This window comes from Microchirus variegatus (genome assembly GCF_963457635.1).
Source record: "Microchirus variegatus genome assembly, chromosome: 8".
Taxonomy (NCBI): Eukaryota; Metazoa; Chordata; class Actinopteri; order Pleuronectiformes; family Soleidae; genus Microchirus; species Microchirus variegatus.
Genome location: NC_139809.1, coordinates 6,946,252 through 7,017,385, shown reverse-complemented (window position 1 = coordinate 7,017,385; position 71,134 = coordinate 6,946,252). Strand labels below are relative to the sequence as shown.

Here is a 71,134-nt window from a genome sequence, read left to right as displayed (position 1 = left end):
TGCCTTTCAAACTGTGGATCAACCATACAGCAGTTGCATCATTTCAAAAAAAGAAACCCTTGCTTTCATCGGCATCAAGGCTTTGTGTAAAAAAAAAAGAAGAAGAAAAAAAGGCCCTGTTCAGACGTTGTTGTGAGACGTTTCCACTGCTGGATTTTCTTTAACAAAAAAACAAAAAAAAAAGCACCTTAGCGCTGACCTCATCTCTGAGACGACGTCGGGTATCTGAGCCGTACTCGACGCGTGTGGATGTTCAGGTTGTGCTTGGCTCTGAATGTGAGCGAGGACATTAAAGGGCTAGTTTCTCAAACTCTGTCTCTATGTTCGGACTGACGCGCTGGTTCAAGTGACTTTTCGCCCATTCTTAACTCAGTCTAGACTCTAGTGATAGCGTGGCGTGAGAAACATGCCTGTTCTGTCTAAACGGGGGCCTGTGCCGCACACCCTCGTCTGTACCACACTGGGTTTTGAAGGCATTCTTGTTTGCTGAAGGTGTTGATACTGGACTGCTTTCTGTCTGTAACTCACTTGCCAAAGGTGACTATCCATGAGAAGATCTGGTTTGTGTCGTTTTTCGATTTGTGATGGTTGAGTTTGACTTTTCTTTGGTCAGAAATGCACATTTGACTGCTAGCAGGGATGTTACGGAGAAAAACTGCAAAAGGACTGTTGACCTCTTCCGCTCCTCCTTTCATCCACAAGCAAACCAAACTCTGATTGTGTTTATTAATCCAGTCGTCATTGTCATGTTATGTTTACTGAGGATTATGCTACAAATGTGTTGATGATGACAAAAGGCATGGTCTGTGATCTATGCAAGGGTTATTTATGTTTTCTTTTCTTATATCACTTATGATTTCATCTTACATTAACTTCAATAAATTTTTAAGGATCTGCTGGTGTATGCTCATTTTGGCTTGGGACGGGGAATTAAAAAAAAAAAAAAAAAAAAAATCATCTTGTACACTAAGCTGTCAGGAGTGTTTCTGTGCCACCAGAACAGGAGAAATGTGCTGCTGTATGCAGTGTAACAGGACTGGATGTCTCAATCTGAATGTGTCTACCTCTGTACTACCCTCTCGCTTAAGCCATTAGCAGTGATTCATGGGGCTAAGGTAATGGTTCCACACTAATCCTCTATCCCAGGAGAGGCCCGCTTACCTCTGTCATTCCCTGTGAGTTGTTACGCACCTCAGAGGCCTGTGGAGCTCCCATCACTCTCTCTAACCCCACCTTCATTCACATGGACATGTGTGGAACCCTCAGAGTCACTCCAAGGTGGTGTTTGCACTCGCCGAGTCGCATATGGTCACGTTTCTCAAGCTGCAACTAACAATTCATTAAAATAGATTATGGTGCTGATTATTTCAGAGCTGTAAAAATGAACAAAGTTGAGAAAACAAAGTTTATTTGAGCCTAACTCAAGACAAACTTGAACGTTGTACTACCTAACCATTCTAGGTTTCGTTCTAATAATAATAATAATAATAATAACACAACCTCTGTCCATCTTCACGCAAGAACCAGACTACCAGCCACCAGATTCATTACTCATCAGATTTGACCGTCATTGTTTACATTCTTAAACACAAGGATCATACATCTGAATGCGAGAATCCGTCTCAAACAGCACAACAACAACAGAAAACGTCATATTTGTGAGACCACTAAGCATTGATATGGTAGATATTTCATATAAGATGCACCTATATTAGATTTTTTTCTGTCTGGAGCCTAAAAATATGTCCCCAAAATGAAAAGGTTCACAGTCTTAGCTCAGGTCTCCTTCAGTCACTGATGTTTGACCCATTCAGTCCAATACAGGAACAAAACACATGTAAAATACAGCTACAAGCTGTCCCACCATGGGGAAGATGTTTTTAAAGGATAGGTCAGTGTCATCCAATCATATATATATATATATATTAACCTGTCTTATAAAACCTCAGAAAGAAGAGTTGTTTTTATTCAAAATCATCCTGAACAAATAAATCCAATCATTGCTAAGAAAATCAGGCAAAGACACTGAAACAATTATGTTAGTTTTGGGGGAAAATTATGAAAATTTCACAGCAGAGGCACCAAGAAAAACTCTGTCCATCGCGGTCTCTGTCTGTGTGTCTGAAGCTCAGATGTGTGTTTGCCGTACGGTGACCTTAACAGAAGTGAGCGTCTCTTCCTCCCTGTCCTCTACACTGCCCTCAGGAAATGCAGCACTTCTCACTCTGCAGGCAGCAGCAGCAGCAAGGGTGGGGTGAGCTGGCGCCGGTCCCACTATTCTTCAACACATTCTCTCTCTCTCTCTCTGGTTGTCTTTGTCTTTCACTCTCTCCCTCTCCTGAGTGCTATAAAGCTCCACTGGACTGTAGCAGCACAGAGCATCACTGTACAGGAGAGGAGCTCAGTCATAGTAGAGGAGATCACACCTGCTTTTATTAGATTTCTCTGCCTGCAATTCACCCACACACACACACACACACACACACACACACACACACACACACACACACACACACACACACACACACACACACACACACACACACACACACACACACACACACACACACACACACACACACACACACACACACACACACACACACCTGACAAATAACAGTGGACGTGCTAATGAGGACTTTTTCTACCAATGGCCTTTTATCTGTATGTAATATGTACACATTGCATAAATCAATATTAAACAACACAGCGTAGCCTCAGCTAAACAAATCCCCCTCCAGATTAGATGGACCCTAAACATAAGAATATAACATAAGAAGCTCTGGACACACTGGATTCATCACAGTCAATGTTGCGGATATTTGTCCCAATCTCCCTCTCAATGGGTCTTTCACCTGTTTAAACAAAGGTTAAATAAATAAGTAAATAAGTAAATAAATAAATAGGAAAGCTTGAGATGTCTCCACTGAGTTTGATTAAACTACACTTTCCCTATTTGTGCTAATGAAGGAACCAGTCATCCAGTGTAATGATGAAGGAAAAATAAATGCATTATCAAACTCTCAATTACTCTCACGCTTATGGTTGGTAAATCTATTTATTTGCATTGTTTTAATTGACAATATATCATTAGTCAATTAATGATCGGTTTACAAAAAATTTATGGCAACCGCTCTGTTATTGTGGCTAATTTATAAGGTATAAAAGGAATTTTTTTAAACTCAAAAGTGCGGGAAAATACGTAAACATTTAATGGTGCTCCGTCATTTCACGTTTATCTTTCGTCTTTTGTTATTTATGGGACTGGTCAAGAACAGAATATCAGTGGATTTATCTTTAAACTGATTGACGTATAACCTGGCGTATAATCCACACTATTTGATATTTGACAGAAGTGTCAGGTTGTGAATCCGCCTCAACTTGCAAATGAGTAACATGTAACTAAATCTGTGGTTTTTAAGCCACTGTGCTGGTAATCCCTGATCAGCATGTTGAACTAATTGAGGCGCTGTCGGTCAGTGGTTCAGTAGGGCTTCAGTGGGCTTAAACCCCTCCTCTTCCTCATCTTACTCCTCCTCTACCCACATAAATACATGTCTCCATGTATGAAACACCAACCTACAACAAATATGCTTTTATCAAGGGAGGATGTAAATGTTCTGAATGTGAATGTGCTGTTTTCAGTCTCACTCAAACACACACACACACACACACACACACACACTGTATAGATATATATGCAGGAAAAGAACGGCTGATTTCCTGAGTCAGGTTCCTGGCTCACTTGATAGTCTCAGATCGATTGTTTTGGAGATACGTACACAGTCATCCCATATCCCGTGTACAAAAAAATGCTATACTTTCCTGTCGTCGTCATCCAAAAAAAGTTTTTCAAGGGCCTTTTCTTTCACTGTGGCCCCCGGTCGGACCGTGCATCCAAAGTATCGTATGATTATCCTATATCAAATCACAAGCGTCCTCTGCTTTAATCACCCATTGTGCACAGTGCACAACAGGAATCCAAGATTGCACGGACATTCTTGTGCACAGCGCGTCCAAACAGCCTCATATCATGTCAGTTCACATTAACAATGTGCAAAATAGCTTCCACAGCATTATTGGATCTACCATGCAAGAAGTAAAGCCCTTGGGCCTGACACCACCACCACCACACCCCACCCCCAGGTCCAAGCCCACCAGTTCATTTCTTATCCCCAATCCCGGAGGCCCTCACTTTCGCTCTGTCTCTCTCTCTCTCTGGCCCACTTCCTCTTTGCATTACCTCCATCAGGCCAAGCTGCTGACACACTTGTTTAATAATTAAGGACGCGTCCATAATTTCCTCGTCCTTGTGGAAGTCCACAAATGGTCTCTGTGAATCTCAGGCCGGTTAAATGTACCTCTTTACCTCAGGCCACTGACAGCGCTTACATCACTGCTGCGATACAGAAGAGACAACACAGTCCAGCGAAGGTGGCAGTGATCTGATCAGAAGGAACGAGTTCATCATGAATTAAACATTGATCTTTTATGCAGCAGTTTATTGAATTTCCACTGACGTAAAAAATACATTATTATCATCTCGCCATGTGGAGCCTATTGTCGCGTACAAGGAAGACGACTGACTGTCAACAAACATCTGTTAAATCCCACCATCAACTGATACAGATCTATAGAGTGGTCACTCCATCTATTCACCCACCAACTTTTAAAAAGCAGCTTTAATATTACCTTTATTTCCCCAAACATCTAAAGCTAAAATGGTCTATTCTGACGTATAAATAAAACAGAAAATACAGTAACCGTTCACTATGTTGTCTCATGCTCATGTGACACTTATAATTTGAGGATGTCAGCATAATAAACTTAGTTAATTACGCTCTTAGAAATAAGGGTTCCAAAAGGGCTACAAGGGCTGAGGTTCTACCCTGGAACCATTTGCTTCTTTCCCCAAAGAAAGGGTTTTTCAAGGGTTCTTGGTTCCAGTAAGAACCATTTTGATCCAGAGAGAGAACCCTTTAAACACCCTTTCCTGAATAAAGGGTTTAAAAGGGTTCCTGGTGGAACCCTGATAAAAAAGTTTCTACTTGGAGCCAAAAAGGGTTCTCCAATGAGGACAAGCCGAAGAACCTTATATGGTTCTACTTACCACTTCTAAGAGTTTCTAAGAGTGTAGTTCTTAGTCTTTAAGTGTTTAGTGAAAAATCCCACTGGGACAAAATGAACAAATGAAACTGCGATGATCCCCATAGTAACCCAAACCCTGTCTCCATAGAGCTAACCCTGCTCCTGTTATAGATCCTGAGCTAATGAAACACGACATACAGTAAAATCAGGTGAGTGTACACTAAAAAGAATACAGTTATTTTATCTTCGATTTCCTCCTCCAAAGGAAAAACATTTCTCACTTAAATTCTACACAATGGACAATTAAGGCTACAGTTACATTGTGAGCTCATTAACATGTAATCTAGTCTAAAATGTAATGTTAAAATAATAATGTGTTCTTACTTTAGTTGTATATGTATGTTAGCAAGCTAAATAAGTAACTTTAAACACAAAGTGTAGGGTAAAACTAGATGACTAACACTAAAAGATGAAATGTATGTAAAAGTTATTATAAATTGTCCTGTACCAATACAGCAATACATCAAATAGCTGTTGTGATATTTCAGTCTAGACCAAAGACGACGACCACGACCAAAAGAATCTCATCTTATCGTTTGATTCTGAGATTTAAACTGAAAAACTATAGCCTGTTATCACCGCTCTCAGTCTGTAGCTACACGTCCTTGCGGTATGAGCCAGTGTGGGTCTCAGCTTACATGCTCCTGCTGCTCAGTGTGCTTTGACCAAGGGAAAATAATGTGCAAAACTTAACATCGACGAAATCAGGTGCCGTGACCTTCCCGCCTCAGATTACATCAGCGCACCGTGCTGAAGAAGGCTGGAAAACACAAAACCACAGAAGGACATCACCACCGTCGAGTTTGAGGGACCAGCTGAGATGCACACAACCTGAGTGTGAACCATTAGCTCACTGTGATGCTGCAATCAGCTATTTAGTTGGAGACAAGCAGTTATCTTTTAAAGTTTGTTTTTTTGCTGTGCAACATCTGGGTACCTCATGATACATGGTCCACGATACGAATAATCGCGATATAGGGATTCTGTGATAATCAATACATTGCAAGATAATCATATAGCGATACATCGCAATATCGTATTAATGCAACTGGCCATAAAATCCTCCTAATATGTCACAGAGACTCAGGAATAATGTTCATATAACAAACTGAACTCACCAACAACAACAGTACAGCTAAAATATTTGCATTAAAAAAATATTTTGCAGACTACAAATCATGTTTATGTTTTGAAATCATGTTTTGGCATGTGGCGCCACCTACCGCCGTCTACCAATCATTGCAGTCAGTAGAGTCTCAGCTGCCGAGCAACCACGGGTTGCCAGTTACGTCGGAAAACGAAACCTAAAAGACCTCGGTATTTTGAATTTGAATGTAGTAACCGTTTTTGGCCACATTCTTACATATGGCACCTTTAAAAGTGCAGGTTTTCTAGATTTATTCACAACATGGAGAACAAAGTGCATAAAGTCTATGTATTGAACGTGGATGGAGCATCTCTTAACGTAGCTTTCTCCGCCATTGTCATTGAAGCTCTCGGTCTGCTTTAAAAGTCCAGTGTGGAACAACTAGTAACATCCTCTTCCCCATCTTCCTCCTCCTCTACCCACATAAATGTCTCCATGTATGAAACACCAACCTACAACAAATATGCTTTTATCAAGGGAGGATGTAAATGTTCTCAATGTGAATGTGCTGTTTTCAGTCTCACTCAAACACACACACACACTGTATAGATATATATGCAGGAAAAGAACGGCTGATTTCCTGAGTCAGGTTCAACACCAAGTGCTGAAGGAATCTACCGTGGCCTTCACATACCAGAATATGAACAGTCACAACTCGCTCCACTCCTCCACTCTCCACCCTGCGTCCTTCCTCTCTTTTGTCGGTTAATGTGTCAGGTTTATGTGGGCGTACGAAGTCGCTCTTCTTTGTTGAAGTAAAAAAAAAAAAAAAAATGCATCTCAGTTCAGGCTGCTGTGGAAACACAGGCGAGTGCAAGGTGGCAGCCTCTGTATTAAGATTTTTATTTTATTTTAAAGTAATTCTGGACTTTACACTCTAACTAATTACACAATGAAAAAACATAGCAGATTTAGAGTAGCAGGTGGGGAGGACAAAAGGGAAGACATCTCTCCCTCGAGGTCGTGGAAGAGGAAACAGAGACAGTGTTTACATAAACCACTGACCGTGTCCACATTGCACTACATACAGACCCCGACACAGCAGAGCCATTACAAACTGTATGATGATGAAGGAGCATGTCAGTTTTGTTGGTCAGGACACATTAACTGGAACGCTGCTGGAATTTACAGTAAAGGCTTGTGTGGGTCAGTAGAGTGCACACTGTAAAAAATGTCCACTTCATTCAGAACACTATTTTTCTTTTTTTAGAGTGCGCAAAGAGCATCAATAAGGTAAAATAATAACTATTATCTTTTGTGTATTTTTCTTTATTTGTTCTTGTTTCATAACTTAGCCACTTGCCTCAAGAAAATTAAAGTAAAACCCTGCAAAAATGTGACATTTTATCACCTCCATCTCCACCGTTTTCAATGTTCTAATCAGGATTACAACCAAAAATTATTGCCTTTTATTTCAGACATTCACTTTTTCAATACAAACTTTAGAAAATGAAAAAGATAATGTCTTTGTCTGCACAACAAATAATAAATATATAAACTGAAATACATAAAAAAATCTCTTATTGCAGTGGTCAGAAGCAGAGGACGGGAGTAATGGCTACAAAACATTACAGATTTGTTTTTATCCAACTAAATGATCTGTTATGCAACATTCTGCTAGCCTAGAAATCTAGACGCCCCTAGCGGCAGCACATGTTATTTGGCTGGTGGGGCATCTTGATGTGGGTCTGGCTCGTCAGGCTAACATTCTGCCTCAGAAGGAACAAAAATGAGTATATTTACAGGGCAGCAGAGTCAGATATGCTAGACCATATTTATTATAAATAGGCTACGCTCCAATTATGTTGTTTGCCATGTTCATGAGACAAGCACGTGTGACCTAGAGTAAGTAAGAAAGGACAGGATATTTTACTGTTATTATACAACCGAAAACTGCACAACGAAATAACCAGGTCAGTGTGACAATGGACCGACCTGACTGGATGTGTCCAACATTCACACGTGTTTTGATGGTGGGAGGAAATTGGGAGAGCCTGGAGGAAACCCACGCAGACACAGGGGGGGGAGAACACGCACAGAAAGGTAAGCAACATCAACATCTAACCACTAAAACCACTACGCAGGTCACCATGAAAGGTCAGGATGTTTACATCGTGATGATTACGAGTTCACAAGTTCCAGCGGCAGACGCGGCGAGTAACAAGCCGACTCCTGAGCCATAGTGGCAGAAAGTTATTCATAGCGTTCAGCTGTTTGTGCAGTTCTTCAGCTAAAACAGCTCCTCTCCATTGCTTTTGTTTTGGTGTGACATGACTGTGACAACTAGTGGCACATCAGCGCATTGACTGAGAAGTCAAATCGGCTGTAGTTTTAATAAACTTGTCAAAACTGTCATTTTTTGCAGTGCAGCAGAGAGAGAGAGCCTGTCAGGCACTGACAAATGGAGAGAGTGCTTTCTGCTGGGAGCATTCCCTGCAGGTTTCCCCTGCTGGCAGCCAGAGAGCCAGGGCCAGAAAACCAGAAGAACATACATGCATAATATCCTGCATACATCTACATTCAGTGCTTTCTCCTATCAAGCATCTATCAAACCTGTTCACAAGGCCGCAGGCGTCGCTGTCAGGAGCGACTTGAGTTTGGGATGTTTTTGTCTTGTTAAGTGTTTTTTGCCCAGAGACAAAGTGGCACGTAGACTCACAGAGCCAGGGTTCAAACATCCAACCGAAAGGTTTGGAACACGACCCACGCTACCACTCAACAGCCCCCTCTGTGCTTCACAGCTCTCCGTTAAAGGGATACTTCAGTTTGTTCGATGAGTGGTTGCATGAGGAAATGACACATTGGCACTATGTGCGTCGAGCATGGTTAGTGAGTTACAGTAAAATGGGGCTATTTTGTGATTTGGCTGCTTGAAAACCCTCTTTCTGATTTAACTAAGTGGTAAAACATGCAATTTTTCTCATTTTCTCACAGAACTTTGGTGCAGGACAGAGACATTGTTTAGGTTCCAGTTAAAATAGGCAGTGTGTCTTATGTGAGATAAAGCAACAACACATTCTTAAGAATATCGTAGACTAAAAGCAGACATATTTTATTAGATTAACCTTCAGTTAACTGGCTAAAATATGTTTCTATCTGTCCCTGCTGGTGTTATGTTTTCAGTAAGAGGCTGGTTCTCAGTAACAACAGAGCGTTTGGATAAGTCAGTGCTAGCAATGAGTCAATACCTCATACAAGCACACAGACAGCATGACACAATGAGAATAGGACATGACCATATAAGTCCAGAATATGGGATAGGAGGAATTTAGTCTCTGGAGGATGAATCCTAAGGTCACTGTGGGAGCAGTGTGGCTGATAATATTTGTGCACAACAACAAATAATAACCACCTTAAATTGTATGATACAGCCATCAACATTTAACCGATATAGGGTCATACACTTCCCTTTCGCTCGGACCCCCAAAAGTCTCTTAAAACGGCCCTGGTCTCTCAGGCGATCATTTGATATTTAATCTCCCACCATCAGCAGTTCCAAGTTTCCACATAACTGTCTGACTGAACTGTCTAGTTAGTGGAAGAAGACGACAGAACCAAGTACCAAGAAAAAAAGAGGATGATTTATTAAGTATTGGATGACTGGATCCAGAGGAAGGCAGTAATGCAGCATCGTGGATGCCAACTGCTATAAAACACCGCTGCAAACTATCTAACTAGATTTCTTAACAACAATCGATCATCAATTATCGATTGATTTGCCTTCCAATGTGACACACACACACACACACAGCCGAGCTCCCACAGTGTGCACAGTATATACAAAAATGTCCTCACTGCTGTATTGGAGTTTCTTCTAATGCTGCATGTGTACAGTCAGAAGTTTCAAGGTAGCTTCTATATAAAAAAGCACTAACATTTAAGTGTAGTTGCAGCACCTCAGAGTCCTGATTCAACTGCAAAACATCACTGAGAGGAACACAAAACAACTACACAGCTGCAGTTACGAGGGCAATATTGTATATTTGATCTATAATGCCTCATAATGCATCCGTTCCTTTAGGTAGAGCTTACTCTACTGCGGCTACTCTGCCCTCTGCACATGCCCTCTCACTGTAGCTGCAGTCCTCAAGGAAAGCAAGATTTCAGCAGTACAACAGACTGAATCCCTCTAGAGGACAGTTCAGTGGAAGAGTGAAAAATCAGGGCTTTTTTTCCTGCTTGTCCTGATATAACACCTGACTGCAGTTTGGAGACATTAATCTGCAAACACTCAGCGTCCTTCACTCAGACATTTTGAGATGTGTCATTATATTACCAATGCGGTAAACACCTTAAAATAACAATTCATGTGACTTATGGCCAAAGCGATGATTCCCGTCTACCCTCCTTTGTTCCATTATTCATCCTCCTCAGTCCTCTTCTGTGCCCTTTATGGTAACAAGCATAAATGATATTGTGTAGTTTCGGGCTAAGTAGGCAAATCAATGAACTAATCAGTGACAACGCTGCCTTTCACGACACACGCAGTGATTAAGTCCGGCATGCTTTTAGGGCAAATGAATGGGCGTTTCCCCTCTGTAAGAAGCCAAAACGCTGGTGTTTGTAGCTGTGGCAGATAAACAGATGCTATTCCTCAACGTGTCAGAGATGCATCATCACAAAAGATACCAACACTGTTTCAGTGCAGAGTCTGCATGAGTGTGTGTTGGTCCGGGAACACTCTCCCTCCCTCCCTCCCTCTTGCTCGGTGTGTTGCTGCTGACTCATTGTCACAGAGCTTGAATCTGCTGCCTGCCTGCATTATTCACACACTCACCTTCCACTTCTGGTGCCTCCTCAGCACCTGAAGGAGGGGAGAGGAGAGGAGAGGAGGGTGGGGGGGGCTTCAACTGCCCTGCAGGCTGAACAGAAGGGTGTCTGTTTCAACCACATGTCCAGTTCATCCAGGACCAGAGCTGCAACATACACAAAACCATGAGTTGACAGAGTGAAAATTATTAATCAGCTATTTTAATCACCAAATAATCAAATTGCTATTTACACACCCCCACACACACACACAATCCTTGAATGACTCTGTCTTGACGTCATTCTTTTCTACAGCCTTCTAAATCCTTGTCCTTGACCTTAAACGTTATCAGTTGATGCCTAAACTCAAACACAATTGACATATTTATCCTAACTTTAGTCAGAGCCTCAGAAATGAGGTTGTACTTCAGGACAGAAGAAGTCTGTGTTTATACCGGAAATGGCCCAAAGAGGGCAACAAAGCGCGCGCGCACACGATTCAAATATTTTTTTTAAATTAAGTACAATTCACACTTACCCAGGACGTAATGATGCACGAATCTCCCTCGGGAAAATAAACGGAAATCCGCTTTGGAATCTTAGAAAGAGAGAAAAAACGCTAGAGTCATTAGTGCCAAACTTAGTTGAGGGGAAATACGAATTATTTTTTCTGTTTCTTCAGCATCAGATTAATCATACGGGAGTTGTTGTCTTTAATTCCATGTGATTAATCCAAACATGAGTAGAAAGTAGCCAACTCGGCATATTTCTAAACATGCCAGATTGCTAAAAAAAAAAATAAACACACAATAGACACAAAAGACCAGCTGTGCTGAACCTGCAGTTCACAGCTGAGCTAACTGTGCCATTTAACTTCCTGTGTCCACGTAGTGAAGCTCCGACTCAATTTTAAAACACATATCTTTGTCCTGAATTTGTTCCCACTCCAAAATCCTCATCTCTGTTTGTATCACCATTCTATTTCGATCATTTAATCAATTTTGTGCATGTATTTATTAGTATACACGAAATAATGTGCTATTTGACTGATACACTATCAAATTCAACCTATCATTTTGTTTTTCTGAAGAAATCTCCACTTTTTCCAAAAATGTGATGCATCTACTTCATTCACTCATTAAATTTTAAATTGACTCAAAATAGAATAACAAATCCCACAGTGTGCACTGTAAATAGCACAGTTGAGATTTGTGCTCGTCCCTCTGTCTGTTGTGTTCCCACAGGAGGAAAACAGCCTCTGCTGCAGGAATCTACTGCAGCGTTGGCCTGTGAGTGCAGAGCTGTACACCTGCATGCAGAGTGTGCTGCTCTTGCAGTCAACCTTCTTCTGTTCCATCATTGAATTTAATACTATAAAGTCCATAATAAATAATTAGACACCAAGATATATTTAGCAATGACATGCTGCACTTGGAAGACAGTGTCACTCTGTGTATCCTTGTGTGTTCTGGCCAGTACTTTGACTGTAGAGCTAAATCACTAATAAGGTATTCTGCCCTCAAGTGGTGATACGTGGAATTACACTCGAGTGAGTTTTAGTACAAAACAAAAAATGATATCAGTGTGGTGGTGAGTACTTCAGAATTTAAATTCAGTGAAGTGCAGGACTGTAACACAACACAACAGCAGACAAACAACCAGCTCTGAGTTTTCAGTTTTATTTAAGGTTCATTTTTCCAGACCTGCAGAGGACAGTTGACTTCCTTTTAAGCGCCAGGATGTTTTATTTTATTTTTTTTTCAATATTACGTTAAAACCCATTTTATGACTGTGTTGGTTTCTCCTGTATCAGTTTGTTCATTTTGTGAATACTGTTAAATACAGGACAGCAGCATGGGGGGGGGGGGGGGGCAGGGGTGGGGGGGGTTGATGAGAGAGAAAGTGAGAGAGACAAGTGAACACAGATGAGAATTAAGACTTCAAAAAGAAAAACAGCGGTGGTCGGAGAGGCCGATCTCAAATCCTCAAGGCTGAGAGCTCCTTTATTCATAACTACAGTACTTAGTATTGTCTTGCAACTTATTTTTGTCACACTAACAGTTACTGAAGTCAAATACAATATTGCATATATTTTTTTTTAGCAATCATTGACACAAGACTCCCCTTCCAACCAACCACTCAAGCTCCTTCCTCTCATCTGTCCATTTTAAGGCCTCATTTAAGCCCTTGTGGGTTGAACATGCTCTCACCATCCTTGTGACTATTTTTTGAGTCATTCATTGCCCTGTCCTTTTTTTCGTGGCTGTCCATGTTAGGGCTAGCTACTGTAGGTACCACACGGTGGCACCATGAGTAAGAGTCTAACCCTAGTGCTCATGATGTGCCACGATCTCCCAAAGCCCTGGCTCCCCACGATTAGGCAGTGCTCTATCCTCTGATACAGAGGTTCAGCAAAAAAAAAAATTCCCTCAAGCAAGACAGGGCCAGTGAGAGCCCTCCACTAAAGGGAATGTGGGCCAAGTGGCCTCTCGAGCAGACCATTTGTGTCCCTACCTAACAGGGAGCCCATGCATAGCCTGTGCCCTCAAATCCCCCGTGTCATCTGCATTCACTCTCTGCTCATCAAAATCTCAGCTTTTTTTTTCCATTTAACATTTCTTTAAAATCACTCTCCAAAAAGCTAGTGCCAACCCCTTTTTTTCTCTCTCACCTCGTCTTATTCCTATTCAGCTGTAAGGGATAACCGTTTCACAGTCTCCTGTAAAAGTGGGGAGGATGAGGGTCTTTGGGGCAAAGCTTCAAAGAGCAGATTCACAGCTTGCTTCATTCCTCAAAAACTAATCGCGACTTCAACTTTCAAAAAACACAAATGTTGTTCATGCTTACTCATTAGTTACGTTTTTAAAATAAGACTCCACATCAGCTAGTTTGTTTCTTTGCCACGTCGGTGGAGTTTGTGAACTCTCATGTCGCCACCGGGCGCTCAATGCTGTACTGTTTCTTGTGCTCTCCGTAAAACAGCAAGCTACACAATGAATACCCATGTTATGCCAAGAACTAGGTCTAAGGAGTGGTGACGATAGCAGACAAAGGGTACTGATAATGTGTGTGCCACAAACAAAACCAAAACTAAATAGGCCTTCGGAGTAGACAAAAAGGAAGGAGGAGAAAAAGAAGAAAGCATGTTTGTTACTTTGTTAATCATTTCTCATACTCTGCAGATTGGTGTGTATTGCATTGGGGGAGGGAGGGAGCAGGGTACAGGATGAGTGGGTATAAAGTGGTAGTGAGGGAATGGATGGGTGTCTGCTGTAGTCTGTGTTCAGTGGCGGTCCACAGCAGCACTCTGTAGCAGCTCTGTGGAGGGCTGTCCTGGGGGTCTGAAGGCGGTCTGGAAGCCTGGAGGGGGGGAGTGGAACTGGCTGGCGGGGTTGGCTGTGGGAGGGGGGAGGTAAGGAGCCCAGCCACCCGCGGCTCTGTGATGGAGAGGGAGATGGGCGTCGAGGAGGCCACTGTGGAGGGGCTGGGGTGTGGGCACTGCTGAACTGGCTGGGCCGTCCATCTCTGTGAGGGCCTGCAGTGACTTAAGCCAGTGTGGTGGGTTGTCGTCTTGAAGACAGTCTAAACTGTTTCCTGCCGAGGCTGGGATGCCTGAGGGAGGAGAGGGAGGTCACAGGATAGATGAGTATTGACAAAAATACAAAGAGACTTGTCATCATATAAACCCTCTAAACACTGCAGTGAATAGAACGTTTAATACTTCAGCTACAGTTTAGATCAAATGATCTAATGAAGCACATGCAAACATGAAGTTAATGATAACTTGTCATCAGTTTTTTCACTAGTTTTTCAAATACAATCTGAAAAGCAAGTGGTTCAAAACATGTGATTTCCTACTCTTTAACATCTTATATCTTTTGTGATTTGAAATCGTCAAGCAATCGACATCAGTTGAGGAAGTAATTAGAGGATCACTTTTTAATTAAATTAATGATTACTTGCAGCCCCAGACGTCTTTGTAAATTGTGAATGACATCACAGGTGCAGTGCAGAAACCGTTATAGGTTATGCAAGTTTTGAATTTAAATCTAGAATTTTGTCAGAATCTCTTATCAGCTTCTAATTGACCTGGTATTCGTTTTTCACTGCTTCCATTATGGTACACCTACGACCACAAGATGGCGACAGCAGCCACAACAGACTGGCACTCTGTGTGTTTGTGGAAATTATTAGTGAGGCAGGTTCCTTGAATGGATCTTGTAGCTCTTCTCCTCCAACCTCCTTCCCATAAAGTTAACCATTTTTGTGCAACTGTGGTAAACAATAAGGCTGCATCCATTTTTGTTTAAACAAAAACATCTAACCAATCTTCCACAAATGGTATTTTGATTTACTCGCCTGGAAATATAATTAAAAGTGCCCTTAAAGGGGTTAGGAAAGTGCAAAAGGCATTTTTTTTTTGCATTTTCAAATAATGAATTGGGAATTCCAGAGGCAGAATAATAGTTGCAACTAAATTACAATTTATAGTGATTGAAGCAAGCACCAGAAAATGTTTGATATTTTTGGTTGATAAACAATCAGTTAAGGAGTGCCATCGATGAAATTAATTCAGTTGTTTCTCTATTAAAGTGAGTTAGAGTTTCAACCTGTGATGATAGCAGGGTCCATCCAACTTGCTGTGCCATCCCAGCTCAGACTGTGTGGGATTCCTGCAGGCCCTGTCGGCCCACCAATGTGGTTAACACTGTTGGAGGATGAGGAGGATGAAGAGGAAGAGGAGCTTGGGAGACCCCCAAAGTTAATATTGATGTTGGGTAGGAGAGCTCTCAGGCCATCCTGCCACTCTTTCACATTTAGGCCGTCTATAGAACCACTGTTTTCTGCATAAGAGGAAAACAATGTGTCAGTTCCTCAGGTGTTGTGATCACAGACTGTAAAACTTTATTTACTTGTGTTTTTTTAATTTCCTCTGTGAGGTCAACACAGGTTAATTAAGTATAACAATGCTGCACAGCAGCGGACAAGTAATTCTAAGCAATAACATCATTTGGCAACACATCTGACTTTTGTTTTTAACATGAACTGCTTTCATAGGCTGTGACCGAGGTGTCCTGTACCTGAAATGGGGATCCCTCCGAGCCCTGTGTTGTGCTGAGGGGGCAGATTCAGGTCCAGGAAATTACTGTGTGAGGCAGCACCGGCTGAGTGGTTCAAGTGTGTGAGGTTATTTCGTGTGGGGATGCCCATCCAGGGGTGTCTCACAGCTGGCTGCTGCTGACCGGCCTGGCTGTTCTGACTGCCGGGGAAACTGAAGGAGCTGTAGATGGGTCTGTGGTGGAGATGGGGGAGGCGTGGTAGGCCACTTGGGAAGTGGTGAGAGGTGGTGCTTGGGTTGGCGGGTGGCAGGCAGGGACCGTGGTTGTGCCCCATGGGCAAAAGCCCTGGGGATGTGGGACTCTGATCCTGCACGGACAGCTCCTTCTCGATCAGGTCAGCCAAAGCCTTTCGGGTGACGTCGAAAGGATCGAAGCCGAGGTCGTCGTCCTGCTGTTTGCTGGACGAGCCAAAGCCAAACGCAGCTTGCCAGTCTGTGGAAGATGACACTGGTATTGTGTCTGTGAGGAAAGAAGGGGAAAAAAAAGTTACAGGAGCCACCCATGATTTGAGAAATTCATTCTAAATTTAAGAATGACTGAGAGACTGAGAGACACAGTCCGCTATTGTAACTCCTTAAATGTTTGATGCCCATATATCACTGCAACTTAACACAGACTAAAACAATAGTGTTTACAACACACTTTACTACACTGTTTGTTCCCTTTGTGACTTTACTATCGTTTCTCTTCCACTTACTCCGACATGTAAAATTGAGAATTATCATTCTATGGAGACCCGGGTTTATTGCTGTTATGATTAGGTAAGCAATAGTAACCTTTGTATCATGAGTATATTGTTTTTTAGCCTAGTAAACTAAAATAGTGGATATGGTATGGGAAGTATAAATCTTTTAAACTGTCCCATCAATGTTGTTTTTCTAGTGAAGTTGAATTTCATGTCACATGGACCTTTAAAATCTGTAATAGACTAATACATTAATGAGAACTAAAGGGAAGCAAACAGTATATCAATAAGTAAGACCTAATGAACAACTCATTCCCTTAAAAAAGAAATAAGATGTATCACTAAATGCTGACTGGGTCCCTGATAAACAGGAGACACATCTCATTTGCTATAATTATATATTATTAAATAAAGCAGCTGCATGTAAAATTACGCTTTTCAAATGAGGACATAAAACCGTGTGGCTCAAGATAAGAAACAAAAACTAATCTCCATTGTACCTGATGTGAAGAGGCTCTGTGGTTCAGGGGTCATGGGCCAGTCAGAGCTGCCGCGGGGGGAGCTGGGGAAGGGTGGTAGGCCAGCAGGGAGAGGGTTAGGATGTCTGAAGTTACTGTTGTCTGAAAAGAGTGACTGGGACTCAGCTGCTGCACCCTCAAAGGGTGAACGTGCTGTGAGGTCTGACACACTGATGGGCACCACCAGGCTGGGTTTAGTTAAACCTGGAGGAGGGGAAGGGGAGTCACTGGTGGGCATCTAGAAAAGGAGACGAGAGAAAAAGTCATCAATCTCTGACCTGATTCACTGACACTTTGATGTATTGGAAGTAACAAGGTGATGTTTTACCTGTTGTAAAGTCTCTCCATTCACCAAACTGATGGACTCTGGAGGTTTGTCACTGGGACTGGAGACACAAAAGATACATGTTGATTGTTTATGGTATATCAATATATTTTTACAAAGGCTAACATTTTCCACCATTACATTTACAAGACAACAACAATGCAACCCTCCTAGCGTGCAAATCCCTGGTACAGAAATGAAACATCATCCAGTATAAGGCATGGAGTCTGCGTCTGTGTTCACAAGATGTTATCACATTAAGTTGTCAGGGGGAACACAATAACAGACGGATGAGGTCTCCTTTAAATATGACTCATTTGGAGGATGCAGTGATGGAAGTAAGGGAAGAGAGCTCATATTTTTTTAACACGTTCCTGTTTTTCTTCTTTTCAGGTGTGCAACAGAGCTGAACGCAACACTCTGGACTAAGCAGCATTTTGGCAAGAGACGGCACTGAGCTGTGGACAGCTGTTGAGTGACAGGATACCAAAACAGTCAGAGACGAGAGAGAGAGAGAGAGAGAGAGAGAGAGAGAGAGAGAGAGAGAGAGAGAGAGAGAGAGAGAGAGAGAGAGAGAGAGAGAGAGAGAGAGAGAGAGAGAGAGAGAGAGAGAGAGAGAGGATCCAGGGAGATGGCAGAGTTGGATCATGCTCAAAGCGAGCATAGAAGACGGATTGATGGGAACCTATATGCTTTTGTACTGTTCACTTCATATCAGGTACAGAATTGACGTAATAGTTAACGTAACTAGCTTGTATTGCAATTTCAGGAACAGCTTATCAGAAAGTTGAAGATAAACACAATGGAACTAAAAAGGGTAAGACATATTCAGTCCATCAAGTTCTGACATATATTGCTGAACATCTGTTGATTTAAAGTGTGCAGCGAAATATGACGGCTTGAAACTGGCACTGGCGCGTTAATATTTGAAGAAGCTTTTCCTGCCAGCGGGGGGAGTGCACACAGTGAGTCCCGTGATATCCGGAGCTCTATAGGATATTAATTCATTTAACCATTGCTTTTGTGAGCTCAGATTTCCAGTTTTGTAGAATACACTAGGGTCTAATGAGATTTTTTTTTTTTTTTTTTAAGTATGTTTTTCCAAAATTAGTTCAGATAAGAACAATGCCAATACACGTACAGTAACAAATCGTCAGTGGAAAGATCAACATTTTCCATCAATAGCTGAAAATTGGTGAAGGTGTCTGGAGTACACATTCCTTCAATGGTGTACTCCAGACTACTACTATTGATCGTTTCTTAAGGTTCCTATAACACAAACACAAAGGATGTTGAGGTTGTCTCATACGTTTCCCAGAATAATGTGATATTTAAATCCAATGGGAGTGCAGGCTTCATGCTATACACAAGAAGGAATTTAAACTTGCAGGATTGTTTGTAATGGTAAACAGTTATTTTCTTAAAAGCTACAAAAAGAATGAACTTCAAATTGAAATTGTTCAATGGGAAGCCGCAAGATCTTATTGTTCTCAGACTGTAATCAACACCATATTGAGCGAAACCGAGCTGCGAGATAGTAGCATCTAAAGTTGGAAAGGTTTAATCTGCCTTTAGAATAATATAAGACCTGGAGTGTTGAGATGTTGACACCAGGAGCCTTGCATTTCCCCAGAGAGCGGGATATCATTTTATTCAGTTAATGTAACGGAGCCTTTAGGAGTTTAACTGTAACACACCGAATGTTGAAGGGCATTATTTAAATTTTTGAGAGATTAATCTTACATCCACAAGCAGCACCACATTCCTGGAAACATTGAAGAAAATGGGGAAATTATTTTAATGGTTCAGACCAAAAAATAAGGCTCATCCAAGTGCAAACTGTGAGTCAATGCTAATGTTCGAGAAAATGGCAATGGCAAGCAGTTTTACAGCTATTAAGAAGAATAGGGGACATATTAGGCAACCTTGGCAAAAGGTAGGGATGATGTCATCCATTCCATTCTTAATGCAAGCAGTTTTGATAAAAAATTATAATCCAAATTTAAGAGACAGAGGGTGGGGGGTGATAGGATGCATGTTTTCTGCAATTCTTGGCAATGTTTGGCAGTAATGTTATTGTTGTCAATTCCGGAGACTTAAGCAAAGTTTTATTAGCCACAGTACAGCATGTTTGATAAGGAGCTTATTAGAGAAGGCTTTAAAGAATTCGAGTAGAAAGCCGTCGGACCTGGAGCTTTGTTCTTTAGGGACTCAGAACATGGATAGACATAGATAGATAGACAGACACGTCCTAAATTTCCAAGATGGTGACGGCATGAAAACCATAACCCTCTGAAGCCATCTTTAAAGTGGTATTTATGATCAGGGTAGGACTGCAATGATTCTTCAATTTCTCACATTTTACGAACCAAACAAATACTCGATTAATTGAGAAAATAATCTATCAATGGACTTGTGATTGTGTCCAAATATATGGACAAACATGGCCTATGTTGTAAACATTAGAATGTTGTAAACGGAGTTGAATCTCTCAGGTAGGGTAAATATGAAAACAATTAGGATAATCTGTATCCCAAAGTTGCAATGTATTAACTTTGCAAAGCCGTTCCATCACTGAGAACAAAATTTATATTAAAAATATAAAAAATGCTATTTGATGTTTTGTGCTCCATCCTTGAAGGTCACTGCATTTTCAGGAGTTAGTTGCAGGCAACTGCACTTTTGATTTGGTTAAGTTGAAGATGTTTCACGTCTCATTCAGGAGGATTTTTCAGTTCTGACTATCTAGTGGAAAAATCCAGGTATTTTGCCTCTGTGGGCTGGATGCTTGTCTTGAGAGCCATTGTGTTAAACAATGCAGATCGTCCCCTGACCCAGTTTCAGGTTGCGTTTCACTAGTAAAAAGGTGTGAATGAGGGTCATTAGGGTCAAATGAGAGACGCAGTCCGCTAATGTAACTCCTGTGTTGCAAAAGTTGCACGGCTCCTTTAAGAGTCATGTTTGTGGGCTTGTGTATGTGGGTGTGCATTGAGTGAGTGGTCAAGCGAGGGAGAGCAGGAGTGGTGCAGTTGCTTGTGCGTGGAGCATGAAAAATGAACCGTAGCAAGTTGGAGACAAAGTAAGGCACAAATGTGTGTGTTCTGTGCATGTGGGAAGAAATAAATGTACAGACTCCTTGTGTTCATCATATGTCAGCAAAGCGTAAGGATGTCCAAAGTACACTACGCATGTGCTTTCTAACCATGGTCAGGGAGCGAAAACACCTCTCAAAGTTGCCATCAACTCGTTTGAAGACACTGAAGAAGCACAGCAGCTTCTTCAAACCAATTCATAACACTGAAAGACAGGACATTAATTGGATCATAGCTCAGTTGTAAGAGTATAAATTAGGGGTGGGAATCGCAGAGTACTCGACGATACGTGGTCCACAATATCAATATCACGATACAGCAATTCTGTGATAATCAATATAGTGATACATTACACAATATCTGTCTAACTGAAGAAAACAAAACATCTGTGATAAGTTAAAAGTGCAGGATTTCTCTATTCACAACATAGAGAACAGTGCATAAAGGCTCTGTATTGAATGTGGATGAAGCATCTCTTAATGTAGCTTTATCATCCATTATTCCACAATAAACTCCAGGTAACTTCCACCCAAATTTCCATCACTCTTTTGAGCAGCACCACTGTAAAAAGACATGAATTAGTATCATCTAGCGTGTGAAACTGGCAGAGGTCGTTTACTTTAGAGAGCCTTAATTTGTTAATTAAAATATCAATATTTGCCCTGACTTACGGTTATCATATTGCATGAGGAAGGACGATGATATATCACCAAACCAAACTTATACTAACAGAAGCAACTTACAGTTGTTCTGGTCAAGCAACGTGACACAGAACTCGGGTCAAGTATGAACATCATTTCCGTGAGCGTCGATCTGTAATGCCAGCCACAAATCAAATATTTGATTGTTTCTGTCAGAGTCAAATGGTGACAGTCAAAGCAAATCATCCATCACATGGAACTGTTGAGTGTGGAGGTGCTCTGTCCGCAACAGAACCAGCAAAGGGAATTCAGCCTTCATTATCAACAGTAAAGAAATAAATAAAAAAGTGCCACAGCTGGTGGGGCTAGCCACTTGACGTTTCCCTTGCGGGTAATCCATAGTTTAGCTGGATGATGACGAAAACAGTCGATAGGCCTCGGCCAAAGGATCCTCTTGACTTGAAGGCGCCTTTCAGACACTGCAGGGCTGCAGATTCTTGTTGCTTTTGAAGCAAATTTCCTCTTGCCTCAAGATGTACATGGTCCTCTCCTCATCCTTACAGGCGAAACGTTTTGCAGGATTTGTGTTGATGGAAGAAGAGATTTCAGAGCGAGTAAAGCTAAAATTCAGTCCAAAACTCTAGCTCTAGGAGTCTGAGAATCTTAATATTGTTACACCTGCTCGTATCCTCCAAGTCACCCACTTAGTCCTTCAAAGACGCACCTCCTTTTCCAATTCTGTGATATGTACGTTAGCTTCTCTTATGTCGTCTTCATAAGCAGATATTCACTGCTCCATTTCCTCAACCTGGTCAGCAAGTGTTGTCAACAATGTTCAATAGTCAGCAAGGACTGGATGGTGACTGCTTTCACATCTATTTGTTTGGGTATTTCTTCCATGCTTTCCTGAATTGCTGCCGTGACTGCATCAAGGGAAAGGCAGCTTCTCCTGTACTGGCTGTCACCTTTGTGGGGTGTGCAGGTATTGCTCCTTGGGTTGCCAAAGACGAAGATTATTCTGTCATGCACCAATTTTAGATAAGGTTTACTTTAAAAATGTGAGGGATGTGGTTTGGATGATAAAATGGCAACTATTTTGGCAAACCCACGGAACTCAATGCTACATGTCCTTCCTCATCAGCTGCACCATGCACCAAGTATTTTTGACCCTTTGCTTTTTTTTTTTTAAATAACCAGCCCTGCTAATAAGTTAATGTGGAAATCTCATTGTCTATAATATGAAACTTTAAACAAGGAATGATGACGCAAAAGAAACACAATTTTTTGTAATGCACCACAATGTGATGTAGAAGAGTGGTGTGTGTTACCTGGTACTGTCACAGTTAGAGGAGAAGGGGGACAGGGAAGTAAGTTGACCAGGGCCCAGCTCTGCATCCAGCCCATCTGAAGCATTAACTTCTTGGTCTAGATAGTCGAGCAGCGGAGGGGACTTGCGGTCCTCTGAAAGCCCATTGGCCAGTTTGTTATGCCCCGACAGCGTTGGCCACCCATCTTTACCATTGCTATTGGATCTGATGGAAAGCATAAGAAAAATAAAACTTAGCACACTCATCCAAATCTACTATGGAAATATTAAGAGGAAGGAAACTGGAAAATAACCTTTGTGTGGAGTTGGATTTACTCTTTGACTTTTCTGTACCACATGCAGGAGGTTGTAGAAAGCTAGGGTTAATTTTATAGAGGTCTTGGAGGAGTTTCTGCTCATACTCTTGATGTTTTCCCGCCTAAAACGAATGACACAATATGAGACACCTGACCCATCCACCATTAACAATTCATACAGGCTCGAGCAAAGATTTATTCTCAGACATCACCTGCATCTCCTCTTTAGTAAAGCTAGCGGCTTCATCCCCCAGCTCGTGTAGATACATACAATCAGGTTTGGGACACTGCATACTTTTAAGAAAGTAACTGCAGTACTTTGTTGTGCCTAAAGAAGCCTGTGATAAAAAATATACACATAAATATACAATTAAATTTTTTTAACAACTTAACAGCCCACAAGAGGTTTATGTCGAACTAACAATTGCACAGAAAATCAACAGAAAAAGGTTGTTAAATTCTCACCTTGAGTGTTCTGCCATCAACAACCACATTGTTAACACACTGTATTGCTCTTAGAGCATCTTCAGAGCGGATGTAAGTGACATAAGCGCTAGCACTAGGCCCCTGGGAAAAAAGAAAAGAAAATGTAACTCAACTAAACATACCAATCAAACACATGCAATGTGTTAACCTGCTTCTCTCTCTCTTGGGTTCCAATAGGGTTTCCAATTAAACATAATTTAGTTATTCATTCTGTTCATGGTTATATATCTATTAACTGTGAGTACATGGAGTCAGTTTGTTCTCTCACCTGTGAACCTGCATAAGATGTGCTATTGTTAATGACCACTTTATGGATTTTCCCAAACCTCCCAAAATATTCTGGTCGTTTTAGGACCTGTGGGCAAAATGGAAAAGAAAAACAATAGTTACACAAGGTTTTAGTGCACCGTGTCCTCTTTCACGTATAATATACAATACAAGCTTCATGTCTGAGGACTGAGTAGAAGGGGCTGCACTAAAAGACCTTATGTTCTCATTAAAATCTTCTTTTAATCTTTTAGTTTTTACTCAGTCTTTGGGTTGCATACATGTTAAATGTAATAATGTTGGCCACCGTGCTGTACATATTACAGTAAACAACAGTCAAAGGTGGCATAAACCATCATCTTGGTTAGCAACCACTCTACACTCACCTCCGGGTCGGCGAGTCGCTGCGAAAGCCCCACCACAAACACCAGATTTCTCTGGACCACTCTGACACTGGCCAGATGTTTGCGGTTTTCTGTCACCTTCTGCTTCTTCTCATTCTGTTTTTGCTTCTTTTCATTTTTTATCCTTTGGATCTCCTCCTGTGACAGAGGCTTGTACACAGCCGGGTCCTCTGGGTACGGCTATACAGAGAAAAAAAAAACAAAGGAATGTTTGTCCATCATTTGAAAAAACAAAAAGACACTTTTCTAAATGATGTGGCTTTGCGAAGGACAGTGGGCAACTTAAGCTTTCAGTTCAGCAGACATTATAATCTAAACTGCCAAGTGTATACATTTTAATTGACAACAAGCAGATATTTAACCAGCGCAGCCACTTTGAAAACGGTATTGAATAGGTTTTTTTTGTTTTGTTTTTAATCATCATGTTTGTTTCCTAAACACATCCTCTCCACTATTATGACAGACAACTCAGGTTCCAGTTGTGATTAACTTCTGTACTATTATGTACATCCAATAGTTTCCTCACCTTTCTGCAGGCAGGGCACAGGCCATTCTCATCTGTGCGGATGCGATGCCAACAGAAGCGGCAGATCTGGTAGCCACAAGTGCAGGGGAAGAAGTTGACATCATCAATCTCCAGCGGCTCCATGCACAGAGGGCACTCCATGGGGTCGTCCTTCAATTCAGGGCTGTGGGACATCCTACGGCGTGGCAAGGGTGGGTGTTAAAGCTGGTCAGAGCACAGGGGCTAAGAAAACCAAAGAAGAAAGAAAAATTAATACCTATTAAACAGATTTGTTCTGTTAAATTGACCGTTTAAAAAAAAAAAGCCACTTCACCTTAGTAAAGGTAGTTTATGGCAATGCTGAACTGAACTGCTATTTATATTCTACTCCACTTATACCATCAGCGATAAGACTTGATATCTGAAAGGGCTATTGTTATGTTATGAGGGTTGAAGCAACTAGTTGAAGATCAGAAGATTTAACATTTGCTGTCATAAATAGCTGATAAATCATTTAAGCTATGAAATGACAAAAATAGTAAAGACAAATGCCAACAAAACAGAAAAAAAGCCTCCCATCCAAAAGGAAGAAGCACTCATTATTTCTGCTTGGAAGCAGTTGATCGATTATCATGAAGATTACCATCATTAGTCACAAACGATGCAAATTGCCATTAAGTTGAATCAATGACAGATTATAACCTTAATGGAGGTGTGAATTATAGCAATGTTACTCAAAGTAAAGCTTTCAAACTACAGCATGGTTTCTCTAGTAAAAGATGCAGTAACTACCTACTCTACATGTCAGGTATCAGTAGCAATTTCCTTGTATTCTGAATAGTGACAGTGAAGGCAATTTATTTCACATGCGTTCAGTTTCAGATGCTATGCAGTTAAATGGAATGTATACCAAACGGTCATCAACTTGAATGATACATCTCTTTTGGTCACATTTTGTATCATGTAATATATGTTTGTTATAAAGTGTATATTCATCTTTGTTCCTTGAACGTGTCATTGTATGTTCTTTGTTTAAGGTGTTTTTTTTTCCTTCAAATTGTTCCTCGTTCCAAGGTCCGTTTCTTACAAAAGACATCCCTAAACGAGACTAATCAGACTAAATAAAGATAAAAATGTGACGTGAAGCTGTGCAGCGAGGTTACAACCAATGCAGCTAAGTGACAAGTGTAGTCTGAGTATCCATAGGAAAGCTCCTAATACAACAACTGATCAGTTTCATCCATTGCACTGCTAATTTAAACCTCTCCCCACAGGAAATAAAGTTTCCCGAGTCCACAATACATTTCATAGGATGTGAAACTATATTGGTAGTTAATGAAAATGTGTAACTTTTAAAACTGTTGTGTGAATTTGGTGTTTTGTCTTGTTTAAAATGTGGGCCCAAAAGCAATTAAGTTTCGACCTGGTAATTGATGAACATCGCAATACATCAGCTAAAATCACAGCGATAACAAACGCGGATGCTGTGGTACGTCACAGGAGAGATGTCCTCCGTTGACAGCAACTTACTCGACACAGCGTCTTGGTGGACAAGAAAAGTAATATAACTGTGGTCAGCAAGACAACAAAGCGGTGACTAAAATATCACAGACACTGCATACGCGGACGATAACATGGAAATGCCAACAGTTAATAACTGCAGCCGGCATCATTCAGCTTCTGGATTTACGTGTAAAGGAACGCCACAGCTACACTAACAGATACCAGGTGATTGTTAAAAGTCAAGCGTAAAGCCCAAAATACCTAAACAGCCAGGACGGTAACTTAAGCTGCCGTTTTCTGGATCGTACATTATGACAGATGTTGTTTCACCAACATCAAGCTAAGCTAACATTGGGCGCAAATTAGGTTAAAGAAGCCGGTCTCACTGAGGGAGAACGTATAAAGGTGTACTGGTGGATTAAACGCAAACCCGAAACACACAGAGATGAATGCTACCTGAATGTGGTCATTACATGTTTTTCTCTTAAACACATGATACACCGTTAGACGCTGTCCAACATATTCACTGACAGCTTGCTCCGTGCTAACCGCTAACATGCTACATTTTCATGAAGACGAACGGCGCGGCCTGCACAGGCTAACGCTCAACTCGAAGCAGTTTGTTGGCACCAAAAACAACTGACACTGCGCTCACTGTTTTGGACAACACGGACATCACTGTGGTAAGCTCGAGGACACCCCGATGTCAGTCCATGAAATTGTGAAAGACACTGGTTTCGTTTGATTAATGAGGTAGAATGGAAGATAGCTAACACAGCTAGCAGCCTAGCTAACGCTAGCGTCACTTACCCTGTCCGTATTTAGCTTAGATTCCACTCCAAGGGAGTCACACCAGATTGGGCGGAGAATGCGTCCCAATGTCTCTGAAATGTCAAGATCTCTACAAACGGCAACTTAAGATAACCGTGGGTGTGTTGTTCTGTAGTTACTAAAAGACTATAAAGATGTTGTTGCCCCTTTCTTTTCTTGGTATTGTGGAGACAATTTACGCTCAAACCACCATCTTAGCTAGCATTAAAGTTGGGAGGAGGGAGTGGGGCAAGTATTCAGTACCACTGAGTCGGCGCAGGTGCACAGGTGCATTGTGGGAGATGAAGTATTTTGTGGTTCTTATGAGACCAAGGATACTCTGCAGTATCAGAGCTATTGCATTGAAGGTGCTGCATTCCAGTAACAAGAGGTTCCTGATTTGATTTGAGCTCTGACATTTTAAACAACTTTGAGGGTTTCATTAACATCTGCAGAACTGTGTAACTTCACATTAAATGTTACCATGTCCATTTCAAAAAAACAAAGAATGCAAGAATTAATTAACAAGTTAACAAATGAACTAAAACACGAATAAACAAATCAGGTCATCCCTAAGCCTGGATACGCAGCAGAAAATAAATAGCCAATTAAAAAGCATACTATTAAATTACCATACATCGTAATCGTACCTTTAAGGACGCTTTTGTTATAAACACTGATGCAAAACACCATATAACTACAACAGATGCATTTCTCCATAAAATGCTGTAATCTTGCTGGTTCCTTTGATCTGCCACCTCCTTTCATTTCCTATGGGAGAATAATTGACCATAAATAATGTAATGGTCGTTTTAAAATACTAGCAAGGATTGTCCTTATCCAGTAAAATCTAGTACTTGTTCAAATTTGGGGATTCATTTTAATACACACCATACAATATAGTTATATATTTAATTAAATAATTTACTGTACATTGTGATAAATACAGGGATTCAATTAGATGTTGTTACCTTTAAAGGTGCATTATGTAATAAATCTAAAGCAACTGGCCATAAAATCCTCCTAATATGTCACAGAGACTCAGGAATAATGTTCATATAACAAACTGAACTCACCACCAACAGCAGTACAGCCAAAATATTTGCATTAAAAAAAATATTTTGCAGACTGCAAATCATGTTTATGTTTTGAAATCATGTTTTGGCATGTGGCGCCACCTACCGCCGTCTACCAATCATTGCAGTCAGTAGAGTCTCAGCTGCCAAGCAACCACAGGTTGCCAGTTACGTCAAAAAACGTAACCTAAAAGACCTTGGTATTTTGAATTTGAATGTAGTAACTGTTTTTGGCCACATTCTTACATATGGCACCTTTAAATAAATGTATTCCCCCTGTGTATCATTTAGGCTGTCTTTTTTATATAAAGCCTTAGAAAAATACTTTAAGCAAGGGCCTTGTTTTAGGGAGGATGTCTTCTTGAGCTGCCATATTTCTACAACAGACTGAATGAACAAACCAGCTAGAACATGCATTTCATAATCTGCCACCTCCATCCATCCAACTATCCATTATCTACTGCTTTATCCTCCTCCAACAACATCGCTGTGCCTATCTCAGCTGACATAGGGTGATAGGCGGGGCACACCCTGGACATTATAGAGATAAACAACCATTCACTGTCACATTCACACCTACAGTCAATTTAGAAAACCCACACACACACAGAGGAGAACATGCAAACTCCATGCAGAAAGGCCCTTATTCCAACTGGGGCTCAAACCCGGGAGTGCTAACCACTACACCAACCCTGTGGCCCAGAGGAGTCCTCCATGTGTTGCAATCTACTGTCTCACCATTAGATGTCACTCATTTCTAAACACTAGACCTTCCATCTCGCTTTCAACCTAGCTGTAAAGTATGCATTTTTCTGTATTTTAAGAAATAAAAACACTTTAAAACATGTAATCTTTTATTACTAGGATTTGCGATAATGCACACTTTTACTGGAAAGTGGTATTATTCTCTGTTTTTTGAAAGTCAAAAATATAAAATAAAATTTTACATGAATTCCATCACAAACCTTGGGCTAGAAAGCCATAAAATACTGCAGTATCAATCTCACACTTGTGGCTGTTTTGAACTGATAATATAATCTAATCTATGCACCTGTAGCTTGGTTTGGGCCAATTCTGACTTTGAGCTTTGTTAGGATCCACACAGTCTATTGTGAGTGTGGGGGAAATGGGGTTCGGTGACACCAGCGACAGCCGTGCAGCCAGCAGCCCCATTCGAACACAGCTGTCCGTGTCCCGCTGCTGGAGGATTCCTGCCATCAAAGCACCTGCGAGACTGCAGACAACAAGTGAAAAGTTGATGTTGCAACAGAAGAAAAAATATGGAGGAGAAAAATGGAGGAGAGAGAAATGTTTGCGCACCTGTCTCCTGCTCCTGACACATTCATCGTCTCCTCTGCAGTTACAGCCAGTGCTGGGTAGTGTACGGCACAAAGCTGTCTTCTCTGAAAACCCAAGTGCAGCAAACAAATCTCTTCACTTTTACCGTCCTAGTAGGACTCATCATAATAGAGCAGTGTTGTACAAATACTTTGTAATGGTCTGTATTATTATAACACTTTTCTAATCTTGATGAGCTGATTTACACTGTTGTTTTTCCATTCACACATCTTTCATTCACACGCTACAAGGACACATAGACTAGCAGAGCCAGGAATTGAAACCCACAACCTTCCAGACAACTTGCCCTTTGAGCTACCAATCCTCACTCTTCACTTTTGTAATACTTTTACTTCTAAGTACATTTTATATCTGTGAATTCCTTTTGATACTTAAGTACAGTAGATGTCATATACTTTATATAATATTATAAAAACTGACTTCAACTTCTACCAAAGTCATTTTCTGCTAAGATACTTCTCTTTTAGGTACTTTATACAAGACGGCAATTGAGTATATATGCACTGCTGACCTTTCTCTCTTTTCTTGGCTGCAGGTTGGCCGACCCAGCATCGTGCTCGCCACACACCAACAATCCGTGGGCTCCCAAAGTCACCACCACACAGTGAAGGTGCTCCAGCAGGGGGCGGGAGAGAGTCACAGCAGCACTCAGCACCTCTTCCACAGAGTTGGGCAGCACTGTTAACCCCACAAGATAACAACTCACACAGCTATTACACAGCTCACTTGATTTACATTTTAAACAAGAAACTTATCTGTGACAACTGTGAAAGTTTAAGAGTGAAATTGGATAAGTAGAGAAATTAGTCTACAGTTAAACCTTTAAATCTACACTATGCATTTTTTTTGCTATACATTCGAAATTGAGTTAGTCCACCAAATTTTAAAATACATGTAAATGGTGTGTAGCAAATTTTAGTAAACAGTGACAAAAGCATGGTGAAACTCAGGCCAGTAAAAAATGTTTGGACTGCTCTGTCAGGTTAACGATCGTATTACTTTAAAGTTCATGGATGGTTGGAAGATTCGGAGTGACACTAGCTGAAAGGGGACGAATCGCCACCTAGTGTAGTGGAGGCAGACAGACTTCAGTCTATAAATCGATTCCCCACTCATGCTTGTATACTGGGATAAGGACAGTCGTCCACTTGAATGGCGTAGTAGAGCTACAAAGAACATACTGACTGTGAGAAGTGTGAAATGACCCAAACTGGCAGAATCAAGCCCAGCTTATTCAAGAGTAATGCAAAACTTCAGTGATTTAAAATAGACGTTGTCTGAAATCTGCTTCCATCATGGCACATTTATTGCTAGTTGCTTTAAATACAATAGACAATAGTCTTATTTTACTTTATTCGACTCCTCTTTACCTGCAGGTGTTGGGAAACCCAGTGTTTTGTTCATGGTGCACAATTCCACCAGGTTTGGGGATGAGTAAGACAGAGACTTCCAGGCGTCTGACAGGAAAGGCTTGCAAGCCTTTTCTGAATCAGTTGGCTCGTACCACACTGTGACACACATTGATGGTATTACATCAAAACCAGTCAACGCTTGTGTTAACAGTCTTTCGTTCTCAGGCGATGAACGTCTCCCCGCGCTTACCGTTGATGTTGTGCTGTTTGGCAACGCGACAAACGTAGTTGATAGTGGAGACGGGGATGTTTCCATCGAGACACACAAGTTTAGCGGACGACAGCTGCTTCTCGAACTGTGACACCTATAAAAGAGGTGAATGTCTAATCACTGAATTTTAAGTAATATGTGTCATAGGAGTGGGCCACCTTTGCCAGCAGAACTTACATACTGCTCTGTGATTTGCTGGTGAATGTCCATGTCTCCCAGTCCAAGACTCAGCTCTCCACTCTCAGTGATAACAGCACAGTAAGTGGCTGTGCTCTGCTCCTCCAGCCTGGCAACAGCACTTGTGTTCTTGCAGAAATTAGAAAAAAAACCTAATTTAGACATATTTACAAGTTAAAAGAATTTGAATCATCATCACCTGCTGCTGTCAGCATACCATATGTGTACAGTAGTTTAACACTGCGTCGCCATTTGAATCCGCTCCAATAGCTGAGATGAGCAGAGGTCTGTGGCCTAATCGACTCAAAGTGTCTTACAGGAGAAGACCAAAGAACAGAGCGTGAGAAAATCAGGTGCGAAGTGATGACATGAATCAGATAAAGAACTCACCGGCGATGTTCCGTCCCACACCGCCAAATGACTGACAGACACTTCCTGGGTTTGTCTGTCCAAACTGAAAAGAGGCAACAAATGATTCACAACATGCTGCTCTTAAAACCAGTATGTGTTGTGAAATAAACTTACTTCAATGGTTTTTGTTTTTCCTTTCGCTATAAAATCCACATTTATTCCTCCGATCACAACCTGAAAACAACACTGCAGTTTTTTGGGGGGCCAAACAACACACTGGAACAATATGGAAAGAAGTCCATCATGTATACTTTTGTACTTACAACATCTGAGTCTGATGAGTGTGATGAAGGATTTCTAGAATGAGTTTTCCTTTTTAGCTTTGTCTCATTCATTCGTTTGGACAATGCACAGGCGATCTGACTTCCAACTCGAGCATTGTTACGAATGAGAGCAATGTCTTGAAGCATGACAGGGTTAAGGACAGTGTATTATAACTGAAAGACAATATGCAGTAGAAACTTTGGGTTAACATTGTCAGCCTATAAGTAAGACACAGTCAGTCTTCTTTCTGCTTTTTTTATGTAAACATTTTTGATATCATAATGTTCATGATTCTCTGAAGGATACTGGCCTGAAGGGACTTTCCTTCTGTCAGGTCATTGACTTTGTTTAGAATAAACGGTGTCACGTCTCTTCCTGTGATACCGTTAGCACTGTGTGATTAAAAATGATAACAGAAAAGTGAAAGTTTCAGTGAAATCAAGTCATCTGTGACCACATATATTTTCCACTGATACCACGGAGACGTCATACCCTAAAAACAGTAATGGTTTCTGAGAAACAGCTCTAGAGACTTTCTGTACCTCGCCTCTGTCACTGCAACTTGTATGGCGTCCTCTATCTGCTGACCTGACGCTGCATGCTCCTCTGGGATGGGCACTGCTAACAGGACACCACCGTGAAGACCCAGGGTCAGAGCGCTTTCTGAAAGACAGAAAAAAGTGACATCAGGACACCCTCTGTGCTTTGTTATGATCTGCACCTGCAAGATGATTGGATAACTCTTCAGGTTTAAGTTTGCAAAAATGCTAATACCAATGAGTTTTGCAGCCTCTGCAGGGTTTCCAACTTTGCACGAGGAAGTGAATCCACTTTGTGAAGAGAAGAATGCTGGGAAGTTGTTTGACTTTCCATAAGTGGCTACACAGACACCGTGTGTCTCCTAAATGAAGATAAATAGAATAAATATCTCAACTCAATAATATGCATTAAATATACAAGGTCTCAGTATTCAGTACTTACAAGGAATTCAAGGGTGCGACCAATGTCAAGAATAGACTTAACCCCAGCAGAGATCACAGCAATGGGAGTTCTGCCCAGTTCTGTCAGATCTGCACTGATGTCCAGACCTTGAAAAAAATCATAATTTAGTCACTGGTCACTTTGAATAAAGCATCATTATTCTTAACAAGCCAAAAAAACCAAGGGATATTTGATGTCAGTGTTCACACTGACAAAGACTGACAATTGTTTAGGAGTGGTAATAGTAATACGATATGATATATAAGAATGCTTACTGTTCTCTCCGTCTCTGTGAACTCCTCCAATACCACCAGTGACAAACACAGGGATGCCTGCTCGATGTGCTGCTATCATAGTGGCTGACACGGTTGTTCCTCCAGAGAGCCCCTAAGAGAACAACACACGCATGCAATTATCTACCTGGTATAATAAAAATGCAACATAAAAATGCTGTTACATGATTATTTTGTGAAGAAACTAAAAGATTATCCTCATATGACCCAGAAGTAAGTTTGTGAAAAGGGGAAATCACTTTTCATTACAATAAAGCTTTTATTTATTCTTAAGGCACAAAAGGACAAACCAGCCGGAGCGTACGTCACATTTTGAATGTGAACAAAGAAGAACGACATCTTTCTGGTATGCAAAGGCCACCGTAGTTCCCTGATGCCCTTGGGCAATGGAGGGGTCTTAGTTCAGTGTATAAATAAATACATATATTGAAGTCTCACCTTGCTGATGACGTGTGGCAGATCACGGCGCGACACCTTCAGGGAGCTGGTGCAGTGAGCCAGATGGTCAAGCTCCTCTGATGACAGACCAACATGGACTTTCCCCTTAATAATTCCAACAGTGGCTGGAGTGGCTCCTTCAGCTCGAACTATTGCCTCCACCTCCTTTGCTGTGCTGAATGAATACATTAATGACGCTCTTTATCAGGGGTTAAACTTTGAATTAGCTGCTGGTACTGATGGTCAACTGTGGTACCTTAGGTTGTGTGGATAGGGCATGCCATGAGTGATAATAGTGCTTTCAAGGGCAACCACGGGTTGGTTTTCTGCCAATGCCCGTGATATAGAAGGATGGACTCTGAAGAGGCTGTCTGACAGGAGAGGATTCACAAACCATCCTTTTCATTGTTACTCATTTTAATCGGTATATTTTGAATCGTGTGTAGTTTATTTACCAAATGTGAAGATGTATTTACCATTTTTGCACCATGAGCTCTGATAAGTCGCGAGTCCTCTTCTCAGGATGAGGGCAGATGTTCTCTTCAACACGCTCCTCATTCTGGACAGAATTTAAGGGAATGCTTTGGAAACCTTTTTTGTGTGGAGAAAGGCACACGAGTCAGCTGATGGTGAGCAGTCAATCACTTTGAGTAGATTAAGTGTATTTTACTGTTGTTAGAGCACAGGGTGCTATCCCCACCATTCCTCCTCATGAGTTAAGTGTGTTACTGATTCAGAGTTATTCAGTAATTACATTCAGTGGTTAAGTTTTAAAATTAGGTTAGACTAAATCCAATACAACATTAAGCATTGGCATTACGTCAACATTACTCATTTTATTCTATCATCCATTAAAACGATGTATGTTTTTGTAATGTTTTGGTGGAAAGTGTTTCTAACACGAATTCTGTTTCGACAAATCATTTTCAGATTAGAAGACATGTGCTTGCCAAAATCAAAGTTAACAAAATTACCTCAGTTTCTTGAAGGAAATATCAAAATGTTACCCACGCTGTATCACACCCTGCAGTGCCTTTTCTTTTCTGTCACTGCAAGAAACCAAGTCCAAACTGGCTATTGTGAGGTTGTTCTTTGCTCCAGTTATTTGGGGCAAATTCCCACCACCTCCCTCCCACAAACTCAAACCCAAAGTCCAGAGTCACAATCTGTATTAGTATATTTTCCACCTATCTAACTGTGTCTACACACTAAAAATCGTAAACTCACATGATTACATTGTCAGTGGCTTGATTGATAAAACATGCAAAAATAAAGATTTTGGTGCTATAGTGAGAAAAACAGTACTTCAGTGACACTGGCAATCAGAAACATCATCAATGCAATACTGAAAGCATATTAAAACAATTTCAAAGCTGCATTAATCTGCTGTAAATAAGTTATCACCTTTAACTAACTTTCTGCACTGTATGAAAGAAAACATTGACATGTGGTAAAATATTGACAATTTAGAATACTCATGCTTTCAGATATGAAAAAAAAAGTCTCATTACACATTATACTCATTGTTCAAAACAAAGGTCTCTACACACAGATTTTTGTGCTTACCTTCCCTTTTGCAACAAAAATGCTGGAAACTTTGGCCAGAAGGCTGAACTTTGACCTCAACACTATTTACACATACCACAAGCATCAACCACAGATCTCCATGCTCTCAACTGGGGTCTGCAACTGTCTCCTGGTGCAAGTGAGTGATATTGTATACTACGGAACACAAGCAGACATAAAATTCTGAATAAAAACACACTAAATACAACCAAAGCACATTTATGTACCAAAATATATACATGTATAATTTTTTGAAGGTTGCAGAGTGATAGATTTTCTGACTTGATAAAACATAATTATGTGAGTGTCTCTGATCACAGATAAACTGTTAATTTCTCACAGCAAGTCTCAGTTGTCCTTCTTGTAATGTCAATCTTGGGCCTTTAAATGGCTGGCGAATCATATATGATCATGAGGTTGCATGATCATACATAGTTTTCCTCATCTACAAGCTCTGAGGTCTCCAATAGTTCATCTTCAAACCACTGAGGATGCTCCAGCTGATATGCGTGGAAAGCTTCTATAGAATCCTGCAGAGCTCTGCCTGTGGGACACTGGTGATACTCGTCTTGTGACAGACTGTCAATGTGATTCACTCTGCCTGGTTCATGTTTCTCTGTTTCCAGGATCCTGAAAAAGAGCTCCTCAAACTGTTTCATCAACTTGTACCGAACTGTCATGTTGAACGGTGAAGGAACGTCCTCTTCTGAGCAGACGCCATCAAAATACGCCACTATGTATTTTTCAAACGACGCAGATCGGATGAAATGGGGGACTAAAAGGGAAAGGGCTGGAGTGAGCATGTCGCCCACAGGTGAGTGGACTTCCTCTCTCAGAAAAACACGTTTGCCACCGCACATGGCTCTCCATTTGGCCTGTACTCCTGGTGAGCACAGAATTAGTATTTTATCTGAGGAGCTCTCCATTTGCTCTCTGTGCCAGTCCAACCACTGGATTCTGCCCAACACTCCCAGTCTGGCAGAGTCCAGCAGATCCAGGACCACCTCTGTACCACATTTTGTTGCCAGGAAACCACAGAGGTTGAGAACAATGTTTTTGTATAATGGGTGGTCGCGGGAGTAGATGATGAGGACTCGTTTTCTCATTTGCACTTGAAAACCCACTGCTTGCTCTTTAGCAGCTGATGATGATGTGTTTCCAGAATCTGAGAAAAAAAAGATGAATTTGAATGATTTACTTATTATTTTAATTGTCGATTTTTCTTACATTCAGTAGCGTTCATTGATAAGTGGGCAAACCTTTATGAGATGCTCTCCACAGTAAATAAAAAAGACAACCAACAACAACAAGGGCCAGTCCCACAACTGATTTTGGGATTAAATTCCGTGATGGAAAATCTAAACAAAAAACAGACATACACATGATGGGTTGAATAAATATACAAATATTAAGTAATTCAGTCAGAAATTGTACTCACAAGGGCATCTGATCGTTTTCTTGTGGCTCGTGCAGCTATTTTTGCATTGTATAAAAAACGGCTGAATCTTTGAAACAACAGATTGAGAAAAACCTTTGATATAATGTGCATATATGTAAAATTACATCAGTAAGCAGGAGATAAAACTGAACTCACCGATAACGACATGACACAGTGTGAGAGCTGCCTCAAATCAAACTCAAATGTCACATTCAGTGAAGAGCGATTCTCCTGCTGGTTCAGTGAAATAACAACATTCATTCTGGTTTAAAACACACATGACACTACTACACACAGTGATTATCACCAATGGTAAACTATATGATGTGTTTATTACCTTTGAGATGTTCTTTGAAAAATGTAAACCCTGGCTCTGGATGGAGACTTGGTATCTCTCTGAATATTGTGCTGTTTCAAAACCAACAGTAACAAGCAACTTTTTATTTTTCCCATCAAGGACAGTGGCAGTGGCCTCATGAGGCGCCCACAGACTACCTGGAAAACACACACACACACACACACACACACACACATACACACCCACCCACCCACACACACACACACACATACACACCCACCCACCCACACACACACACACACACAAATATGCTGCAAAAAGTATAGATGGTCCTGGGATTGTTTGAGTATTCCACTGAAATGTGTTTCACCATTTTCAAGACACACTTGGGTTCTTTGGATTCTTCTGTCATCACAACCTGGAAATATATGAGAAGAAAAAGAAATAGGACACCACTATGTGCTGTATATCCAGAATCAGTGTCATGTTGCCATTTTCAGATAACACATTCAAACATAATAATGGTTCTAGTTTCTCAAACCAACTGGAAGAAATAAATGCATAAATTGTTGCATTTGATGAAGAAGAAACTCACCTGGGAGGGTGATAGTTTTTCTGAGCCTGTAATCTCCATGCCGAGGTTGTGGTAGATTAAAAACTGACACCACATACGTATGCTTTGGCTGAACAACGGTGTCCAGTGAGAAGGTCCACTGGTTAAGAAATTAAAAGTATAAATGCACATAATAATATATGCTTCAGCAAAAGTTAAGTGAATATTTTTGTTCTTACCCTTGAATGGTTTGGATTCAGCTGCCGGTGGATTTTGTAAGAAAACTGCACACATATACTCTGATTTGTACTTTCATCCAGAATATTTATCTCTGACCCATTAAGGGAGAGGATACCTGCTGTGAACAGAGTGTATCATAAATATGAATGCCATCTTTTGATGAAAGAGTGGGTGGGTTGCATCAAAAGTATCAAAAGTATTAAAAGTTCTTACTTATTTACTTACCATCTGACTTTAGTTTCCATATCACACTCAGAACAGGGACAAACCGATGTTTATCAAACTTAACCGTCACATGTTCAGGAGCCCACTCTGGGCCAGAAGGAGCACGGTGTACAGCCACTGGTTCATCTGAGCAGTTCTCTGGCATTTAGGGAGTGGGGTTTATATTATTATGTTACTCATATGTCTGCTTATGTTTAAAGACAGACAGTCACAAACAAATATACCATGCATGTATTCAAGACCTGCTAATGGATACAGTTTTGGGGGACTTCATGTTCTTCTCACTGAATATTCTGGTAGAAATGTCACAAGCAACTATAAAGCCCAGCCCCTTAAACATTAATGATCCATGTTTTTGCCTCAAGTAATTGCTGACGTACAAACTAAGAAATCAAAGTATGTGACTGTACCTAAAAAGGTACAAATGCAGTCGCTCCAGTGGTACAAGCACTGTACCTTGTGCCAATCAGTACATTTTTGTACCAGGACATAAAGGTACATTTTTGTCACTAGGGGTACAAAAATGTTTCTTTAGAGGTACAAGCGGGTACAACTTTTAAAGGTACAGTGCTTGTACCCTGATAGGGTACAACTGGAGCATTTGTACCTTTTTAGGTACAGTCTGAACCTGAATATAGGGCTGCAACGCACGATTATTATATTAAATGTCAGAAAATGTTGATTGGTGTTTCTCAAACCAGGAAATGATGACGTTCTCAAATGTCTTGTTTTGTCCACAAACAAAAATAATAAAGTTTTTATGATTTTTTTAGTTGTGTAGAGCAATAAAATACCTGAAAATATTAACAATTAAGAAAAAATAATCAGAAAACTTGTTTAAACCTCAAACCGAGTATCAAAACAGTTAATGATTAATTTAAAAACTGTTTAAGTCCTACCTGTCATACTCTTACTACAGTTACTTGAGAAAACTCTATTATCTATCTATTGTATTTGTGTGAATAAAATTCATTCTAATGATTGGAAAAATTGAATACTCACTGATTTTGCAGAGGGCAAGGCCCTGAAAAATAAAGACAAAACACATACACTGTGAATCTGACAAACCTGGATAGATTGTATTATTAATATTATTATTTTAAATAATTAAAACAGACTAAATATTTACCGACTGACTGCAATCCAGATCTTGGTGCAGAATCCAAAGAGAAGAAGACACTGCGAGTCCAGCACTTAAACACAACCACAAAAGAATCATTTGGATCATTCTGGTGCAGCTCATGCAGCTCTGCAACACAAGTTACCATCTAATAAAGTATGAAAACAAACGATTGAAGAGAGAGCAACCAATTTATCTTTAACTAGTGTCATTTCGGTTGCTTCCATCTAAATACTCAGGAAGGAAACCCTTATCACATGTGGTTTATAGTTTTCATAGATAAATGCATGGTCTGCAAAAAGTGCTTTCACATTGTGCAACATTCTGTTCAGCGGCAGCGTACAAGTGAAAGCAAGCTATACATTCTGTCACTAGGTGGCAGCAGAGATCAAATGTACAAAAAGTATTAGTCCTATTTAACAGTACAAATTGCATTTTTATAAGCGATTCTGATGTTTGGACATTCATGCTTTCACCACAAGGTATAATAGTCGACATTTGAGAGTGCACGAGAAGACAGAGTGTCTCTGGCTAAACTTAAAGAATGGTATCCTGTCATCACAAACAATAAATATAAAAATAATCCACTATGTGCCTGTTGAACACATCTGAAACAATGCTTTTAACACCCAGTCTAACCTCAAACAACATCACCTTCACATACAGATTAACGGAGCGTATCAGAGGACGTGTGGATGTGTCACGGTAACAGACATGTCAGGAATTTGACCACTAAACCCTCAGCTCTTCACCGTTTAGTTATCTTGAAATATAGACTTGTAAAGTGTACAAATGTAGCTGTGTGTTAATTCCTCTCACTTTGTGTCAGTTACCACGTCTTCAGCTGAGCTCAACAGTATCAGTTTACATGAGACGGAACCTGTGCCGCTGAAATATCACCAGACCAGACAAGTGGAGGTTGTATTTAACCTCCTCTCCTCTCTAACAGAGCGGTGACTATTCAAAAGACACGGTGGCACCATGATCCAAATATAAAATCCACTTATATCAGACGGTTGTACTAAAGTGTGTTTGTTACATGTTTTTCTCAGGATCAGGTGACACCGATGTGTCAAATCCCTGTTTCTCTTTTGAAAGGATATATTATGAGTATAACTATATCATAACAATACAATGTAGCTGTAATTAATATATTTTCTACATCTAACTAATTGTAACTCCTGTGAATTATGTGGAGTGTTTTCTTATACTTTTCTCTTTTCTAGTTTTACACGCATTCAGCCTAAAAAATTAGTGTTTTTATTCACTTTGTAAATTTAATCCAGAAACCAAAGAACAACAACTGATGTTACCTGTGGTAAATCTGATGTTATTATGCATCTTTGAGGTGACATTGTTTGTCCCAGCCAATTAGCACTAGTCTTCATATCATTTGTCATATCATGATTTATAATGTAATGTTATATTATTGAGTCAGGGATTGTTTAATGTAAGTGCACTAATCCAGAGTAAGAAGAGTCAGAAATGTAGAGAATGGCAAAATTTGTCTGTTTTTATGACATACTGTAACCCATATAAAAAGAGTAAATACTAAAGCTCCAGTGCACAAGGTAAAAAAATCAATAAAAATAGAAGAAAAACAGTAAAATAGTGACACAATAGAATAGTAAAACGGTAAAGTTTGGTCTTCATGAACTGAATCGATCAATGTAACATTATTTGCATGTCGCGTCCTCCATTCGAAAATGGGCTCTGTCAAGCAAAACTGTCACAACTGACTTGAGGGAGCGTTTGCTTGTATACACCAGCAGTGCAGACAAGAGTGGAGACAAGAAGTGTTCATCTGATCAAACTGCTGAACAAATTCTCGTCCAAAAAATGTAATAATCTCTTCTATCTATTTTCAGTCTGACGGTCTCCCTATATTAGTGCAAAGAGCGAATCATGTGGAGTTAAGTTACCTCATTTTTAGTATGATTTAATTATCTCAGACTTTTGTTTATATTTAAAAATGATGCACTACAGTGTTATGAGTACAAATTCAAATAGGTTAGTGTAAAGTTTAGCTTGTGTTTTAAAATGGCACAACATTAAGTTCAGTTATGCTGTAGATATGTTGTCATGTGGCTCTATGGAGAGACTGACATACTGTATATTTGACACACAACGGAAGGATTGCCATCACACTGTACACAGAAATTTATGGTCTGCAGAAAATGAAACTACTGACGTTAGCGGCCCTCTGCCTCTGTCATTATCTGATCATAATAACCTGCCCAATCCATATTTGTGCCAAAAAAAACCTCCAGCCTCATATGACTCAACAGACTAAGCTTCAAATTCATCTTTCAAACACTTGTCTTTGAAGTTTAGCTTCAGCCAGTACAACACATGACATGAAATTGAAAAAGCAAACACGGTCAGGTATCTGATATGTGAGGACAGGGGAACTCAGCTGTCACTTAGGTTGTTGGTGTGTGACGTCTGACCTCGTGTCGTGCAATCACATGGAATAAATGGGTCATGGGTTGAGGGCGAATCAAAAAGGGATCATGCAATGTGATGTAGACATTGTCAGGTGGACGGGGGTCTATTTTAGTGAGCCATTCACGTGAGGCATGAAATATATAAATGTTTGACTAATCACAATAGAGTGCTTTTCCTGACTCACCAGTGTTGTTACTGCTGCTCTCTGATTTAACCTCATATTCAAGGTAAGTTTAAGGCAATAATGACAAGAAGAAGGAACTATTTCATATTATTACAAATATAAAGGATTTATTATCCAGCTATGAGAGTATCAGGTATGTGATTATCTGTCTTTATACTGCCTTATGTTTGTCAGGATAGAGTCTAGTCCTACACTATCGTAGGGAGTAGTGAAGACTGCATATCAGATTTAGAAGTGTACTCTTGACATGGGTACAATGGCAGGTATTTACATCAGGGAATCCATATTAGGTCATTATTTTTGACAAGGTCTCAAAGCACCTTTTTTACACATGGCTTGACGTCTTTGACTGCACACGCTTCTTGATGGGTGCTTGACCCTTGAAGTGAGGAAATGTAACCTTGCACTTTAACTGCTCATGAAACAATCGGTGGTTGATCACAGCGGGCTTAACCCAAGGTTATGGCTGAAAAGCAGATGTCATTAACAATGTGTTTTTAGTGACAACTTCCAGGATTGAGGGCTTCCTAAATTCATCTGCTGCTTTGTTTGTTTGGCTCCCTGTTAGGAGGGCTTCATTTAAACTGGATATATGGTTTTAAGTCAGAAGCTTTGTTCTTCTCTGACACCATCTCATAAAGTTATACTGTTGTAAAGCTAATGCTATAAATATCAAGTCAAAAAAGAGTCGGGGGGGGGGGGCTGCATAAGTATATTGGAAATTAATGTTGACACTCAACCACAACAGTCTTAAAGCCACTATATGTACTATATACTATATGAATAAATAGAGAGGGTTGCATCAGGGATTCTACATAAAATCTGTGCCAAATCATCAGTGTGAATATTGAAGGTCTGCAGTGGAGACCCCTAATCAAGAGCAGCCAAAAGAAGAAAATTATAATATTATGGGGTGGATGCCACATATATGTAATTACAAACCCAGTTAACTAACAACAAAACAATGAGACGTATCCTCTTGTTTCAGAAGGATTGTCAAGGCTTTTATGTCCTCTAACAGTCTTTGTGTTGTTCTTTTCTTGAATGCCAAACCTTTGTGTAGCTTATCCCACTCTGGCATCACTACAGATATGGCAGATGCTTGGACACTGACAGAAATGTGTCTAAATATAGCTGTGTAACTGGCCTAGTCCTAGAGTTAGCCTTTTATAACAATAGGAAGGATTATCGGAGCCTGGGTGAATAGTGAAATGTGCCTGATCGGTACGTTAGGCGGCATAAATCTTTTAACCATTTTACCAGAGTCATAATTTTCAATCATACTAATCGTAGAAAATAAGACAGGAGCTTTGATAAATAACATAACAGTTTACACAAATTAATAAAGAAAGAAAGCGTGATAAACTGTGCAATATAAAATGGTAGAAATAATGTAAAAAAAAAAATGTTCCCACTCCAAAGGTAACACAAGCTGTCACCATGTCTGAGGGGTGAGTATGAGTGTCCTTTAGTCACAACATTTGAAGTTGTCTTGTGGTTTCTGATATAAATATACAACTCTTGTCTTCTTTTCATGTCAAATAATGATGAAGACCGGTGAGTCTTTCTACTAATCAATTAGTAATCACCATAGGTTTTATGAATGTCATTCTTCAAAGGACAGTTGACACAGTGTATTTGACGTGTGAACTCTGCTGACCTTTGCCACAGAGAAAACCCAAATATTCAGCAACACGCCGACTACATTTAAAGGTGAGCCTTGTTGACCTGTGGAGGCCACGGGTGAAGTGTGTCTGACAGAATGTGGCAAGATCAAAAAGCATTTGGGTTTTCTTCCAAGGTTTTACTGATAAAAGCCTTTTTTTATGATTCTATAGACCATTCTGCTGAGGAAGGCTGCTTCTATGCTGGTGGATGAAAGTGAACAGAGGAAACACGAGAAAGAACGGGTTTTGAACGAGAGCTTCCCTCCACTAAAGCTCTCCAGTCTGTCAGCACAGGAGCTGCAGGTACCAACAGATGATGCAGATTTTTTTCCCCATCACTATCAAATATACTTTTACAAAAGTCTTTCTTTTTTTTAAAGGAACTTTGTAAAGATCTACATGGTAAGATCGATGTTGTGGATGAAGCTCGTTACGATATGGAGGTGAAGGTATCCAGAAATGAGAAAGAGGTATAGTGATCCATGTACTGACCTGTTTGAATGTTGCAGGTGGCTTAGTGATTCACCTGTTCACTGTGATGTTTGTGCCACAGATCGAGTCACTAAGTCATAAGATAATTGAGCTGAAGGGCGTAAAGCGGCCAAGCTTGAAGAGGGTGAAGAAGACGGCGGACGACAGGCTGGATGCATACACCGAGAGCACCAAACTCAAGAAGGCTGATTTCAAGGCTAATCTGAAGACAGTGAAGAAAGAAGATGACAAGGTAAATTTGTTGACAGATACAAAGTATAACAAGGGCACGACAAACTACATAAAACAGTGATTTACCACCTATCGTGTTGTGTTACAGAGGGAAGAGGTGACTGACTGGCGTAAGAACGTGGAGGCCATGTCTGGTATGGAAGGCAGGAAGAAGCTTTTTAATGCGGGACAATGAGAAGGTGTTGGTGTTAAATAAGGCTTTGTGAACCAAACATTGTCAAGACTGGGTTTTTCCAGTTTAACGAGTGCATTTGTTTATTTGTTGGTGTTTATTTCTGGATCGCTCCAAATACAATTGTCATATAAAGAATGATGTGAACCACAAACACCAGGGAATCAATGAATGCTGTATTACAACAGCTTTATTCTTGATTTAATGTGAACTATGTGCCATGAGTGTACTATTGTGATTTGTATTGTCTCCCTTACATGTTGATACTATGCTGGAGGAAAGGCTTTTTAGGGTGTATAGGTTGATCTTTTAAAGTGCAGGATTTATACTAAATAGATGATGGCGTTGTCCCACTGACCGTGTGATATATGTGATGCTGATTAAACAACCATGATCACTTGTCTGTTTGATTTATTTGGTTTGTTTGTTGGGACGTTGGCAAGTTTTATTTACTATTTTAATACAAGTTATAAATAAATGCCAGTGTTAATTACTAGAATCAATACTTCAGTGATGTGTAATCTGTTATTTTAGCGTTGAATAAGGAGATTGTGTTGTTGAGGGAATGCTGTGTAAAAGTGCAGTGATTAACTACAATACAGTAAACTGGCTGTCAGGACAGAGGAGGCTATTTTAGTCGTCCACTCACAGAAGGAATCAGAGGGTCATCAAAACTGACTGAGTTTTCTCATGCATTTAAAGACAGAGCATCTCACCTCAGCCAGTTTTCTGGAGAAATAAAAAAGGTATGTTGTTGTTTTGTTATTTAAAAGATTACTAAGCGTTCTAACTAATCAGTTTAATTAATTGTGATATCAGCTTAATGGGAAATTAATATCATTTTGATATTCAAGAGAGTAAAATATAAGATACAATAAAACCGAAACAATTCTTATTGTGCATTTGATCCTTTTACATCTACATTTTCAATGAACATGTTGCTATAAGTTGAGATTTTTGCCATTATGTCGGCAATGCAATTAGATCAATTCCAGTGGAGTTTAAAAAAGGAATATCATTGGAAAAAAACACACAACCAGAGGTCAATATACAGCATGAATCACAAAACAAATCAAATATTAGTTTTTCTAGACCTGTATATTGGATTTTCTCACTTACATATATATTTTTTTTTAGCACAAAGGGCACATCTAACCATGTCTGAGGGGTAAGTTATTCATATTTTGATTATGTAAATGAGTATTTGTTTGTCATTGTCATCAGATTTTCATTATATATTCTGCGTAAAATACTCATGCCTGTATTGTTCTTTTTTATTCCATATTCCTATCTAAATTTTCTCTGCAGGCCAGTAAGTTAATCTAAATAACCAAGTGGGAATTTTATTTTTTATGTAACTGTTGTTTCATTGAGCTTTTGTCTCCTGTCTTTTGTACAGACAAAACCAAAGACCTCTGCATCTCGCAGACTGGCTCTCAAGGTATGATCTCATTTTGACACAAGTTTACATCGTGGTTTACGACACAGTGTCAAAGAGATAATAATTGTCACTTTTCTACACGATAGACCAAACTGCTAAAAGCAGCATCTGTGATGTTGGACAAAGAGAAGGAGGAAAAGAAGCTGGAGAGAGAAACTTCTCTGAATGAGAGAGTTCCTCCACTCCAGCTGTCTGGTTTATCCATGCAGGACCTTCAGGTATGTTCAGGTCACTGCACGAGCGGCTCATTAAACGGCAATGAAACAAGAGGGTTCAAATGTCAAATTACACATAAATATCACTCTGATGTGAACAGATGTCATGGATGTTTATATATAGTTAGAGCATAAAAAAACAGATGACTTTACATGTTATATTTTGGGCAAAACCTTAATAAACTCATAATATTGCATCTCAAATAGTACATATTCATAATAATGAACACAGTAATACGTTTAAGGATAAGACTGAATCACAGGAGTGCTTGATTCTCATGACGATATGATTGTACGTCTACAGACTGTCTGCAAGGAACTGAACCATAAGATTGATGTGGTTGATGAAGAGCGCTACGACACCAATGCCAAGGTGGATAAAAACAATAAGGAGGTACATATTTAATCATATTCGTTTACTTTTCATTTGTGATCAAACTGACGTTAAATAGAAAACATTTTAACTTACATTTGTAATTGTTTTTCCACAGATTGAAACTCTGTCGATGAAGATCTTTGAAATGAGGAAGATGAAGCGTCCTGCTCTTAAGAGAGTGAAGGTCTCAGCAGATGCCATGCTGGGCGCTCTGTTGGGCTCAAAACTCAAAGAATCTGTGGACTTCAAGGCCAACCTCAAAACTGTGAAGAAAGAAGAGGAGGTACTATGTGTGGCAATTACAGCAGAATCATGAATTTACATTACAACTCATGTTATTTTGAGAAAACACAGTCTCACTATCTTCTTCTTCTTCTCATGACCAGAAAGAAGAGGTGACTGACTGGCGTAAGAACGTGGAGGCCATGTCTGGTATGGAAGGAAGGAAGAAGCTGTTTACTGCAGGACAGTAGATTGTGTGTTTTGGGGCATTTGAACATTTGAAGAATACACATGAAAAATCAGAATTTGTACAAATGAGGAGGGGTTGGTGGTGTGTTTAGAAAGCTTGATAAGATGCATTCACTGGTTTGTGGAGTTTCCATGTATCTGTAAATCCGGAAGTTTGTGACAATAAATTATTTTGATTAACAGAACTGATGCTGTACTTTTGTATCATCACACCATGTGTCCTTAACATGTCTGATTTTAGTGACAGTTTCAGGATGTAGCAGATGTAGCAGCAGCTGCTCTGAACAAATCACCACCACTACCACTAACAATAATAGCATAATAATAAAACACTGGGCTTTGAAAAAATCATATGTCAGATCAAATGTACTGTTGTTCAGAAGGATAGCAACAAAAGTGAAAGGTAAGGTCTACAAGACAGAATAATAACATCAACAACAAAAATCTGGATAAATGTAAAAGACAAACATTGATTGGTAGCTTTGAGCTGCAAATATTTCCAATTTTTGTTAGTTTTTTTTTCTGTGAATGACTCTGCTGCCACGTGTTATTATTGTTATTGTTCCAACCCGGAACCGGCTCCGCTAGTCTACATGCCGATGTGTCCTTGAGCAAGACACTTAACTCCACGTAGCTCCTGACGGCTGCCCTGGCAGTGTGTGAATGGATATGAAAGAGGAGATGCACATAGATGTGCTGTATGAAAGTGTGAGTGAATTGATATGAATGGGTGAAAACTGTAGAGCAAAGCAGCTTTGAGTGGTCATCAAGACTAGAAAAGCAGGATATACAGACCATTTAATCCCACAACCACCACTTCCACCATACCCGCATCGACCTGCAGGCTCCAGCATTTAGGGTGGTTCAGGTACATGCTCATCACTACCTTGATTTAATCATATGTGTGTGAAGGAGACGTCAGAGGCTAGATGCTCAACTCTGCCATAACATTTGACAGCATTTGTCATCAGATGGTGTGATTACACATGCTTCCGCCGCTATATATATTGTATATCTGATTTTAAGCAGATCTCCTCGGCAGGAAGGGATCCTGAGTTGTATAAAGGAAAAGGCAGGATCCAGTGATCTTTGCAATGAATATGTTAAAGTGGGATTCTTGATGTTTATGTCTTCACTACTACAGTAAAATTAAGTGTCATCTAAAGATAATTTAAACATGTGCTTCACTAGTACCCTAGAGTCACTGACTGGAGTGGCAGCACACTTGCCACCTTGTTATAACAAGGATGATTTGCTAGCTCAGTTTACGAACAAACAAAAACCTTGAGAAGCACCTGTCTTTGTTCTTCTCTTCCCCTAAATATAACCTGAGCAACCTTTAGTTGTGGTCTTACCTACTTGGCGGTAAAGACTACAGTTGTCTGTCATCATGCACAAGCAATTAAATAGTGACTTACACTGATGGAATAAAGATTTGCACTCTGATCGCTCTACACTTTCAACTTTTTTCAGTGATTTAATCACAACAATACTTCAATTTGACCTGATGCAAAAATATGATAATATTTTTTTGAGATAATAACTCAATGGGAGATTAAGTCTCATTCATTTGTTAAAAGATAAAGGAATAACATTGAGAAGATTAATTTTCCGTATAATCAAGCTGACTATGTGTGTGTTTGCAACAGTATGCTGTTATGTCAAATAAAAGTGCACAAGACAGAAATACAAATACTCTTGACCCAATTCCAGTTGGTCAATTTTAAATGTGTAACACTGACCCAGCACGAGTGTGATGACCTCTTTAAATGCTCAGGGTTACTAACTCCAACAGGTGCTGCTGAACACATGCAAGATACCCGACGGTTTCAGGCCATAAATGCAATTTTATTACCCCCTTTCCTGTCTGAATGTTGTGGTAAAGCTATGTGCAACAGTAAATGTCACTGTTGGCGTACATGCAGTAGAAGTAGCACAGACAGCAGGCTATTTTAATGAGCCATTTACATTTGGCACAGACACTATAAATCAGATTTTTCTCCATCATCTCTCAGAAAGTCTTCTCACACTCTTCAGTGTTGACGTGTGGTTCAAGGAGTTGTCTTCACTATCTTCACTAAGGTACACAGATTGTGATGCGTGTGGATTAACATAGTATGTTGGGCATGTGCTTGGTTTTTTTGTGTCTGCTCTGTTTCAGAGCGCTGTTTTGTGATTAACACCAAGCCTAAACTGAGCATCATCTAACATCATCTGACTAGAGATGGGACTGTAGAATATTATTTATATTATTGTGATAATCATGAATGGAAAAAACATTAATATTTCACGTGTGTGACTTAATAATCCTGTCTTAACTCACCAACATACAGTCCTTGAGATTGTGATTTATTTTTTAATGTGCCACTGCATCTGTCCTCATGAATTATTATGATCTATTTTTCAACAAAAATTAGATCCTATCTGTGATATTTTGATGTAGGTATTTTGATAATTCAATGTAAGTGCAGACTGCAGAAAATAACATTGCAATAATATCGTGAATCGCAATTATTTTGGTCAGGATAATCATGATGGGAAATCTTTTTATCGTAAAAATCTGATTAACTGAGGAAATATTGGTTGCCAAAGTGATTTAATACATTTGTAGATATAGGCCACTTTCCACATTGCACATGGGAAACACATAAGTGAACGTTATCATTAAATAAAGGTGTGTGTCCAGCTTTAATCGGTAAATGAATGTCTGGAGTGAATGAATTGTTTTAACCTGGGACGATCGTCAATCTTCAGTCTGCAGCTGTTTTCTTTCTTGGTTCAATAATAGTTTTTAACTCTTTGACCTCCTCACAGTGTGGGACCTAAAGACAACCATGGCTGACGAGTGAGTATGATCATGTGACCACTGAAAGCTTTTGAAAACAATGCAATAATATTCATGATGTAAATATGTTTCTATGTGTTTCTCCCTCATGTTAATGCTTCAACAGACCTGTGAGTACGATTTTTTTTAGTCCTATTTAATCATATATGCCCATTGTGCCTCACTACACTGTATTGTATAGTTTGTAGACAATTAATATTATTTACGTTTGAATTCTAGAAAAAGTCAAAGATCTCCTCCTCTCGAAGGCTGGGGTTGAAGGTAAGGTTTTGTTCCTTTGTGCGTTTAAAATAAAGAAATTAAGCTGTTTGATTGGGTTGGTTACGAATTATGTGGCTGAGTTGTAGGAACTGAATGACAATGTTGATATTTGGTTGGACTTGTGGTATTTTTTTATGTGCTCTAATTGGTTTTGCGATTGATTAAATAACAAAATCCTTTTATATTGATTTTTTTCCCTATTAGATCAGACTGCTGACAGTTGCTGCTGAGATGCTGCAGGAAGAGAAGGAGCAGAGTGAAAAGGAGAGGGAGGCAGCTCTGGCAGAAAGACTTCCTCCTCTAAATCTGTCTGGTCTTTCTCTGCAAGAACTGCAGGTATTTTTACTCAAATGTTAATGAATGTGAATGTTTGTCTCAGTAACTATAGTTCTTGCTATTAGCATTCATCACACACTCTCAGATTCATAAGAGGAGACTCATACTGTTTTTCACAGGATCTGTGCAAAGACCTGCACCACAAGATCGATGTCGTGGATGAGGAGCGTTACGATATTGGCCTCAAGGTTTCCAAAAATGACACAGAGGTAAGCCATATAAGAATAAATGGAAATGTTAGCTCGCTATCACCATGAGGACAAAGTAAAAATGTACAAACACTGCCTCCAAGTGGCAACACTGAGGAAAAACAAGACAAAACAGAATCTTATAGATAAGGTGTGGTACTTATCTTTGTCCCTTATTTATGTGACCAAACAGTGTTTTCACAATATTTTAGAACTCAGATCAGTGACTAATGTGGGCAGTCATCTTGGAGGAAAATAACACCTGCTTCATGATGATCCATGGCATTTTATATCTACATCAACTGGCTTAATATATACAGGGTGATTGCAGACACGTTGCTAAACCCCTGTTTTATATGGAATGTGGTCCTTCCCCTTGCAAATAATTGCAAAGGGTGTAAAATCAATCGAACGATCAATTAATCAATCTGCTCAAACCCTCTGCCCAGATGGACAACATGAAACTGAAGATCACTGAGATGCAGAGTAAGTTCAAGAAACCAAACCTGAAGAGAGTGAAGATTTCAGCTGAGGCCATGCTGAGTGTGCTGCTGGGCTCCAAACACAAAGAGTCCTTTGACTTCAAGGCCAACCTCAAAACTCACAAGAAGGAGGAGGAAAAGGTGAGACTCATTTTGACTTCCGAAAAAAAAAAAAAAACACAAGAAAGCTGAGCTGTTAATCTAACACGTTATGTTTCCTACAGAAAGAGGAGGTGACTGACTGGCGTAAGAACGTGGAGGCCATGTCGGGTATGGAGGGCAGGAAGAAGCTGTTTGATGCCTCTGGAAACTAAAGAAACATTGTTTTTTTCAGAGAAATCTTATGTTGAATTCATTACATAACCTACTGTCAAATCTATATGAAGAACACATAATTAACATAATTAATTAATACAGTTTTGTAACATTGCATTTGGATTACTGGACTTAATTAAATAAACTTCATTATAAGCTCTTGTGTATTGGTGACAAAGTCATTACAGTGATCAGCCTTGAGATGGCAGCATAATTCTTCCAAACTTATTTTCAGTGTCCTCAGTCTCAGCGGAGTTGACTGTCAACACAGGTCTGTGAGGATTATCCTTCATAAAGGTGTATCAGTTAATCATTGTGTTAATCATATTTGTCACATTTTTGGCAATTGAAGATATACAGCTAAATTGTTATTTAAGTAGTATTATTGCAGTATTTGTAGGAGTTCTAGTTCTGTGTCCTCAGTGCAAAGCTGTAAACCGGCAATGTTCTCAATAAAACCTCAATGATCCTGCCTTGTGTTGTCCATTGTGAATATACGTTCTCATGTGAATTGTATCTAGCATCCATTTTCTTTATTTCATATAGATATTAATTGATTGACAAAAGCTCCGCCAGTCTTCAACCTCTATTTCATCCCTCAAGGAAGCGTCCGTGGATTGTCCTCAGACCTTTCACACCTCATACCTCGAGACCCAGAGCAAGAATGGTGAGGACAGAGAGTCTATTTTAGTGAGCCACTCACATGAGTGCCTGAATCTATATATCTACCCTCTTTCTGTCTCCGTTGTCACAAAAAAACAAGCCTGTGACTATTTCTCAGCTGGTAAGGTAAGGATTCTCATCATAGAAATATTACACAGTATCTCAGGATTAAAAACAAAAACAATGAAAGTGTTTATTACAGTGTGCTTGACAAAAGATCTGGAACATTTTATGCTTCGCAAAATTATTTCGGTGAATTCTGTTAATTAACATGTTTGTACTAGTTATACCTTCTCTAAACTGAAAGCAGGTGCTCTGATAAACAAAATATAATAATATGTAAAACAGTTTTAAAGACATTTTACAAGTTATTTAGGGAGCAGAGATCCTTGGATTCGGATCGTGAACAGAATTTGCAGATGTAAATAATACTTCACAGTGTTTGAGTTTTGATAAACAAACCTGTTACTATTGCATTTCTTCCAGAGTAATGATCTATATTAGGGAAGATTTTCTTCTTAATTCATTAAAAGTGATTCAATATGCAGAACATAAAGATTCCTGCCCATTTGTCAGCTTATAAAAACTATTCTTTATTTTTTAGTATGACCTTTATACAATGTCATAACTTCTTTATGTCTCATGCTATGCATCTACAACCAAGGTATGTTGAGTTTCTACCTTAGAATCATTTAAATCTGATTAGTTGTTTCTCTACTTTCACATGTTAAACTGATGTGTGTGTTATTAATCATTAACACTAATTATTGTCACTCTTCTTGGTGGATTTAAAAAGGGGAGATAACTAAAGTGCAGTCATGTCTGAAGCGTAAGTACCCAGATCTCACTATTGCTCATCATCATCATCATCATACCATGACTATGGCTCTTTAAAGTATAAAACATTTTAATATTCTTCTGCTATAATTTCACTTTTTCTCTTTTTATGTGGACACATCCATCCTACACTGTACAGGCCACCGGTGAGTTGATCATTAAATTGTTAAATGTGTGGCAATGGTTGTGCGAATCATAACTGTGGATTTTACAGGATAGGTGCTTTAAATTTTAAATAAAACGTTATTATAATATAATAATAAATATATTAATATTAATTATATATATATTCCTTTGAAACAATTAAACCAAGCAAAACACTATGAATACCTCCACTAACAGCTATTTACTTATCAATCAATAAGAAATTAATTAATTTTTCCACAAAGATCTTTATTTAGGGGTCTGAAGCAAGATCAATTGTTTACCTTGTGCAGATCTATCTTATTACTCTCTGAATTTGAGTCACAGTAGCATTCACTCAGCCTTGAGGACATAGTGCTGCTCTTTTAAACACAATGAGAAGACCTACATAAGTATGATTTGATCAACTGTCTGTTAATTCATCACATAACTTGTCTTACATAATTTATGTAATCTCCTATACAAATTATATAATCTACTGCAAAAAATCTAAATAAACTGTTCATTGTTTTCTTTTCCAGAAACCAAAGCCAAAGATTTCTGCATCTCGCAGACTGTTCTTGAAGGTATTTTATGAGTGTTTGTGTCACTGTCTTGCTGTACGAAATAATTCAAATGCTTCGAATGCCGTTGTCTATACATTGTCTGGCTGACTGTGGTGTAATTTTGTACATGTATGTGCTATGCACCAGACCAAACTGCTAAAGAAGGCCATGACTATGCTGGAGACTGAAAAGCAAGTCAGAAGAGATGAAAGAGAAAGAACCCTCGCTGAGAGAGTCCCATCCCTCCAAATGTCAGGCCTGTCTGTACAGGATCTACAGGTATAATATATTCATCTATCGCTGAAATACTTTAATCTTATAACCATTTTTAGGTTGTGAGAACATCAATCATATTAAATTTAAAGGTACTGAGCCATAAGCAATTAGCACCATCTCTTACCATGAACTATTACTTGTTTACATAGCATTGTCTATACGACGCTGCATGCATTTATATACATTTATGGTTATGTATACTGTATTTGCAAATACACAAACATTTATTGTTATGTTATTCTGCCATGCCACGTGTCAGCGTTTCCATGAAGTTAACCAAACTTCAGAACAAATGCACTAAAGGTTTATGTCCACAGACTCTCTGCAAAGAACTACACCAGAAAATAGACGTGGTGGATGAGGAGCGGTATGACATTGCTGCCAAAGTGACGAAAAATGATAAAGAGGTAAGTGATATTTGCCTCAGGAAGTGTATAGGATTAGTAAGAAGGAACTGATGGAAGCTCTGGAGAGGATGAATGGTGGAAAGACAGTTGGTCCAGGTGACAAACCTGTGGAGGTGTGGAGATGTCTAGGGGGGAGAGCAGTGGACTTTTTGACCAGATTCACATGAGAAAATGTCTGAGAAATGGACAAGTGCTGTGGTACAGAACTTCAAGAACACATGTGATACAGGACTGTAGTAATTATAGACAGGTCTTAAGTTGATCAGCCACACCATTAAGATGTGGGAACAAGTTGTTGAAGCTCGGTTAAAGAAAAACAAGGAAAGCAGTGAAGATCAGTGAACAACAGTATGGGTTCATGCCAAGGTTTTTGATATCCAAAACCAGTAATTATGACCAACACCAATACTGAATATCATGTGTCTATTCAATGCTGAAAAATAAATGAATGTTATGGCAATGATGGGCATTTGTTTGTCGAAAAAAAGGTACTGGACCTGTCTCAGAAGATCTTTGAGTTGAAGGGGAAGATGAAGAGACCGAACCTGAGGAGGGTGAGGGTTTCTGCTGATGCCATGCTGGGAGCTTTGCTGGGCTGTAAGGTCAAAGAGTCTGTGGACTTCAAGGCCAACCTCAAGACTGTGAAGAAGGAGGAGGAAAAGGTGAGGATGTTTGGATGCAACAAGCTAAATATCATCTACTCGCTTCATATTGCTATGGCTTACTAATGACACAAATAATCAAAATAAAGAATCTGAAAATATACTAATATACTATACTATATGTACTAGAACTGCATGGAGTCATTGGGTTCTTTTCAGAATTGTGATCTAGATTCTATTTTGCACTTTTACCACACAGAAAGAGGAAGTGACTGACTGGCGTAAGAACGTGGATGCAATGTCTGGGATGGAGGGCAGAAAGAAGCTGTTTAATGCTGGACAGTAGATTTGAAGTATATACCTTTGTGAAATGTGTTAGCTGCTTTACAACACGTGTAAGTACCACCTAATCATGTGACTGGTGTTCATTTAATGACAGGTTAAAAGGATGTGGTTATGGAAACAGTTTCAACTGTTTGGGAAAATGGGAGTAGTGAACTATTAATGTAATAATAGAGGAATACATATTGTTTTTGTACATAATGGCATGAAAAACGTATGTATTTAATGTACTTAAGGATGCATACTGCATTTGTATACAATAAACAGAGGGAATACAGATGTTTTCCTAATACATTTATTAAGGCATTTTATCCAATGTATTAGGGAAGATACACAAGGACAGTTTAAAGGTCATTTAAATCTGGCAGTCGAGTCTGAATGGAGTCACGTTGAAGTGATAATCCTCAGAAATGACTGTGGAATTAATAAAACGTGTGCTGACAGGGAATAAATGTGCATCAAATAATAAAACTGTCATGACTGACAAAGCTCAGAAAGGAGTGGTCATCTGTGCAGTCATATGGGAATCTGTTTGTTCCCGCTCTCTTTGTCAAGTGACTTTTGTTGATATTACATGACTTATTGCCATACCTTTTAATGCGGTGATGCTAACTGCTCTGATATAGATATATAAATATGTGAAAAAGGTAGCTTTGTTATACCAAGCACATACGCTCTTTTAATGGCAGACACATTGAAACACTAGGACACACAGGAAAAGCACATGTGCATTTAATCAAAATGAATAATGGATGAGTTCCATTTAGCTTCCTCACCTTATGAGTGCATGCTGGCTTTCACACTGTCCTCGTTAGCGTGATCAGGAACACCTGTGCCTTTCCTGTAAAAAACAAGTGGTTTAAAAACATGGGTCAAATTAGAGATTATACATTAAAACATAAAATATGAATATATATATATATTTCTGTTGCACTACAAGTAACGGTTGTAGCTAATTTAGAGGTCCAATGTGTAACATGTAGGAGGTTTTACTGGCAGAAACTGAATATTTCCCTATCCATCTATCCAAGTATGTTAGTAAATATGTATCACTGCTCAAAACAAAAGTTGTTTGGTTTACATAACCTTAGTATTATGCCTTTAATTGTACCTCGGTTAAAGAATCTTGTCCACCATGTCTCTACAGCAGCTTGAAGGCACAAACCAGCCAGAGAGAAAGTTATAAAGATGAAGCATCATCCTTTCTGATTGAGTCTTTGGTGCATTTGTGAGGGGGAGGGGTTAATAGAGGAGTTTTCCGGGTCACCGAATCCCACTTAGGGCACCAAAATGTATAGAGCCGGACGAATCTTAACTGTTTTAATGTTGGAATTATGTGGCACTGGTTTCCAAACTTAAAGTTAAAGGACTTAGTGTGATGGTTTCTCCTGCCCCTGCACACAGCTTACATAAAATGTCCCACCCTCTGCTTTGTGAGCAGAAACCCCCGTAAAAAAAACTGCTGTCTTTCTCTTACAAACACTATAAATCCTCTCCGAGGTGTAAACAACAGAGTTCATACAACAAAACATCAACTTTTCCGCGGCAACAGACTGTACCTCTCCACATCCACGGCGTACAACGGGCGGGTTACCTTCACCTCCTCCTCCTCCTCCTCCTCACACTCCCTTAACTACGCCTATTAAGGACATTTGAAGATGGCTCCGCCCACAAGCGAGATCCATCATTCTGATTGGACGATCGAAATGTCAATCACCGGACTGGGTAGCGTTTGCTGTGTGCACGTCCTGGGAGCAACTGTCAACACTGAAAACGACTACAGCTACAGTTAGGCCGGACTCGAAACTCACAAAGGGTAAGACGAGATTTTTTTGTTGTGTTTTTTTTTGTTTTGTTTTTTAATTAAACATTCTGGTCATTTTTCGACGAGGCCTGCTTTTTTGTTAACGGTCTATATCTGTAGCAACACGTCCACTCATCCTGTAAGCCTAGCTAAAACAAAAAAAACGTTACAGCATCCTGTAAAATGTACAAATGCACACTGAAGTCGCGAACTATGAGTTTGTTTTTTATTTTGTTTTGTGTTCAGCCTGCAGTATGCGCAAGGCTGGTTAATAATGCTAACTGCTGTAGCTAACTGCCTTTTGCTTGTCACCTTTAGAGGCAACCTCTAACCTTTAGCTCTGCTACTGAACTCAGATCAGAGACAGTGACAGAGAAATAGTGAGGCCACAGTGAGAGCGATAGTCCCTGCTGGTGCAAAAAAGGGCAAGAATATAAATATACAGATATAAATAGAATATTAAAAGTAAAGTGTTATAATAATAATAATTCAGAAAACTGTAAAACAATACTTAATATAAATACATAAGTACTGAGAACAACGTAGAAACCACATTTACACACATGCTAATAAGCCATGTAGTAAAGCAGTGATAGTGCTAGGTACATTCAAATTTAAAAGGGTGCAGTAATCTAACTATCTGTGCCTCATTTTTTCCATGAAGAATGACATTATCATTATCAATTATCGGGCTGGGAATCAGTATTGGTCAATAACCCTAGTTAATTATCATATTAAACTATACTAGCATCAAACAGGGGTTTAGTATTGCAATTTATTAACAAATAGCAGTTTATTGGAGACCCGTTGAAAAAAGGAAAACCTATCATTGTAACTGATAAAGTAATATAAATGTGGAATAAAAACCGTTAACAACAGTCAAAAGAGTGTGGGAATTATCAAATCAACCTTTAGCCTATAAAGTGAGGCTAATAGTTATAGGACTAGTATAATCTCTCTTCGTTATGTATGTGTGCTGTTATGACAGACATGAATGAATGAAGGCCATAATGGTAGTCCAGGTAGTAAAAGTAAAAATATGCATATATCAGCATCTTGAGGTGTTTTCTGGTGAACAGCTATGTTATTTTTGGAGAGGTTCTCTTTGATCAGGAAGAAACTGAACTGTACATTGGTGTTTATGTGCTTATCCAGTTGAGGCATTTATAAAAAATGCCAAAATGTTGTAGCTGTTATAGAATGAAAGGGACTCCAAATGTTGTGAAAATCAGAGCCTCGTTACCTCATGGAGGATGTGTAGGATAAATCACTATATGATGAATTAATGAATACTGTAACTTCTGTTATTACTGACTGTATAACCCTTATGTCCATGTATGCAGGTTCCTGCTGTTGGTGCTGCGGATGTCCAAGTACAAACTCTTTCTGCTGAGGCATGGAGAGGGTGCCTGGAACAAAGAGAACCGCTTCTGTAGCTGGGTTGACCAGAAGCTGAGTGAAAATGGGGTGAAGGAGGCCCAGGACTGTGGCAGGCTGCTAAAGGAGCAAGGTTACACGTTTGACCAGGTGTTCTGCTCCATACTCAGCCGCTCCGTTCAGACAGCCTGGCTGGTGCAAGAGGCAATGGGCCAGGAGTGGATCCCCGTCATCAAGTCCTGGAGACTTAATGAGCGCCATTACGGTGCTCTGATCGGCTTGAACCGGGCAGAGATGGCTTTAAAACACGGTGAGGATAAGGTGAAGGTGTGGAGAAGGAGCTATGACGTCGCTCCACCTCTTATTGATGAATCCCATCCTTACTTCCTGGAGATCTACAATGACCGCAGGTACAACACTTGTGATGTGCCAAAGGAGAAGCTTCCCAGATCAGAGAGCCTGAAGCAGGTGTTGGACAGGCTGCTGCCCTACTGGGAAAGCACTGTGGTTCCAGAGATAAAGAAAGGCAAGAATGTGCTCATTTCCGCCCATGGAAACAGCTGCAGGGCTCTGCTGAAACACCTGGAAGGTATGTTAGTAATTTAATTTTTAAATGAAACAAGAATAATCAAGCATTTCAGCTCTGTATCAGTTATCCTCTGCGCTATGAAGAGTGCACTCTCAGTTTTTGTTTTTAAAGTGTGAATGCAGCAACAGCTTCCAAACTCCTGTTTGAGACTTTATGAGCTGATGTTTCTCGTCAGCAGAGTCCGTTCCAGAAATGGAAGGCTGAACTTGTACAAAAAGACCAGTGAGTTTGTATTACATTTGGCCGTGGCTATTGAATCCACGCTGACCTTTCTTCACACTCGTGAGCTGCAAGGGCTTCATGTGCCACTGGCCACTGAGTAACTGAACTCTTGCCTGTTACGTAATAACATGCAACACAGAATCTGAAACTCTTTCATATGGACATAAACATAGTGGGCAATGATCTAGCTTGCTGGCAGTAGTGTATCACATTACATGAATGTGAAATTAAAGATGGCTGTCAATAAGAATTGTAATATTCCTGCCTTTATTTTAACAGGTATATCAGATGAGGACATAGCCGGTGTCACTTTACCTACAGGAATACCTGTGCTGCTGGAGCTGGATGAAAACCTCAAGCCTGTGAAACCTCGACAACTCTTAGGAGACCAGGAGAAGATTAAGGCGGCCATTAAAAAGGTGGAGGACCAGGGAAAAGCCCTGCCTTCAAAGTGAGTGCACTGGAGTGCCTGTAAGACATGTAAGTGATTGTCTAAGTGTAGCCAATAACAACAGTGACAACAATTTAGTCGGTAAGATTGAACGAACAAGTCTTAGGCCATGTTCAGACCTGGTAATAAAATCTGCCTCTGTTGACAAGTGGACAGGTGTTAAAGATCCAATCACTTAAACCACATCTGGAGGTGGTTTGGGACTTGACGCACTGCCTACTGATGTCTTCTGCACCATTAGCCCGTCATGACAAACAAAAAACATCACATTGTCTCAAAAGAATATAAAGGAACTGTAATTATTTTTTTACAAACACTGATATGGAGAACTTGGAAAGATTCACTTGTGAACCGATCATTTGGATGTTAATACCAGACCTGAACAATAAAGTTACAGTTTGTGAAACACTGTAATGACGTGAACACAGGATGTGGGTGTCATAGGTCAGACTGGTCCTAACTGGGTCAGGAAAAAGTCCAGATATGTACTGTAAATGTCTCAGCACTGTGTGTAAGCACTGATTAAGTCTTTATGTTTCACTTTTTTTTTTTTAGGGGCTAACTCTCCCATTGTACGACTGTAACGTGAATGTAAAGTTACTTATTTATTTACTCACTGACTACCTTTCAGATGTAAATGTAATGTACTAAAGCTTAACAAAATAATATATAATAATAATAATTGAAATAGGTCATGTTCAGTCAAAGGGAAATGTTGCTGCTTTGCCAGAAAAAAACACAAGCTTTGAAAAACCCGAAGTCTTATTTTTCAAAAATTAAACTTATTTCCTGGATATTTTTAAGAATGCAAAGATGCTGTTTACAAACCTTTTTTCCTAAAGAAATAATGTGAAACACTGAAATTCTGTACTACCCTTACTTCCTTAGGAGTGACTCCTACGTAAATAATAATGTGGATACACATACATTATACATAGGAAGCCTATGTTGTTGAGTGAAGCTGGTTTTACCATTATGTTTATGTATTGAACAGTGCTTTTTAAAAGCAGCGCGGCAATGAATGAGTTAATCAGCCTGGTTATTGCTTGGTGCTTTGCTGTTCCTGGGCCATATAAGCAATATTTTTTTTTTTATTTATCCATTTTGTTACAGTAAAGTAAAACATGACTTGTATATACCACTATTTTTGGAGAAATATAATCATTCTGGAGCTAAATTGTAGGAAACGCAAGCATGGATTTGTATTTTGGATTCTAAATTATTATTTTCATGTTCTGTGTTGTTTTTTTTTTGTTAATAGCATGGGGGATAATGTTACAGACTACTCATGACTCTTCTTATAACAGCACTATTATGTTATGTTACAACTGTGGGTGGCAAAGGCCACTGTGTCCTGTCTTGTGCTTCTTGTTTTTAGACGATTACTGTGTGTCATTTTTATCTCCTCTGTTTCCCAATGTGTTTGTTATGTGTCTTTGCTATTGTTATTTTTGGTCTGTTAGATTAACAGAGGATTAAAAACAAGTGACGAACATGCTACTGTTGATACTAAAGAGTAAAAAAAAACATTTCATGGCAGATGATTTAATCGCTGCTGTCTACACCTTACCACGAGAGACGTGTCAGGATAATATAAAGGAAAAAAATAAAAATTTCCTTCAATATTGTCTATTTGTCTGTTTGTCATTTTTTCAGATAATTCATCGTTTTGCAACGGCTTAGTGTCTCAATGATGTACAGTTAGCAGTAAATCCTATGATGGGGCAATAGGAACAAATTGGGAAAAGCAAACAACAATGCTGTTTTGGAAGCTCAGATATGCATGTAATTTAGATTCTGGTTTCCCCCGAGCCCTCTGGAGACAGTAAACCACCACAGACTGGCACAGAGGAGTGGCTCTTCATTTGTTAACCATTTCTATAATTTGACCAAACCAGCAGGGCCGAGCCAGAGAGAGAGAAAAAACCCAACCTCTAATTGGTTGAAAACGCTCAGTGTGATTCTTGTTCCCATCTATGTGGCGGCAGTAACATCGTGTTATGTGGTGGACGTTTTAATCTATGGAATGCAGTAGTTCATTTCACATCATTTTGTCTAGTGGGGCTACATCGTCCAGGCATCTGTGAATTTACATTTAAGATAAGAAATGGCCGTATGGTTGGTGTAGTGGTTAGCACTCTTGCCTTTGCAGCAAAAAGACCCGGGTTTGAGCCCCAGTTGGAACAAGGGCCTTTCTGCATGGAGTTTGCATGTTCTCCCTGTATGTGCATGGGTTTTCTCCAGGTTCTCTGGCTTCCTCCCACAGTCCAAAAACATGCAATCTGGGGATTAAGTAAATTGGTCATTCTAATTTGACCGTAGGTGTGAATGTGAGAGTGAATGGTTGTTTGTCTCTATATGTAGCCCTGCAATGGACTGGCGAACTGTCCAGGGTGTACCCCGCCTATCACCCTATGTCAGCTGAGATAGGGGGATAAAGCCGTAGATAATGGATGGATGGATGGATATGATAAGATAATCTTTTATTAGTCCCACTATGGGGACATTTATGGTGCAGCAAAGAAAGTAAGGGTAAGATAAAAACAAAAACATGTATTTTCACATCTATGAATGTATAATATAGAAGATAACCACAATTAAGATTATAAAAACACAATAGTCTCTACAGTATATACCCTTATTCATAGGAATATATACAATATGAGTTTAATATGTACAGTGTAAATCAGGATTGCACATGAGATGCACTTATGTGAATTACAGTGTTTTATTGCACATTGCGTTTACATTAAGTGTAGCCTCATTCAGTTAGAGTTAATGTTAAAAATAGGAAATAGTTTAAGGACTATAGGTTTTTTTTTTATTCAGAAAAAGAAACTCTCAGTAATTCAGTGTAAAAATAAAAACAAAAATGCAGAAAGTTGTTAAAGATCACATTATACTGATAATGTAATATAAATCAGCCGGCATGGATCTGTACAGCTTTAAAACTGAAATCCATCTAATTGGGAGCGTGTGCTCTCACATCAGCCCCAGTGTGCGTGGACATCACTGAGTTACAGTCTGAGCAGGCGGGGCTGCTCACGCTCATAAGGCTATAAACGTCTGCTCGTCGTCTCGACCCTGATTTCGAGCAGGAACACTGACTTTGGTCTGCAGGCCTGGTAAGTCTTACGATGGATGACTTGTTACGCAGCTTAGAGTGACTGATGTGGTGAAAGTATGAGGTTTGATATCAGAGCTGAGCAGATAAAGACCTGTGACTGGTGTTAAAACATAGTTGGTGTGTGGCTTATTTACAAGTCTAACAGCTGGATTATATTAGGGACAGCTAATCTATACTCATGATATAGTCTTAATAGACCTGTCTTAAAGAGTGTTTCTGGAAAATTGGTTGATATGTTCATTAAAAACACAAATGTAATAGTATTTTGAGGACAAAATAAGTTTGTTTTAAGAGAGTTAAAAAGACTGCTAAGTGATAAAATATAATCTGTGTGTTCTGGTTTGAGAGGATTCCTGATTACTGACACACAACATGTGGACAATGTGTTATAAAATATGTAGGAAGACTTTTGCTCATTCTGGGGACAAACGATTTATTTTTAAATAGCCTTTTCCTTATCCTTGCACAATCAAGGGAAATCGTTTGGCATATTTGAAGGCACTTTGGGTAAACATTCTCAGTCAAATATCTGCAGAACAATAAATGTTGCTGAACTATTTTAACTCTATTAACTCTTCAAATGAAATCACCAAATTTCTATTCGTTAAGGACATTCATGCAGAGGAATCAAAAGACCCTTTTTGCATGTTGCCTCATAACACGACATTGGTAAGGCAGGACACGTAGAGCTTGAACAGGGTATGACAGGCAAAGTGTTCGCGGCGACTCTGTAAATCTGTGGCTTCAAAAGTCTCAAATTCCTCTCCTTTTCCTCTTCCCACAAGGCTTAGCACTCTGTCAAACGCGGGAGTGAATGCTATAATTTGAATTTAGTTTCTGTTGCTGATGCGCTGAGCATGCAGGCGAGCTGTGGAAAGAGCCGTTTGCAGCTGCAGACATGCCAAGTCAGTCTCCTACTCCTTAGATGGTATTAAAGATAAAGGCTACAATCACATGTGGGCTGGAGTGTGTGAGTTTATGACCGCGGGCTTGTCTCGTTTGTCTCCAAACCCAGAGCATCCTCAGTGCATCATCCTAGTGGAAACAACTGTGCATCGACAGTGAAATATTTATGCATGAAGTGAAAGTTTTACATCGTCAGTGTGCATGCACAAAAACACGGAAATAAGAGATCACAGATTTAACTGACGAGGACTAAATAGCTGCATCAAATGAACCTAACATCAATGTCTGCATGGTGCCAGCAACTCCAGAGATTGTAATTTTGAACTGTTTGAATGTAAAATAAGTTATTAAAAAGAAGTTGGGAATCAAGTTTGCCAAGTGAGAAATAAATACAGGTCAAATTAGCTGGCTGCTGTTTTAGTCTGAGCACAGATGAGCCTTGTTGGTTGAACAAAAAAACAAAAAAAGTGGGAGAGAAAAGGTTGGCTGCTCTGTAAGTGGACAGTTTGAATTCAAAAGGAAATGGTTTTCCACATGAGCAAATTACAGTCGAGGGAGAGGTGAGTGTTACTGGCTGCTCATCAATAATGACTCTGCCATAGAATCCACCGACAGTAGATGTAAGGGGGGAAATAACTCTCGACTCAACTCAACTCAAATTGTATTTATAGAGCACATTTAAAAACAACCGAGGTTGACCAAAGTGCTGCACAGAATGATATAAATACATAAAAGGCAGTAAAATTAGGTATTTTAAGAAGATTTAATAAGTCTGGGCACATGTGATGTGTCAGGGCAGGGCGTTCCAGAGCGAAGGAGCTGCCACTGCGAAGGCTCTGTCACCTCTGTCTTTCTGGGATTTCCAAAAGCAGCAGGTTAAATCTATTTCTCTGTATTTAACACCAAAACGGATGCATTTTGGATTATTCCTATAACTGTCCACCTGCTCCTTTACTCACAGTTAGTTTTCCAGTCAACACTATGGAAACGCTGATTTGTGGACGATTACAATGGAAAGAAAAGTTATTCTTAGATTGCCTCTTTGTATAGCAGGTATTTCCTAGAGTAAACCATGCTGCCTGTCCACGGCCTTGGACCGAGCAGGGACGCGACAACTAACGCTGGCTGTGTACTTCCTTAAAAGGAGGCCGAGTTGTTAGTTGATGTGAAACAGGGAGTGCTCAAAGCTGCATCTATCTCCACTGAGTCTTTTATAAAAGGAGGAAAGTGTAACGTAGCTCTGAGTGAGGATTATCTCGTGTCACCCACGAGACTTTATTCAAGTTTCATTGGCCACTTCATTTTCATTAAAAACAACGCGGTACCACAATTCGCAGTCGTTTAAGGATGATCTGTCAGCTGATGACGGCTTCCTTATGTCCTTAGCCTTGTTAAAACAAAGCTGAGCAGCAGAGGACTGAGTGAGGGTCCTGTGTTTCCCTGTAAGGAGATGACCGACTTGACCGGTCGATAGTTATCAGACTTCATTTTAACTAAACATTTTAATGCGTTACAGGAAAGGTCAACACTACAGTATGATGCGGCTGAAGGGCTGGATGGAATTTGTATCCTGGTGGGGACTTTTTTTTGCGTGTGACCATGTTTGGTCATGTGGAGTAAGCAGTTGCAGCTTCTTGATTGATTGCAAACGCCTCTCTGGCATCTGTTTACGTCTAACTGTGTGGAAGCACTTTCTTTATCTTTTTTTTTTTTACAAGAACCCTGTCCAACTCTGGGGATGCAGACATACCTGAATTACAGCCATAGTCAGCAGCGACCATGGGATCTCTTCTAAATCTTACTGAAACTACAGCATAATAACCCGCAAAGAATAAATAATTACAGCACCTCTTATTATTCAGTGAGCTTTCTGTGAATAGTTGGTATTTACTGGGGGGAAAAAATTACACCAGATGAAATTATTGCGATTACAAATCAGAGAAGATGTGACACAGTAAACTCTGGAGGTTGTTTTTTGATCCGTGTTCTTTCTAGTGATTTAGACTGGATGGAAAAATCATGGTGAATTTTAGCCAAAGCACAAGAAAAACACTTAACTACTCTGAACCAAATCATAAGGAAGTGAATTAAACTATTAAAGAATTGCCACAGTATACAACACTCACACTCACACACACACACACACACACAGGGTTTGGGTGTAGCCAGAATACTAATGTTTATAATGTGTGTAACTAAATTTGTTTCCTACATTTGCACTTGTGTTTGGCTGTGGTTTCTCCCTCCACCCAAACAAACACTATCACAGATGCAACTCACAATGATATGGAGACAGTTCTCATCCTATAGAGCAAGGTTTCTCACTCCTGGTCCTGAGGAGCCTCTGTGCGTTTTTCCCTATACTCCAACACACCTGATTCAAATAAAGGGGTCATTATCAGGCTTCAGTAGAGATTACTGACGAGCTGACCATTTCAATCAGGTGTGTTTGAGCAGGGAAACATCTAAAACATGCAGGACAGTGGCTCCCCAGGACCAGGAGTGAGAAAGCATCCTCAACTTAAATACAGAAAAAAGGCTATTTTCAATGTTTAATATGGCGTGTTTTGACAATATGTTGTACGTTGTATGTTGTATGTTGTGATTGACAGCTGCCTGGTGGCAGGTGACATCTAGGAATTTCCGGAAACTCAAATTGTGCCAAAAATGAAGACCTAATTGATGCAGACAATTAGAATTTTATTCCACTGTTAAGTTAAACTTAAACTGACCATTCCCTAGATCACTGGAGCATTTGTTTTGTTAGGTAAACAAAGCTGTTAGAATTTATAGTTCGTCCTCACATCCTGTCATGAACTTAAATGCGTTGGCTCTCTTGTGGTCACACAGAAAAGGATTGTGGGCAACCTGTTTTTGCACAATTTTGCACTCGTTGCTGTGTTTTTGGTGTCTGTGGTCAAACGTAATAAGGTAGAGAAATACAAAGAAATGCCGCAATAGCAATATTTTCGATGGCGGACACATCTGACTCTTTGGTATCAATCCTTTTTGTGAAGCAGCCATGAAGCCTCCAGAGTCAAACAATGAGCAGCATTGATGTATCCTGCTGGCTGTTAGATCCGGGAGAGGGTTGCCGCAAATTGCATAATAATGTGTGCCTTGCTTTTTTTTACACACTTCTCGCTGCCTTCCCACATGCACATCAAACTGCATCAAACGCTGTGATAAATTATAAAAAAAACTTTCGTTTTTGCCACAGAGCCACAAGTTAAACTTGACTGATTAACGAGACAATCAGCGATCTCCTCCGGCTGCCTGCCGCGTCTTTCCCAAATGAAGATGTGAGGTCTCGTTTAACGGCGCCAAACCAAATGTAAATCACTCAGTGCAGTCAAAATGTTTTCTTCTGCCTCCTTTTGATGTCTTTTGAATACACTGGCAGACCCTCTGTAAAGAGACGCCTTAGCCGAGCCAGTAATAACAAAGCCAGACGATATACAAATAGCACGCGGCATGTACACAGTCCAGGGATGAATAGAAACACAAAGGAGAGACATGCAATTGGTGTAATTATGAGGCTTTTAGTGGAAGTCTTTTAACTTCTGCATACCAAGAGCACTCGAGGATTAGTAATGCTAAATGCTTGGCTTGAGAAAATAAAACACTTAAGTGTGAGATCACTGTTACTTTACCTGTGGCTTTGGTTAGTTCCAAACAGGTCAGTGTTCATTCATCTCACATCAGGTCACAATCTGGGGGCGGCCTTGAGCGGAGCATCTTTAAGGTGGAAGGGGTTGTGGGTTCAATGCCCAGTTCTGCTGGTCTGCATGCTGAAGTGTGTATGATAAATCTGTGAGGAAAAAGTGAGAGTGAATTCGTAAATGGCAAAACTGTTCTATAAAGCAGATTAGAGTGGTCATCAACTATATAACAGGTATATTAAAAGTATGATTCACGATCACAAGTCCACAATATCCAACATAAAAATCCCATCATATTCAGTAGTGTGCACCCAAATTATTCCAGAAACTTCCTGCCTTCAATAATCCGTCCTGTAGTGTACTTTACTGTAAGTAGTACTGATGCATGATAAGTGGCTGCATGGTCCCAAAGACCAGGTGGAGTGGCTGAGGTCCAGGGAACGTTTTCCTTTTCAAGCTGCAGCAAATATTGGCTGCAAATATTTTGTCCTTACTTGCTCTGATCTTTCTCCGTCTAATGAAGTCAGCCCCCGCAAAATCCAAATCACATATTATTGTTTAGGTTGGAGGCAATAAGCATACTTCATGATTTCATGTGCAGTTTTGCGTTGTGTTTCTTGGCAAACAACAGCATGGCGCAGAGCAATGTGTTACAAGATATAAAGGCTTTTTGTTCGGCCCCTGGCTCCAACTGTGAAGCGCAGACATGATAGTGAATTTAATTTCATCTAACGCTCAGCAAGAAAGGGCTTTTTATAGCCTTAGAATAGAGCTCTTGCATTACACTTGAGCGACTGTAACCTAAACTGCATTTTTAACGCAAATAATCTTCTCTGTGCAAACTTCACTTCACAAACAGCGCAAAACAGGAAGAATAAGGAAAACAGCAGTGTCCTCCTACTCCTCACGTGTTGCCATTTTCAGGACTCAAAGTGAATTGGACGACTAATAAAAAGTGCACGTTGTCTGTTACAATACAATTTTTCTGACATGGTTTTGCACTGACTTCAGTATGGAACATGTCTTTTATCATTCAAATACGGAGCAAATCGGTAGGCAACCCTACTTTAGAACAAGCCTGTCTACAAGACAAGGTGCCGTAGCTCGAACAGACAAACCAGTGTGAGTGTGAGCTTTACATTTTGCAGCGGAAACTTACGACGCAAACAAAGAAGAACAGTAGTTTCCTGACGCACTTGTAACGTCACTGACATACAGATGACTTGTTTTTCATAGACATACAGATACAGTCCTGTTCCTTTATTATGAGCTGTCTTACTTCTTCATATGATGTCGTACTTCCTGAAGTTCATGATCCTATTCCTGTTTCGCTGACCTTTGATTTATACTCCTTCTCTAGTGTGAGGAAGGTAATTATCATGTGATAGAGGTTAGTACAGAACTACGTAAACACAACGTGGGGAGGAGGATAAACGAAGCCACTGCGAGCTTCTTGTTGCACTTCTTTGCAACATTCAAACTGTGTTGCACTGTAACTGCTCCATCTTGCAACTTAACTTGAGATCCTGTCTCATTGTCTTTGACAATATTTTTCCTTTAACAGCTTCTTTGTCACAACTGGGTTTTCTTGAGTGACACAGGGCAGAGTGAATTACTTAATATTCAATAAGAATCAGTTCACAGATTCTTCTTGCTCAACAGTTAGAGATGTATGAATAAAATTAATAATAATCTGTTGTGGGCTCCTTTCACGTGAGGGAGAGAGAGCAAGAACATGATGTCAATTTATAAAAGAACATCCAAGCAAACCACTTCCAGTCCATACAAATCCCTTGCATGGTGATGAGTGTGTGTGTTTTAGGTATTACTCATGTTGTAGGGACCTAAATCTCCCCATAATGTCAATTATTACATTTTAAGATGATGGTTATGATGAGGTTATGGTTAGTAGTAGTAGTTATGGTTAAGGTTAGAGTACGTCTACAGCAGATTCATGTCAATATAATGTCCTTTGAAGTCATGGAAACCAGGTAATTCCACAGCCTACACAGGGTTGTGATTTGTTTAACTGGATCGTAGCGGATCCACACAGGTCTGGATCACAACTCTGACATGTTTGTAAACTGTCAGGTCAGTGGGTTCTGTTGCTCGACTGAGTCCAAGATTCTCCCGTCTTCCTATAATAGAACAAGGAGTGAGGGAGCATTTGACATCAGTTTGTTTCGTGTGATTTTTTTTTAAAAAGCCCCGAAAGAATCACCTTCTTATAATATATTCTAATATTCTAATGTTATTACAATTGGACATTTTGATTTAAAAAAATAATGAGGTTATTTTTTTTTTATCTCTTAAAGAATTAAACACCATCACAGTTTTCAATTCATCAGAACTTGGACCCATATACCTACAAAAAATCATATACATGTTTCCATGACATTTATTCTATAACTAGCTATTGAATTATGGTTATTGACAGGAAGTGTATCTCCTTGTAGGTCATGGCGACACTTGACTTAAACCCATTTGTGTAATAAATGACTCCTCGCACACTATAATGTAAAAGTACACAGTTTACATTTACAGTTACATTAAAGCAGCGTAATCTCACGAGGCCCGAGAACGGACGACGATAATGTGCTCGGCCGCTTTTCGAGTGCTTGTTGCGTAAACACGCTGTGGGCGTGTCACCACAATGTAAAGGGAGAAAATATACACAGTGTGGTGCATGATGTATACAGAATGTAAAGTGTCTCTGTGTGTGAGCTCACATCATCTGGACTCACAGAACTCTATGTTACTTTGCCAAAAACACAAGGCAGAGAATACGAGGGGTCACCATAGTAACAGCAGGTGAAAGTAACTGCACATTTTTTCAGGTTATTTGACTCAAGTGTGCACATTGATACTTTGTCTTCTAAGAATCCAGATTAATACACACCCAAAACAAAGTAGATATACAAGTTTCTCCTGACTTTTTCTAATTACATATGCATTATTTTTCCTTTTAGAGAAGCCGGTAGAACATATTTGTAACTTTATATGACACAGAGAAGTGTGTGCTGCTGTTATCTATTTATTTTATCTGCTGTTGGGCAGAAAGTGAGTTAGCCAATTTCTAAAATTAAACACATAGTTTAAAGAAAGAAAAATGTGCACCTCTGACCATGAATTCATTATTGTGGGACAAATTGAAGACAGATCAGTTACACCAACCAAGATTCATATGGGAGTAATCAGATTGGAAATAAAAATGTAACAAAGACAATCAATACATGTATACATTCTAAAAGAGAACCAGATGAATTTTCTTCCAGGCAACACCTTCAGCATTTGGATGTTCAACCTCTGAAAGTCCCTGGAAATGAATTTAAACCCTCTCTCTTTGATTAATAACTGACTAAAAATGATGAAGCGACAAGTTGCTTTTTGTTTTGGTTTGTTAAAGATGAATGACAGACTGGACAGTGGGTTCCTCAAGCTAATTTAAAATAAAAGTGGCCTCTAGAGAATAAAAGAAGGTAGTGGCACGACAACGATTCGTTTGAAAGAGAAGAAAATACTTTCACCAGGCATAATTTAAGAATGAAGTTTAAACTCAGTGATCGGGGAGGAGACAGGAGGATATGAGGGAAAGAGCGGTCAGGATGAAGAGGAGGAGGAGGAGGAGGAGGAGGATGTGAGAGAACAAGAGCGGCGCAGAGAGGCAGGCTTTGCCTTTTCTGGTATAGTTAAACGCTACTGAAGGAACAAGCAGGAATTCTCTGTGCTGTGGAGAGGCTGAGATATAAACCAGACTGTTAAAGTTGATATATGAGCAGAGGGGAGACACTGCTGTTCATGGTCTAAACTTCAGCTACCGTTCAGGTATTGTAAACTGACAGACACCGTCTTTTACTTACTTCTTTTTTTTTTTTTTTTACACACACACACACGTCATGTTCTCAGTGATTCTTCTGTACTCTCAAGTGTTTGGAGTGATCGCACTACTTTTACGCACTGTGGGGGTTTGT

At 39.7% G+C, this 71,134-nt stretch overlaps 8 protein-coding genes across 10 annotated transcripts in view; 5 read left to right on the top strand and 3 right to left on the bottom strand.

The window, feature by feature from the left end:
• Positions 1–12,740: 12,740 nt before the first annotated feature.
• On the bottom strand, positions 12,741–27,230 carry cnot4a (CCR4-NOT transcription complex, subunit 4a). 2 transcript variants are annotated; one of them, XM_083893350.1, is made up of 13 exons: positions 27,024–27,230; positions 24,732–24,953; positions 24,188–24,385; positions 23,803–23,889; positions 23,514–23,615; positions 23,261–23,386; positions 23,046–23,170; positions 22,754–22,957; positions 17,696–17,753; positions 17,350–17,605; positions 16,126–16,623; positions 15,655–15,888; positions 12,741–14,656 (listed from the first exon to the last, which is right to left on the bottom strand). In XM_083893350.1, exons 2-13 carry the CDS (start codon positions 24,903–24,905, stop codon positions 14,328–14,330), a joined length of 2,391 nt encoding a protein of 796 aa, XP_083749476.1. In that variant the 5' UTR covers positions 24,906–24,953; positions 27,024–27,230; the 3' UTR covers positions 12,741–14,327. The 2 variants fall into 2 exon arrangements, with proteins under 2 accessions (XP_083749476.1, XP_083749477.1); XM_083893351.1 differs by having other exon boundaries at positions 12,741–14,647.
• A 1,907-nt stretch (positions 27,231–29,137) lies between these two features.
• On the bottom strand, positions 29,138–34,215 carry LOC310930682 (uncharacterized protein; the record flags this gene model as incomplete). The annotated part of the gene is made up of 18 exons (XM_083893724.1): positions 29,138–29,333; positions 29,420–29,502; positions 29,970–30,136; positions 30,829–30,966; positions 31,061–31,175; positions 31,259–31,387; positions 31,476–31,570; positions 31,649–31,712; positions 31,784–31,843; positions 31,933–32,069; positions 32,240–32,325; positions 32,476–32,596; positions 32,708–32,834; positions 32,915–33,021; positions 33,190–33,301; positions 33,646–33,820; positions 33,902–34,016; positions 34,122–34,215. Coding segments are annotated over 18 exons (2,121 nt in total), but the record flags the coding sequence as incomplete, so codon positions are not given.
• Positions 34,216–35,636: 1,421 nt separating this feature from the next.
• Positions 35,637–38,110, bottom strand: LOC310930681 (interleukin-17 receptor A; the record flags this gene model as incomplete). The annotated part of the gene is made up of 9 exons (XM_083893723.1): positions 35,637–36,376; positions 36,471–36,569; positions 36,650–36,716; positions 36,806–36,883; positions 36,987–37,144; positions 37,318–37,365; positions 37,543–37,660; positions 37,740–37,858; positions 37,966–38,110. 9 exons carry the CDS (start codon positions 38,108–38,110, stop codon positions 35,637–35,639), a joined length of 1,572 nt encoding a protein of 523 aa, XP_083749849.1.
• A 3,599-nt stretch (positions 38,111–41,709) lies between these two features.
• On the top strand, positions 41,710–44,668 carry tnni4b.1 (troponin I4b, tandem duplicate 1). Of its 2 annotated transcripts, XM_083893967.1 has the most exons (7): positions 41,710–41,760; positions 43,140–43,172; positions 43,389–43,430; positions 43,556–43,687; positions 43,765–43,854; positions 43,938–44,108; positions 44,196–44,668. In XM_083893967.1, the coding sequence occupies exons 4-7, from the start codon at positions 43,583–43,585 to the stop codon at positions 44,280–44,282; spliced, it is 453 nt and encodes a 150-aa protein (XP_083750093.1). In that variant the 5' UTR covers positions 41,710–41,760; positions 43,140–43,172; positions 43,389–43,430; positions 43,556–43,582; the 3' UTR covers positions 44,283–44,668. The 2 variants fall into 2 exon arrangements, with proteins under 2 accessions (XP_083750093.1, XP_083750094.1); XM_083893968.1 differs by lacking the exons at positions 41,710–41,760; positions 43,140–43,172 and adding an exon at positions 43,183–43,274.
• A 1,019-nt stretch (positions 44,669–45,687) lies between these two features.
• LOC310930908 (troponin I, fast skeletal muscle-like) lies at positions 45,688–46,784 on the top strand (the record flags this gene model as incomplete). The annotated part of the gene is made up of 5 exons (XM_083893969.1): positions 45,688–45,720; positions 45,807–45,938; positions 46,240–46,329; positions 46,427–46,603; positions 46,698–46,784. The coding sequence occupies exons 2-5, from the start codon at positions 45,834–45,836 to the stop codon at positions 46,782–46,784; spliced, it is 459 nt and encodes a 152-aa protein (XP_083750095.1). The 5' UTR covers positions 45,688–45,720; positions 45,807–45,833.
• A 3,335-nt stretch (positions 46,785–50,119) lies between these two features.
• On the top strand, positions 50,120–55,224 carry LOC310930680 (troponin I, slow skeletal muscle-like; the record flags this gene model as incomplete). The annotated part of the gene is made up of 9 exons (XM_083893722.1): positions 50,120–50,224; positions 50,344–50,433; positions 50,862–51,035; positions 51,119–51,205; positions 53,375–53,419; positions 53,546–53,677; positions 53,992–54,081; positions 54,570–54,743; positions 54,943–55,224. 9 exons carry the CDS (start codon positions 50,120–50,122, stop codon positions 55,027–55,029), a joined length of 984 nt encoding a protein of 327 aa, XP_083749848.1. The 3' UTR covers positions 55,030–55,224.
• A 1,512-nt stretch (positions 55,225–56,736) lies between these two features.
• Positions 56,737–61,098, top strand: bpgm (2,3-bisphosphoglycerate mutase). Its single transcript, XM_083893360.1, has 3 exons — positions 56,737–56,841; positions 58,173–58,795; positions 59,297–61,098. Exons 2-3 carry the CDS (start codon positions 58,195–58,197, stop codon positions 59,470–59,472), a joined length of 777 nt encoding a protein of 258 aa, XP_083749486.1. The 5' UTR covers positions 56,737–56,841; positions 58,173–58,194; the 3' UTR covers positions 59,473–61,098.
• Positions 61,099–70,901: 9,803 nt separating this feature from the next.
• LOC310930679 (uncharacterized protein) overlaps positions 70,902–71,134 on the top strand; it is a gene marked incomplete at its 3' end in the record, with an annotated part of 9,895 nt that continues 9,662 nt past the window's right edge. Inside the window, exon 1 of the mRNA XM_083893721.1 lies at positions 70,902–70,988. The remainder of the gene's footprint in view (positions 70,989–71,134) is intronic.

Excerpts from the sequence above, each read along its gene's own strand:
- cnot4a (XM_083893350.1), bottom strand. The coding sequence starts at position 24,905 with ATGTCCCACAGCCCTGAATTGAAGGACGACCCCATGGAGTGCCCTCTG. Across the intron at positions 23,171-23,260 it reads TTACTAAAGAGGAGATGCAG|GCGGGAAAACATCAAGAGTA; the intron begins GTGATGTCTGAG and ends CATTCGTTTTAG. Across the intron at positions 17,606-17,695 it reads ATGGAGAGACTTTACAACAG|ATGCCCACCAGTGACTCCCC; the intron begins GTAAAACATCAC and ends CTCCTTTTCTAG.
- tnni4b.1 (XM_083893967.1), top strand. The coding sequence starts at position 43,583 with ATGCTGGTGGATGAAAGTGAACAGAGGAAACACGAGAAAGAACGGGTT. Across the intron at positions 43,688-43,764 it reads TGTCAGCACAGGAGCTGCAG|GAACTTTGTAAAGATCTACA; the intron begins GTACCAACAGAT and ends TTTTTTTTAAAG. Across the intron at positions 44,109-44,195 it reads TGAAGAAAGAAGATGACAAG|AGGGAAGAGGTGACTGACTG; the intron begins GTAAATTTGTTG and ends GTTGTGTTACAG.
- bpgm (XM_083893360.1), top strand. The coding sequence starts at position 58,195 with ATGTCCAAGTACAAACTCTTTCTGCTGAGGCATGGAGAGGGTGCCTGG. Across the intron at positions 58,796-59,296 it reads TCTGCTGAAACACCTGGAAG|GTATATCAGATGAGGACATA; the intron begins GTATGTTAGTAA and ends TTATTTTAACAG.